This window comes from Styela clava, chromosome 5 (genome assembly GCF_964204865.1).
Source record: "Styela clava chromosome 5, kaStyClav1.hap1.2, whole genome shotgun sequence".
In the NCBI taxonomy this organism is placed as follows: Eukaryota; Metazoa; Chordata; class Ascidiacea; order Stolidobranchia; family Styelidae; genus Styela; species Styela clava.
In genome coordinates this window covers 11,672,605-11,727,939 of record NC_135254.1, presented here as the reverse complement: position 1 = coordinate 11,727,939, position 55,335 = coordinate 11,672,605, and the positions used below count along the sequence as shown (strand labels likewise).

General features: G+C 33.7%; 7 protein-coding genes across 10 annotated transcripts; 2 read left to right on the top strand and 5 right to left on the bottom strand.

Annotated features, from left to right (window-relative positions):
- The first annotated feature begins 1,270 nt into the window (after positions 1 to 1,270).
- LOC120344508 (zona pellucida sperm-binding protein 3 receptor-like) lies at positions 1,271 to 9,717 on the top strand. 2 transcript variants are annotated; one of them, XM_039413768.2, is made up of 14 exons: positions 1,275 to 1,592; positions 1,987 to 2,112; positions 2,370 to 2,525; positions 2,781 to 2,999; positions 3,253 to 3,369; positions 4,441 to 4,557; positions 5,151 to 5,330; positions 5,953 to 6,180; positions 6,341 to 6,553; positions 7,027 to 7,224; positions 7,348 to 7,566; positions 8,123 to 8,305; positions 8,835 to 9,050; positions 9,505 to 9,717. In XM_039413768.2, the coding sequence occupies exons 1-14, from the start codon at positions 1,538 to 1,540 to the stop codon at positions 9,621 to 9,623; spliced, it is 2,346 nt and encodes a 781-aa protein (XP_039269702.2). In that variant the 5' UTR covers positions 1,275 to 1,537; the 3' UTR covers positions 9,624 to 9,717. The 2 variants fall into 2 exon arrangements, with proteins under 2 accessions (XP_077969370.1, XP_039269702.2); XM_078113244.1 differs by lacking the exon at positions 4,441 to 4,557 and having other exon boundaries at positions 1,271 to 1,592.
- Positions 9,718 to 11,745: 2,028 nt separating this feature from the next.
- LOC144422958 (serine protease 33-like) lies at positions 11,746 to 15,715 on the bottom strand. Its single transcript, XM_078113038.1, has 10 exons — positions 15,571 to 15,715; positions 15,363 to 15,462; positions 15,010 to 15,135; positions 14,670 to 14,839; positions 14,210 to 14,339; positions 13,950 to 14,071; positions 13,247 to 13,412; positions 12,941 to 13,085; positions 12,537 to 12,681; positions 11,746 to 12,180 (listed from the first exon to the last, which is right to left on the bottom strand). Exons 2-10 carry the CDS (start codon positions 15,418 to 15,420, stop codon positions 12,037 to 12,039), a joined length of 1,206 nt encoding a protein of 401 aa, XP_077969164.1. The 5' UTR covers positions 15,421 to 15,462; positions 15,571 to 15,715; the 3' UTR covers positions 11,746 to 12,036.
- Positions 15,716 to 15,840: 125 nt separating this feature from the next.
- Positions 15,841 to 20,775, top strand: LOC144422863 (complement factor H-related protein 1-like). Its single transcript, XM_078112761.1, has 9 exons — positions 15,841 to 15,908; positions 16,204 to 16,226; positions 16,846 to 17,073; positions 17,234 to 17,446; positions 17,920 to 18,117; positions 18,241 to 18,459; positions 19,010 to 19,192; positions 19,895 to 20,110; positions 20,564 to 20,775. Exons 1-9 carry the CDS (start codon positions 15,841 to 15,843, stop codon positions 20,680 to 20,682), a joined length of 1,467 nt encoding a protein of 488 aa, XP_077968887.1. The 3' UTR covers positions 20,683 to 20,775.
- Positions 20,776 to 23,015: 2,240 nt separating this feature from the next.
- LOC120344856 (serine protease 33-like) lies at positions 23,016 to 26,828 on the bottom strand. The gene is made up of 10 exons (XM_039414174.2): positions 26,717 to 26,828; positions 26,509 to 26,608; positions 26,156 to 26,281; positions 25,815 to 25,984; positions 25,354 to 25,483; positions 25,094 to 25,215; positions 24,391 to 24,556; positions 24,089 to 24,233; positions 23,685 to 23,829; positions 23,016 to 23,328 (listed from the first exon to the last, which is right to left on the bottom strand). Exons 2-10 carry the CDS (start codon positions 26,564 to 26,566, stop codon positions 23,185 to 23,187), a joined length of 1,206 nt encoding a protein of 401 aa, XP_039270108.2. The 5' UTR covers positions 26,567 to 26,608; positions 26,717 to 26,828; the 3' UTR covers positions 23,016 to 23,184.
- A 130-nt stretch (positions 26,829 to 26,958) lies between these two features.
- On the bottom strand, positions 26,959 to 31,736 carry LOC120344858 (chymotrypsin-like protease CTRL-1). The gene is made up of 9 exons (XM_039414175.2): positions 31,617 to 31,736; positions 30,804 to 30,905; positions 30,322 to 30,450; positions 29,627 to 29,799; positions 29,276 to 29,364; positions 28,858 to 29,014; positions 28,490 to 28,592; positions 27,711 to 27,895; positions 26,959 to 27,553 (listed from the first exon to the last, which is right to left on the bottom strand). The coding sequence occupies exons 1-9, from the start codon at positions 31,693 to 31,695 to the stop codon at positions 27,344 to 27,346; spliced, it is 1,227 nt and encodes a 408-aa protein (XP_039270109.2). The 5' UTR covers positions 31,696 to 31,736; the 3' UTR covers positions 26,959 to 27,343.
- Positions 31,737 to 36,928: 5,192 nt separating this feature from the next.
- Positions 36,929 to 44,812, bottom strand: LOC120345179 (serine protease 27-like). 2 transcript variants are annotated; one of them, XM_039414606.2, is made up of 12 exons: positions 44,645 to 44,812; positions 44,490 to 44,566; positions 43,287 to 43,433; positions 42,196 to 42,345; positions 41,573 to 41,713; positions 41,228 to 41,338; positions 40,226 to 40,368; positions 39,392 to 39,483; positions 38,164 to 38,356; positions 37,973 to 38,078; positions 37,453 to 37,643; positions 36,929 to 37,204 (listed from the first exon to the last, which is right to left on the bottom strand). In XM_039414606.2, the coding sequence occupies exons 2-12, from the start codon at positions 44,545 to 44,547 to the stop codon at positions 37,001 to 37,003; spliced, it is 1,536 nt and encodes a 511-aa protein (XP_039270540.2). In that variant the 5' UTR covers positions 44,548 to 44,566; positions 44,645 to 44,812; the 3' UTR covers positions 36,929 to 37,000. The 2 variants fall into 2 exon arrangements, with proteins under 2 accessions (XP_039270540.2, XP_039270542.2); XM_039414608.2 differs by lacking the exon at positions 42,196 to 42,345.
- A 212-nt stretch (positions 44,813 to 45,024) lies between these two features.
- On the bottom strand, positions 45,025 to 51,973 carry LOC120345083 (chymotrypsin-like protease CTRL-1). Of its 2 annotated transcripts, none has more exons than XM_039414473.2 (10): positions 51,675 to 51,973; positions 51,392 to 51,496; positions 50,405 to 50,560; positions 50,102 to 50,218; positions 49,855 to 50,006; positions 49,011 to 49,111; positions 48,273 to 48,456; positions 47,488 to 47,593; positions 47,067 to 47,254; positions 45,025 to 46,861 (listed from the first exon to the last, which is right to left on the bottom strand). In XM_039414473.2, exons 1-10 carry the CDS (start codon positions 51,733 to 51,735, stop codon positions 46,658 to 46,660), a joined length of 1,374 nt encoding a protein of 457 aa, XP_039270407.2. In that variant the 5' UTR covers positions 51,736 to 51,973; the 3' UTR covers positions 45,025 to 46,657. The 2 variants fall into 2 exon arrangements, with proteins under 2 accessions (XP_039270407.2, XP_039270406.2); XM_039414472.2 differs by having other exon boundaries at positions 51,386 to 51,496; positions 51,675 to 51,968.
- Between the last annotated feature and the right edge of the window lie 3,362 nt (positions 51,974 to 55,335).

Genomic DNA, 55,335 nt, shown 5'->3' with positions numbered 1-55,335 from the left:
CCTATCATACCAAAAGTATATCAGCCGCTAAATGAGCTGCAAAATCGTATTAAATCGTACTAACATATAAGTAACAGGACAAGCGTTCTGATCTGACCTAAATTTGTGAGTGTCCATCTTTCTAGATTCGCAACGATGATTTTTGGCAAAAACTTTGCTGCTGAAGAGAACATTACCTTTGCAGATTCACCCATCCAAAACTTTAACCTACTCTTATTTATAAACTAGGCTTCAGTTGAACGAAAGGTATCAGACAGATAATCGAATAAGAACCAAATGTCTGACGAAATCAGATAATACTTAGTGAGTTGGAAAAAGAACCAGATCAATTAAGTGTAATTCAGGGTAATAATCACCTTCATAAAAGAATAAATAACAAAGGGCCATTTAGACAAATTTGACACGGACACAAAATACATTGTGGTAATTTGAAGTATCGTAGTCTGTATATAAGGGGAGCTAGGTTGGGATGAGCAAATTTACCGCGTGCGCTACCGGTTTCGTGTTGTTGTCGAAAAGGCCTTTACCTATAATACAAGCCTAGCGGTAATACGCAAAAATGAGTGTGTAGCCTTACAATTTATGGAGGGTATTTACTAATATTGATAATTACCTATGGGCCCAAGTAACATACTGTTTCCCTGCTCCACAAATTATTCAAAATTAGCAATTCAAAATTAAATTCAGCAATGAAATAGAGAGAAGACAGAAATGATACAGATTACACCGGATATTAAAAACCTTTGTAGTTACAAGTGGTCAAAATCGACAATCAACACCTGGTTAACCATGAAGCTTTTCAAACCGCGTTGTGAATACACATTAAGGCCGTCCGATTTTTCATAAATTATCAATAACAAGTAAAGACAAAACTTTGGTGACACACCAAAACGTAATCTTAAAAAAGGCTATTTGTATTTATATATTCATCCAGTGTCCTACCAAAAAATAAATAATAGATACATGTATATAAAGTGAATACGAATAAAAAGCTCCGAATATTTAAAAAGTATATAAACTAAAAGTATAGGGCAATCGAGGCGCTCACATAAAAATACGAATCTCTATAAAACAAAATATTTTGTAAAATTCCAGTAAGTAAGCAATCGAAAATCGCATTAATGAGTTTGAAATTCAAAGCTTGCTGTTTACCAGTTTGACCGAACACTGCCAATACTTCTTTTTTAATGAGCAGAAAATAGTTTCCTGAAGTGGTTTAAGATACCAGTGCAGAAAATTCTAGGTAGCCAAATAGCACTTTTATAGTTGAGATAAAGTATATTTCAAATTATTGTACAGCGATAATTAAAAAATATGATGAACCAAATGGCCAAAATTTAGATAAAGAATTCGTTAATTGAAAAATGTGTTTATAATTGTTGAGTCTGAGTTTCAAAATCTAAATTACTCAAATAACTAACTTGGGATCGTTTTGTTTTTTATTGCCGTGTTTTCGAGAATAATTTCCTTGTTCAGCTATATTGAAACAGAAGTCGTACCTAGTCAGAAATTGACAAAGTAAAGACTGAGGGTAGAAATGATCAACCGTTACACGTTTTTATCACTATTTTTTTGTCTGATTTGTATGCCAGGTATGTTTTGTTCTTTATTTTGAGTTGGAAGAGAAATGTAAATCACATATTTCTTGATAAATTTCAACTAATATTGCTAATACTTGAAAATTTACTCAAACATGTACACACAAATATATACTACTTTCACCTAATCTTAATGCAAACCTTTGAACAAAATATTTTGAACTTATGTTTAGTATTTCCATGCGAAAAATATTCTTAAAAACTGATGTGAACTGCATAATGTGAGATATGTCACAAACGAATATTATATGTTAATTACGCTTTCATCTCTAATAGCAACCAATAGGCGATATTCAAAGGTTGAGTTGTTGTTGAATGATTTATGGATTATATCATTTTTTTTAGGTTAGGATGACTAAACACTTTTAAATTTATATATATATTACAGGAAAGTCAACAGCATCATGCCGGACCATTCATCAGTTTGCATGTGAAGACGGCACTTGTATATCAAAAGCAAGAGTTTGTGATGGTAGCCCAGATTGTAGTAACGGAGAAGACGAATTCAGCTGCGGTAATAATGAAAATGGATAATTTTATTAGAACTCGTATAGGAGTTTTGTATGTCGAATCTGGCACTAGGTATTGACTCAGCTAATCCCCTTCTCAATTCTGCCTTTGCATCAGAGTCATTTAGAATATGCAGTGAACAATAACATTATTAAATATTTTTTGCTAGAATCTTTAATTTTTATGTGTAAAAAATACTGTACTGTAATGTAGTATATATTTGCGTCGTGCAAGAGTTATTTTCATTTCATTCTTTTTCAGGACGACCACTGTGCAAACAACGGAATTGGTCTACTGTGCGTGCAAATGGATATCTTTGCAGACAAAGGTGTGATCCGCTCCGTATCAGACAATGTCGGGGTTTTTTGAAACATTGCGTATGTGATGATGAGTGCGGATTCAGCTGTCTCAACGAAAGTGAATATTATAAAGACTTTATCGTGCTCCTCCAGTGCTCCTTCTACGTTCCCACATATTTTACTCCGCGCCTTCTTATCTTCTTTTACTTCCCTGTACTTATCCAAATTCGTCCATCAACTTTCGAATTTTTCCTTTCCCTTCTTACATTTTTGTATAGTCTTTTTTTTTCGGTGATTTTTTATGGTTTGATATTGTCTGAATCCATCAGCCTTGATTCTTTCGCTAATATCATGAAACATATTTGATTACCAGAAACAGGATGTTCTTCCAATCTGCCAGAGATTAGAAACTCCGTCGGCCATGAAATTATTCGTTTCAAAAGAGGGGTGAAAGTTACCGTTGCACCGGGCTCTTTTTATTTGTATCGTGATATGATTAAATACAAGTGTCGCAGGGGAATGAAACTGATTGGCCCACTTCTGAGATGCACATCAAGAAGAACATGGAGCACAAAACTACCACGCTGTGTCGGTTTGTAAAAAAATATACCCTGATTTTTTTGCCCAGTATTATTTTTTTCTATGAATATCATCTCACAATTTTGATTAACATAGTTTGTGTTAATAATGAACAGTTGATTAAAACTCATTTGTCACTTGACATCTATATTTCAGAAATTTTATTTTTGTAAAAATTTCCAACATTTGGAACTATATTAAAATTGTCTATTCCATCTACCACGCCAGTACCATCGATTCATAACATTGCATTTAATTTCTCACAGCGATTTATAATCCGTGCCAGAACAATCGCTGTCAGAACGACGGAATTTGTTTTCCACGCGATGGTGACTTTGAATGTGTTTGCTCACGAGGATATTCTGGTCGTCTGTGTGAAACCGGTGAGACTAAGTCATTACATAAATGATATAAAATTCTGTGCCTGGTCCTCTTTTGAGTGATGATATAATATTTAGAACATGAATTGGAATTCATATATATATGATAACTTACATATATAATATATCCTGATTAATACAGCAGCATCTTTACCCACATATTTTTATGTTTGTAGTTTCAATAGTTCTGGCATAAAACCAATTTTCTTGAATAAAATCAAGTAATGATATAATTGAATTCAAATTGCATTAAGCTTTTGTATATGAATTCTTTGAATATTTGTGAAATTCGGCAAATAAATATCATAAATATTTGTCAGTGGACCTCATATACTAACTTTTCTATGATTATTCTATTCAGCGATTATGATTTACTGCCGATAAACTTATGATCATTTCTTAGCATAGTGATTTTTTAACCTTAGAACAACATTAAAATTGTCCATATATCACATCAGTACCATTTTTTCGTACTGCTTTACTTTATCACCTACGAAGTGGATCTGTGGATGGTTTTGTTATTATGTTGTTGTTGTTAGAATCCTTCTTCTTTTTCTTCTTGTGTGGTAAAAAATCGCTTCTATTTCACTACTGGGCCAATTGCTTTCAAATTTTTAGTGGTAAGAAATTGTTGTCGTTGCTAATTGTTGATGTCAAAGGCTATTACTTTTTATACAAAAATTTCTGTGAGCTCTAGGGGATTCGTTTTCTAATTTGAAGTTTTGGTTTAATGACGTATTTTAAATTAAAAATTGCGCACTGTATGGCGGCTTCTCCATCTCAACCACCGGATATCGGGCTCAGCGAAAGCCGGAAGTTTTTAGTGACGATACGTTAGACTGTCCGTGGTTACTCGAATCATTTGATATTTCGATTCACGTTGGGAGTAGACGCATGAATCATCACCGTAACGTGACCTGGGATAGCTCGCGTATCAGTACCGCTACCGGTAAGTACGGTACGGTAGCTGTTCCAGCCTCCTTCAGAATATGATTTTTGGAGAAATTGTGTTTGAATATTTTGGTTAGGTCTTTGTGTTCATATATTTGAGCATTGCTATGTTGTTTTGAACAGAGATTTTTAATCCGTGTCACAACAATCGCTGTCAGAACGGCGGAACTTGTTCCCCACTTGTTGATGACTTTGAGTGTGTTTGTTCACAGGGATATTCTGGACGTCTGTGTGAAACCGGTGAGACTAATATTGGAGATAGTTATAGTTATTATAATGACGTAAAGTTGTTGGTTTCTTTTTGTAACATGGAACATTCTTCTGAAGGTTGATATAACATACTGCAGTATAAAAGTTTCGTGTCGTTTAGGGAGCGTTACGACCATACGGTCATCGAAGTCAGCTCCCTAACGTCAGGGACATCTCTCATATTGGCGTCCAGGTCAAAATAAATATAGAATTAACGCGATATACCAATTTCCACCAATGAACGTTCACGAAAGCTTCATCTGAGCAACTGAGTGATTTTTTTGGTGCTGGACAACGTCCAACGATGACGTGATCAGGGCAGGAATAACATATGCAAAAGTTGTTACAAAACCCCCACTAGAGTCATTGTCGTGCGGAACAACACGAGACCCCGAACATATTTTTATCTAAAAGCAACTTATATTTTATATATTTAGCAGCAGCAACTTTATCCACATATTTTAAAATTCAAAATTTTCTGAAATCCATGCATAAAACTAATCTATTTAAACAAACAAACACCTTTGGTATAGTCAAGTGTTCCTGTGATACCACTAATTAATTTTGCAATTAATTTTATTCAGAAATTAAATGCTTTAATCCAATACCACCAATAAGAGGATACTTGCTAGAAGAAAAGTCATTTTGGAGACCAGGAGAAGCTGCTACGTTTCGATGCCTCGACGGTTTCGAATTGTTTGGTGAAGAAACGACTGTGTGTACGGGAGACGCAACCTGGACACAGGGAAACAAAGGGTGCATAAGTAAGTTTCACAAAACAGTCGTGCGCAGCCTAATGTGAGCACAACTATAGCAACCACATTTACTAGTTGAAATTATCAAAACCTTGTCTTTGTCAAATGCCTCAATTTCAGTCTGATAGCTGGATGTATTGATGTAATGCGAATAACAAGATATTATATCAAATATATCGACACAAAGGTCCAATTGCAAAACGTGGTACACCCGATTGCCTATCTCACTTACACTGAAGAACATTATTTAATCCTTGAAAAGCTTCAAATACAAATCAAACCCCAACTCCACAGCAAACACCGGTACCGGTAAGGTGCTGGAGAACCGAGTTTGCTTTTCAAAAAGAAGGGCATACAAGCGTGGCAGAGGTTAAGCAAATTGGAATATTTTTGTCTGGATTATCGTGTCCCATGAAACCAAATATTTGCAAAACGGGTCTTGTTTGTCTTTAATCAGATTGGAGCCTCTCTCTCTAAGCTTTCGAAGCCTTATCCTGCAGCACATTTTATATAGCACAACATATTGGAACCAAAAAAATGAACTCAAGCTTTTTTGCCTCGTACCACCGCATAGGTTGTTAATATTTAATATTCCACTTAGTCGTGCATAATTTTTTTATTTTCCTAACAGGAAATATATGTCAATTGGACCAATATGTTCTGCCTGAAGGAGTGACAGTTAGCGGATACTCGCCGATTTCATTGTATTTAAAAACCTTTAACGTTGGTGATACAGTTACTCTAGAATGTGGAGATGGTGAACAAATTTTCCAAAATGAAATTCCTTTTGATCCACCAACTATCGAATGCGATTATGGTGGACTCTGGACACCCACGTTTGACGATGTTTTCTGTGGAGGTAATTTCTACTTCGGAATTATGTTCTATCTCTAGTGGTTACTACCTATTCAATAGCAAACCTAATTAAATCCAACCTTTACAACTATATTGTAGAACTAAAGCTAATAACAGAGCGAATGGAAGTCATTCAAACTATCGATTATCTTCATTAACAACAGCACTTCCGAGTCAATCAGGTTGTGATTATCCAGATATATCCATCTCTATGAAACTCAGAGATTTATCCACAGAAGAACGTATTTCGTATAATGTGGGAGAGACTTTTCAACCATCGTGTGATCCTGGTTATACACTAGCTGGCCCCCCTAGCATAATATGCCGGGAAGACAGTACTTGGTCTACTCTTCCAAGATGCGTAGAAATGGCAACAGGTAATATTCATGTATACTAGTGCTCTTTATCCGAGATTTCTCTAAAACCTAGTGTTCGCAAAACAATTATTGGTGTTCGGCGGCCTATAGGGGTCCTGTGTGAATTTCTCAGTTTTGAATCGATTGTGTGGAGCAACATTTTTCTGCTTTAACAGAAATCGCGCGAATAGTATTCTTGCATTTTCATTTTTGTGACTTTTCATTGTTGTTGTTTAAGTGTCTGATACCAAAATATTTGATAATGATGGGTGTGTTTGTATGATTGGTAATTGAGGTTCCATGATAAGCCCAGCGTATGAAGAGTTCCATAAAGATAAAATAAACGTACAACACTATAATGTATACTTTATTATTGTGTGTTCATAATTTATGAAGATGATTAAATATTTTACATGGTAAACTATTACAAAAATTGACTTCATAACTATAAGAATTGAGCTTTTCACTTTCTCATAGAAACTAACTATTTTTAGAGGAACTCCCACCCGTCGTGAGATGCGACTACCCCGTACTCAAAGACCATATGACAATAGGTGATATTGAAAAACATCTATTATATCTCTTGGGAGATAGTTTGATAGTTGGATGTCAACAAGGATTTCGTATTGTAGGTCGCAATATCATAACGTGTCTTGCCAATGAAAATTGGTCAGAACTACCTCGTTGTGAACGTAAGTGTTTTATAGTAATGGCAGTAACGGTTATTTGAATTGTATATGTGAATCAAATTCTAATTAAATCATATTATATTTATAATTAGCAATAATTTTTTATAAAATTTTATACTTTTTCAGGTATGGGATGTCAACTTTCTTTAACAAATTTATCCGAAGGAATAAAAGTCATAGCACCAAGGCAAACCATAGATTCTTACGAAGTCGGCGATATCCTCCAGATGTCGTGCGTCAATAACACCAAACACGCATTTTCTCGTAGCTTGCAAAAACTGATTAATTCGAGTGTTTGTCTGGAAAATGAAAACTGGAATCCACCGGTGGATGATTTCAAATGCGGTATCGATTGATTCAGTAAAATATAATGTATAATAATACTACAAATAAAAAACATTTCAAATTCTAGTATAAAATTAAAAATCTGCAATATTCAAAATCACCAGAATACGGCTGTACACTACAGTAAAAAAATATTTTCGCCCTCTATTACTTTTACATTCTTTTAAAACTCACCCTTACCTGTAATCACAAACGTGTTTACAAAAAAGTTGCCGAAAAAATTCGATGACAAATTTATTATTGCAAAAGCGTGGATTTTACACGCAGCGTTCTTCGACAATATATATAAAAAATAATGATTATTAAAAATGATTTTTGGGATTTTAATAATATATAGAAGGTGGACATTATTGTTTTTTAAATTTTTAAATGTTTTAACGTACTTTATAATTCCGTGACCTATGCACGTTTAATGGATACAAAATATATGGGACGTAAATAAATAAAAGAGAATCATATTAGAATTATTTCAGCCAATAATGAACTAAAGCTTCTCAAGTCTATTAATTGTGTATCTTTTATGTGAAGTGGCGCTTTGTTTTTATCATTATTTCAGTGCAAGTATGTGGAATTCCTTCATCTGTTGAACGCGGAACCATGATCCTTAACAGTCGGGCAAAAGTTTTCTATCCAGACGAGACGCTGTATCCTAATTGCCCGCCTAATCACAGACATTCTGGCAGTAATCAAATCAAATGTTTAGAAGACGGAAGTTGGAATGAGAAAGTTTCATGCGAGCGTGAGTTAAGTAAATAATAGTCATCATTTAAAGAATAAAAATTTATTTATTGATGCCATTTATAAACCTTCATCGAGGATAGTGATATTCAACCATACCGTAAATTCGATTAATGGCTGAATTCTGATTATATCGCCTGCTTTATGTAAATGGAATTGTGGCGTTAATCTGCCCCTCTAAATAGAATTTGTCTTCTTTCACATTTGTGTGATTAAAAATTGAATTTCAAATTAATTTTAATTATTTCAAATATCTTGTTGTAAATATGCTAACAAAACAATAATAAAGATAACAGGTTCGCACGGATATTCTTGGAATGTCCTGCTAATCAGCGAATCCGATATTGTTTTGCTATTTGTTCAGCCTGTTTTTCGGAAATGATGGAACCTGTTGTTGTTCGATAAAAAAAATACAAAATACAAACACAAAATTCGATACGAAAACAACCTGTTGCTAAAATTTCATGAAGTCCACCATTGAATGTCCGATATTAATATTTAACGTGAATTACTGTAAATGTTCATTTCAGCGGTTGGATGTTGGATAAACAGCGCTATTTTGGATGGTAACGTTACAGTACGGGGTCATGCAGGGGAAAGTTTGAACGGTGTAGAATTTGCTGTTGGTCACGAACTGGAAATAATTTGCCAAATTGAGACTCAAGTTCTTGGTCCTGGTTTGCAACCAACGATAACATGCCAAGGTTTAAATGTATGGTCAAGCGATTACAGGAAGTATGCATGTGGTGAGTAGATTATAATGAGACCTTGGTGGTGTATCGGGAAAATATTTTCTTAGTAAAATTATTCACTTATACAATTTATTCGCCATTTTATCCCATTTTTAAGTCTATTTTTGATTTATTTGTTCTTTCGTTTTATATTTGAGACTTTTTCATTAAGTAATATGTGTTATAACGTAGGTTTTACGTCGATCTGGTTTGCGTCTATGAATTCATGTACCACAGTACATAACAGTACATTTCGGCACGTAACAATGAATATTATTATCCTAATTTCATAGATAAAATTTAAAACTAGCCAACATACAACAGTCTATACATTTAATAAATTTGAAAAGTCATGATTTATGCTGGGATCTCCCGATTTTACATTCATTTATGCAACTCATTTTGCCGCAAATTTATGTTCTTTTCGTTTTAAGTCTTTCAAGTTAATTACTTCCCATTTTATTTTAAGTTTCTGGCATGACTTGTTCCGAAAAATGCTTGTCTCGTGGGGAAATTTGCTCATGTGACTTGTCTTGCCAGAGCAGAGGAGATTGCTGTCCGGATTTTTTCGATTATTGTGACAAATAAAGAGTGATTGTCGTACAGATGACTATTATGCTGAAATGAAACTGTAAATAAAATCTGATTTTTATTATCATGTACAATAATAATGCAAATAAGATATTGTAATTATCTTTCGGGGCTGGAACTGAATTGAGACAGTTAACAAGGTGAATTTAACAAAATCTTCCCTTACCTTTTATCCGGGTTTTTGCACTACTCCATAATGAGCCGGCGTCTTCGTTCATTCGCTCCGTGTTTACAGTTAAGGTTTAATCAGTAAAAGCTTATGTTTAGGCTATTCAAGCTGTTTTTAAATACTGTAGTCAGATTTTATGTGGAATTTTATCAATTTAAATTTTCAACTTCCAGAAATATGTGCACCAAGATGGCGCACAACCTGAACATAGTAGTTGTACGAGGTTGGGGTTTAGGTTGTGCGCCCTATTGGTGCACATACTTCAGGAGCGCCAAAATTTTAAGGTATTCTTTGTTATTAAATGCAGTAGGGGAAAGTGGGAACAGTGAAAATTCAACTCTCATACTCATACTATATCCTGAATCAGGTCCGCGGTTTGATATTTGAATCCGCCTTTCGGCAAGTTACAACATAACTGACAGCGTCAGCAAACGGGCAGCGACCGTGCAGAGCGACGCAAGCAATGAGATGAAATTGGTTTTGGCCATCACAGTTTTATTTTTCTACTTTAGGCTTTCATGAGGACAAACCACTGTTTGGTATTTTTTTAGCTTTAGTCCACTGTGAAATATTCATAACGTTGGCGAGGAGATGTGTTTTCCTAATCTCTACGTGGAATGGTCTGATAATATTTTTTCCTATGGAAAACAATGAAACGGGGTTCAGTGGGACCTGCTCCACTGGGCACAATTTGATAGTGTTTGATCCATTAAGTGCTTAGAGGCATATAGATAGTTTTGTTTTTGATATAGTTTTGTGTGATATTAAAGTATCTTCTTGTGGTGATAAAGTATCTTCCAATGGTCCAGTATAAAATATATTCTAGATTCAAAAAAAATTTTCAGAGTGATTCAGATTCAAAAAGGAAATATTTTGTCTTTGGTCGGAATTAGAAATTATACTTGGTAATATATATTATGTTGGTTTTGTTTTAGTGGAGGCAGTGAACAATTGTTTGATTGATGAAGTCCCACCATTGTTATTTGTTCGTTTTAAACAGCACTCAAACCCCGTATTTGATGTTTATGGCCTTTTTAACAAAGAACAGTCATCGTCGATAATGGAAGTTTCGAACTCATTTTCAATTGGTTAAAATTAGGCATAATTCAACGGTAAAACAATGATTTCATTTCAGATTTAATAATAGGGATCTAAAATATTCAACAAGTAAGTCTACAATGCAAAATCTTCAGATACGAATGTCCCCGAAGTGGTTTTATGTTGCCAATACAGAAAATTTGTTTTGGGGAATTTTTTAAAAAAAGATCTGAAATACTTTTGGTGGTAATGTGCGTTTTACTGGGAAATTTTTCAGTCGCTGGGGTAAATACTACAGACACAATTTCAAATGAATGTGAAAATTACGTAGCTCACAAAATCCAAAAGAAAAAAGTGTCTCAACCTTCCCCACTTTTTCCTAGTTCATGAGGTAGGAAACAATAAAAGTATGCCCGAAATGGTACATCTTGAACTAACACTGATCAGCATAATACCTACATAATTTTCACAGTTCAAAAAATAACGCAACTGGCTTCAAATGCCTTTGTGTTGATCTGTACCACTCAGAAATAAATTTCTCACGACGTTAACTGTTTCACACTGCAGCATGTTCATTCTGCATTCCCATAAACAGCCATCAACCGACCTTCTACCTAAAATATATATATGCCTTGCTAACTTGTCCTTTGTCGGAGAAAAAACTAAAAAACAATCTCTATAATGTATTGTTTAGCTGGAATTTAAATCAAACCAATGACGTATCATCTATAGCGTCGTCAAATTTAGATATTCGCTGCAAATAAATTATAGATGCATCAACTATATATTGCAGCGTTTGGAAGGCATATGTTGTCAAAATGATTTAATTTTTAATTGCCGTGTAAGTATATCATCAAAAACATGGAGAATAAATGTATTTTTCAATTTCAAAGATCTTACAACCAAGCTCTCAATGGAATATAATATTTGATTTACGAATCGAATACCCATTATGAGATTATACTGAACATTACGTTTTTTAATATCTTCAACTATGTGTACTATCATCTTATTGTCACAGAATTAAAGACAAAACGCTGAAAATTGTTTTAATATTTAAAACTATCATCATGAGACGTTTATTCATTGAACCAAATGATTTCATATATATACTATCTACAAATTACAAAATAGTCAAATCATTCATCAATGACAAAGTTAAACAAACTCCGGACTTCAAGTCCAAGTAGTTATGATTGCAGCCTATGAATCCATGATAGTGTTTATCCATCCTGTATATTTCACAACGTTAATATAATATCCAGGATAGTTGAGTGCACATCCGTATCCAAAACTCACGATTCCAACTTGAAACCAACGAGATTGACTCGTTTCAGAGTTCGTCACCTATTTATATATACGTGAAATTTGAAGTTTGCAGTTAACTTTGTATTCGTTCAAGATAGTAGGCTAAGGAAGTAAACTTTCTCTGAAATTTATTTAGTCAATTTGATAATTACGATCGTAATAACGTAGAGAGATTCGTTATTCCAGCATACCAACGTAGGAAGGGTTTAGAATGAAAGAAAATCTAATACATTTGTGCATTTATTGATACTCTCCATCAAACATCAAAATTAAAAGTTGCTAATTTGGTTAAATTTGTGAAAAATTGCTGCATTCTCATGTAGTCAAGTAATACCGCAGTGTACTAATATATCGAATTTTCAAAATTACATCAATTGTGAGTATCCCAGGCTCACCTTTTTAACCAAAGGTCCTCCACTGTCTCCCTGACAAGCATCGATACTCTTTTTAACCTTCGCGGGGTTGCAGCAAATAAAATTGTCAGAATATCTGATATTTCCATGGGTAAGTTTGTTTATATTTTGGATTCCTAGCCAGCATCTATGTGACAGAAACATAAAAACTCAATCTTTGGAAATAAAATATACATATTAAAGCTATAGTGCAGAACCTATTACTACACAGAAAAAGTGCCGTAAAAAAGATTTCTACATTTCAAATAGACTATCTTAATTTCTCACTACTTGGGATTGTATTGAATATGCTCGCTGGTTTGTGATAGTACGAAGGCTTGTAATTGGCTGTAATAACTTTTCATGACCATATTAATTGAAATTTTGCAACTAGAATTTTTTTTTACGTGTACTGATCTACAAGCTTCAGTTCGGCATATTGGAGACGATCCGGAATTTGAAATTGTTGTCTTCTTTGTGTTAGATCTGTTCCTTTGATGTTGCCAAATCCAGTGACAATAACTTTTTCACCAGCAGCTAGCAGTTCAGATTCTAATGTAGAAACAACACATTCATAAAAAGAATGTCAAATAAATTCTAACCAATAATATATACTAAAAGATTTTGTGCACTTGTGGCCATTGGAAAATACACATTTTTCTAACCTTGCAAACACACGTCCATTCATTTATACAAATAAAACCTTGACAAACCATTGATATCCTCAGGCTGGCAGCTCTCATCCTTTGATTCACCGTTTGGGTCTTCATCCCGACAGGGTAAACACACTGGCCTCACATGATACGTAAAGGTTACACCATTTGCATCGCTTTCGTTAATCGCTAGTGATTCTGAGTTTATTCTAGCTCCAAGCTTTATCTGTGAAATATCAATAATATAATGCTTTTTATCTTTGTAATTTTGATTGCTAATCGGAGTTTGCATATGTACTATCTTGGAGATTTGGGAGAGTTGAAAAGTAAAATCAATTGACTCTCAATACAATTCTGTTCTAACTGGTTAATCAATCTAATATGTCAGTTACTAGGGATTACCAAAGCATTGATATATAGACCGCTTTAAACAAGTACATCTGATCAATGAATAAAATCTAATATTGTTCACAAAAGTTATCCAAAAATATTTTTATAGAGCATCAATTTTGGATTTTAATGACACATGAAGCATATTGCATGATTGTGATGATTTTATGTTTTGAATGCTCTATTTTGCGAGACTAGCAGAATGCAATATTTTCATAAAAATCTTTGCATAAACTCTACTGCAGTGTAAGTGTACACAAAGATCTAACAGAATTCACTCCAAAATGGAAGACAAGGCACAGTAATCCAGATCAGTATTAATTTAACCAACAAAAGAATCTTTTTTACTTTACGGTAAATATCTCTAGCTTACCAATGCGATGTCGTTGTCAAGAACTCCATACGAATAGTTTGGATGGATATACACATCTTGCAGTGCAAACATCTGAACAAAATCTGCGACCCCCATATTGGTATTTGGTCTCTCAGACATACCTGAATTTTGAAATATATATTTATATATATATATATGTTTACTTAAATTTCACTATGATATGTTATAGAAAATCCTTGATGCCGCATTTATAATTTTTTGAGACAATTATGAACCCGTGCATTTAATAATTTTCTCACCTAGCGTGACAGCGTAGTCTGAAAGCCATACTTGTGAGTTGTCGTCTGTTCCAAATAAATGCGCCGCAGTCATCACCCATTTACTGCCAATCAAGGATCCGCCGCCTTTAATATACCACTTGCTGAACATCTGAATTGCATCGTCAGTATTGAAAAATTGAAGAACAATATGTATATTATACTGTTTTTGCCCGTAAGAATGCAGATTAGTAGTTAGCGTATCAGTCAGATCGGTCTTTCATACCCTCAACAATATTGTATTGTAAAAAATGAATGGAATGTATGTCATTGATTTTTGTAAACTCTACTTAAATCGACTTCTGCTAAGTATATTTTACCACGAGTGGATAATATGCAACAATAACAAGTTCAACTCATTTTCTCGGGTTTTGGTTGTTTAACTTTTTCAAAGTTTCGGTAATTTTTGAAAACAATCATTAAATTTATACGTTATACTTACAATCGGCGTTCCACCACGCTTCTTACTTGAATATCTCGTTATTATAGCTTGCCAAGGCCACGCACCATCAGGTGAATCTTCGCCTCCAACAATTCTTCCCGATAATTTCTTCGTTTCAACCATACTATGATGTGCTTCCCCAGCTTCCACTTTCCCACATTTTTGAAAGTCTCGAATAAAGATTTATAAAATGACGAAGATTATTATTTTCATTAACTTATGTCAGTGAGCTTGAATATAAGATTCAAAATACTCTTCGAGAAGCAGATAAAATTGATTTTCACAGTTTACGTCATAGTTTAAACAAAAGAAATGATGCAAGTAAGTCCATTGGTCATACCACAATTTTTTTCGTCCTCTCTTCCCTCACATTCGTATTTTCCATTGCACCGTTTTTCATTAGAGATAACCGTTCCATCAGTACAGGTAAATAAAGCATTTGCTTGGTTGATATCTTGACAAAATCCTTTGAAATTTTTATGATCATTATTGCCTAAAAATCTGACATTGATTTGAGATTTGTTTTAATTTAACGTATTGCCATAGAGATAAAAATCTATAAAACTAACCAAGCACCATATATTATAGTTGATCATTAGATTGCATAGCACGTTTTCTTATCATTTTAAATTGTTGATTCTTGCATTAAACATATAATGAATCCTAAACAAAAATGATTTAATATTTACTTACCAAATTTCACCCAAAATAGGAGATGCAGATGCAACAATTTTTTCATGCTTGAATTCATACCGTGAGTTTAAATTGTATTACTTATATGTAGATTATGATGCTGTGAAGTATTTATATTATTTTACTTGTATTAAAAATATTTGAATAGAAGAAACCAACTGTGCACTTTTTATATTAATAAAAATGTGGAAACTTTGCTGTTACCTACCTTAAATCAAGTTATAGATTTTGATTGCATTCGAGGTTGCTTGCTTATAATTGATATGGATCATTGCTCTTGAACGAGTTTCCGTATTGACCACATAATAATTTTCGCAGCTCCCCACATATTTTGACCTATGTCGTATGCCTATGACTTCCTACCGATACGTCAAAGTCCGTACATTTGTCTGACTGTCCTCGCCGTTTTGGTATCAAACTATTACAATTTAATATTTAAATTTAGAATTATACAATATATATGTGATTTTTTTCTGTCATGGTGTTTCAATTGGACCATTATCTATTATCGGCTGATGCGTGGTACAAGATAACAAAACAATACTGGTAAAATAGTATTAGTTATTTCTTCCTGCATAAGCAAATCTGTATTACCTTTCATTTTAAATTTCCAAAACGCTTTTAATAGGGGTTAATGAATCTGATACCGATAATTTGATATTTCGTCTTTCAGAAATGCATGCAAAATTTTTATATATCAAAGCACATGAATTATTTTTTAGTTGAATAAAACTAAATTCCTAAAAAGTTACAACAAATTTTAATTAAATTATCTTGAATTGCTGCTGAGTACTGCTTAAAATTTTACGAAATGTCAGTGTACAACTATATCATTTTTAAGGGATCCCTCCATTATAGTTGCAGGTAGGGGAACTTGCTGATTCTTGTGTAATAGTGCGGATCCATATCTCGTAATCTGTCACCTTTGTGTATATGCTTGGAACGCCCCATGTTGTGCAATCGGTGAGGCCGAAAGAGACAATCCCAGCTAAATACCATCTGCAAGACGAACACTTCTGACACATGAGTGGACCCCCACTATCTCCCTGAAATTTAAAAAAAAGCTTTTTTCACAGAAAAGATATTGCCCAAGTTTTGTTTTAAGACACAATCTTATATAGGTAAGCTTATAGTCAAGCTATCTTTTAGTTTGAAAATTTGAAAAAAAAAAAAAAAAAAAAATTGCATTTTTAAGTACGGAATTCGATTTTTCCCTAAGTTGCGGAAAAAATCAATGTTTTCTCAACAACAAAGAGACTAACATAAACAAATATTTGCAAAACGGGTCTTGTTTGTCTTTAATCAGATTGGAGCCTCTCTCTCTAAGCTTTCGAAGCCTTATCCTGCAGCACATTTTATATAGCACAACATATTGGAACCAAAAAAATGAACTCAAGCTTTTTTGCCTTGTATACCACCGCATGGGTTGTTAATATTTAATATTCCACTTAGTCGTGCATAATTTTTTTTATTTTCCTAACAGGAAATATATGTCAATTGGACCAATATGTTCTGCCTGAAGGAGTGACAGTTAGCGGATACTCGCCGATTTCATTGTATTTAAAAACCTTTAACGTTGGTGATACAGTTACTCTAGAATGTGGAGATGGTGAACAAATTTTCCAAAATGAAATTCCTTTTGATCCACCAACTATCGAATGCGATTATGGTGGACTCTGGACACCCACGTTTGACGATGTTTTCTGTGGAGGTAATTTCTAACTCGGAATTATGTTCTATCTCTAGTGGTTACTACCTATTCAATAGCAAACCTAATCAAATCCAACCTTTACAACTATATTGTAGAACTAAAGCTAATAACAGAGCGAATGGAAGTCATTCAAACTATCGATTATCTTCATTAACAACAGCACTTCCGAGTCAATCAGGTTGTGATTATCCAGATATATCCATCTCTATGAAACTCAGAGATTTATCCACAGAAGAACGTATTTCGTATAATGTGGGAGAGACTTTTCAACCATCGTGTGATCCTGGTTATACACTAGCTGGCCCCACTAGCATAATATGCCGGGAAGACAGTACTTGGTCTACTCTTCCAAGATGCGTAGAAATGGCAACAGGTAATATTCATGTATACTAGTGCTCTTTATCCGAGATTTCTCTTAAACCTAGTGTTCGCAAAACAATTATTGGTGTTCGGCGGCCTATAGGGGTCCTGTGTGAATTTCTCAGTTTTGAATCGATTGTGTGGAGCAACATTTTTCTGCTTTAACAGAAGTCGCGCGAATAGTATTCTTGCATTTTCATTTTTGTGACTTTTCATTGTTGTTGTTTAAGTGTCTGATACCAAAATATTTGATAATGATGGGTGTGTTTGTATGATTGGTAATTGAGGTTCCATGATAAGCCCAGCGTATGAAGAGTTCCATAAAGATAAAATAAACGTACAACACTATAATGTATACTTTATTATTGTGTGTTCATAATTTATGAAGATGATTAAATATTTTACATGGTAAACTATTACAAAAATTGACTTCATAACTATAAGAATTGAGCTTTTCACTTTCTCATAGAAACTAACTATTTTTAGAGGAACTCCCACCCGTCGTGAGATGCGACTACCCCGTACTCAAAGACCATATGACAATAGGTGATATTGAAAAACATCTATTATATCTCTTGGGAGATAGTTTGATAGTTGGATGTCAACAAGGATTTCGTATTGTAGGTCGCAATATCATAACGTGTCTTGCCAATGAAAATTGGTCAGAACTACCTCGTTGTGAACGTAAGTGTTTTATAGTAATGGCAGTAACGGTTATTTGAATTGTATATGTGAATCAAATTCTAATTAAATCATATTATATTTATAATTAGCAATAATTTTTTATAAAATTTTGTACTTTTTCAGGTTTGGGATGTCAACTTTCTTTAACAAATTTATCCGAAGGAATAAAAGTCATAGCACCAAGGCAAACCATAGATTCTTACGAAGTCGGCGATATCCTCCAGATGTCGTGCGTCAATAACACCAAACACGCATTTTCTCGTAGCTTGCAAAAACTGATTAATTCGAGTGTTTGTCTGGAAAATGAAAACTGGAATCCACCGGTGGATGATTTCAAATGCGGTATCGATTGATTCAGTAAAATATCATGTATAATAATACTACAAATAAAAAATAACTACAAATTCTAGTATAAAATTAAAAATCTCCAATATTCAAAATCACCAGAATACGGTGTACACTACAGTAAAAAAATATTTTCGCCCTCCATTACTTTTACATTCTTTTAAAACTCACCCTTACCTGTAATCACAAACGTGTTTACAAAAAAGTTGCCGAAAAAATTCGATGACAAATTTATTATTGCAAAAGCGTGGATTTTACACGCAGCGTTCTTCGACAATATAAAAAATAATGATTATTAAAAATGATGTTTGGGATTTTAATAATATATAGAAGGTGGACATGATTGTTTGTAATTTTTAAATGTTTTAACGTACTTTATAATTCTGTGACCTATGCACGTTTAATGGATACAAAATATATGGGACGTAAATAAATAAAAGAGAATCATATTAGAATTATTTTAGCAAATAATGAACTAAAGCTTCTCAAGTCTATTAATTGTGTATCTTTTATGTGAAATGGCGCTTTGTTTTTATCATTATTTCAGTGCAAGTATGTGGAATTCCTTCATCTGTTGAACGCGGAACCATGATCCTTAACAGTCGGGCAAAAGTTTTCTATCCAGACGAGACGCTGTATCCTAATTGCCCGCCTAATCACAGACATTCTGGCAGTAATCAAATCAAATGTTTAGAAGACGGAAGTTGGAATGAGAAAGTTTCATGCGAGCGTGAGTTAAGTAAATAATAGTCATCATTTAAAGAATAAAAATTTATTTATTGATGCCATTTATAAACCTTCATCGAGGATAGTGATATTCAACCATACCGTAAATTCGATTAATGGCTGAATTCTGATTATATCTCCTGCTTTATGTAAATGGAATTGTGGCGTTAATCTGCCCCTCTAAATAGAATTTGTCTTCTTTCACATTTGTGTGATTAAAAATTGAATTTCAAATTAATTTTAATAATTTCAAATATCTTGTTGTAAATATGCTAACAAAACAATAATAAAAATAACAAATAGGGACAATTGATTGTCTTATAATCATAACGAGAACAATAATGAATGACTGGAATTTGAGCTTATTATTCTAGTCCATGAGAAGTTTCATTCGGTATACTTGACATTTTCAGAACGTTTCGACAAGCGTCAAAACGTTCTAAGAATAAAATCCCTGATGGGAATTAGGAGGTTCGCACGGATATTCTTGGAATGTCGTGCTAATCAGCGAATCCGATATTGTTTTGCTATTTGTTCAGCATGTTTTTCGGAAATGATGGAACCTGTTGTTGTTCGATAAAAAAAAATACAAAATACAAACACAAAATTCGATACGAAAACAACCTGTTGCTAAAATTTCATGAAGTCCACCATTGAATGTCCGATATTAATATTTAACGTGAATTACTATAAATGTTCATTTCAGCGGTTGGATGTTGGATAAACAGCGCTATTTTGGATGGTAACGTTACAGTACGGGGTCATGCAGGGGGAAGTTTGAACGGTGTAGAATTTGCTGTTGGTCACGAACTGGAAATAATTTGCCAAATTGAGACTCAAGTTCTTGGTCCTGGTTTGCAACCAACGATAACATGCCAAGGTTTAAATGTATGGTCAAGCGATTACAGGAAGTATGCATGTGGTGAGTAGATTATAATGAGACCTTGGTGGTGTATCGGGAAAATATTTCTTAGTAAAATTATTCACTTATACAATTTATTCGCCATTTTATCCAATTTTTAAGTCTATTTTTGATTTATTTGTTCTTTCGTTTTATATTTGAGACTTTTTCATTAAGTAATATGTGTTACAACGTAGGTTTTACGTCGATCTGGTTTGCGTCTATGAATTCATGTACCACAGTACATAACAGTACATTTCGGCACGTAACAATGAATATTATTATCCTAATTTCATAGATAAAATTTAAAACTAGCCAACATACAACAGTCTATACATTTAATAAATTTGAAAAGTCATGATTTATGCTGGGATCTCCCGATTTTACATTCATTTATGCAACTCATTTTGCCGCAAATTTATGTTCTTTTCGTTTTATGTCTTTTGTGTTAATTACTTCCCATTTTATTTTAAGTTTCTGGCATGACTTGTTCCGGAAAATGCTTGTCTCGTGGGGAACTTTGCTCATGTGACTTGTCTTGCCAGAGCAGAAGAGATTGCTGTCCGGATTTTTTCGATTATTGTGACAAATAAAGAGTGATTGTCGTACAGATGACTATTATGCTGATATGAAACTGTAAATAAAATCTGATTTTTATTATCATGTACAATAATAATGCAAATAAGATATTGTAATTATCTTTCGGGGCTGGAACTGAATTGAGACAGTTAACAAGGTGAATTTAACAAAATCTTCACTTACCTTTTATCCGGGTTTTTGCACTACTCCATAATGAGCCGGCGTCTTCGTTCATTCGCTCAGTGTTTACAGTTAAGGTTTAATCAGTAAAAGCTTATGTTTAGGCTATTCAAGCTGTTTTTAAATACTGTAGTCAGATTTTATGTGGAATTTTATCAATTTAAATCTTCAACTTCCAGAAATATGTGCACCAAGATGGCGCACAACCTGACCATAGTAGTTGTACCAAGTTGGGGTTTAGGTTGTGCGCCCTATTGGTGCACATACTTCAGGAGCGCCAAAATTTTAAGGTATTCTTTGTTATTAAATGCAGTAGGGGAAAGTGGGAACAGTGAAAATTCAACTCTCATACTCATACTATATCCTGAATCAGGTCCGCGGTTTGATATTTGAATCCGCCTTTCGGCAAGTTACAACATAACTGACAGCGTCAGCAAACGGGCAGCGACCGTGCAGAGCGACGCAAGCAATGAGATGAAATTGGTTTTGGCCATCACAGTTTTATTTTTCTACTTTAGGCTTTCCATGAGGACAAACCACTGTCTGGTATTTTTTTAGCTTTAGTCCACTGTGAAATATTCATAACGTTGGCGAGGAGATGTGTTTTCCTAATCTCTACGTGGAATGGTCTGATAATATTTTTTCCTATGGAAAACAATGAAACGGGGTTCAGTGGGACCTGCTCCACTGGGCACAATTTGACAGTGTTTGATCCATTAAGTGCTTAGAAGCATATAGATAGTTTTGTTTTTGATATAGTTTTGTGTGATATTAAAGTATCTTCTTGTGGTGATAAAGTATCTTCCAATGGTCCAATATAAAATATATTCTAGATTCAAAAAAAATTTTCAGAGTGATTCAGATTCAAAAAGGAAATATTTTGTCTTTGGTCGGAATTAGAAATTATACTTGGTAATATATATATGTTGGTTTTGTTTTAGTGGAGGCAGTGAACAATTGTTTGATTGATGAAGTCCCACCATCGTTATTTGTTCTTTTTAAACAGCACTCAAACCCCGTATTTGATGTTTATGGCCTTTTTAACAAAGAACAGTCATCGTCGATAATGAAAGTTTCGAACTCATTTTCAATTGGTTAAAATTAGGTATAATTCAACGGTAAAACAATGATTTCATTTCAGATTTAATAATAGGGATCTAAAATATTCAACAAGTAAGTCTACAATGCAAAATCTTCAGATACGAATGTCCCCGAAGTGGTTTTATGTTGCCAATACAGAAAATTTGTTTTGGGGAATTTTTTAAAAAAAGATCTGAAATACTTTTGGTGGTAATGTGCGTTTCACTGGGAAATTTTTCAGTCGCTGGGGTAAATACTACAGACACAAATTCAAATGAATGTGAAAATTACGTAGCTCACAAAATCCAAAAGAAAAAAGTGTCCCAACCTTCCCCACTTTTTCCTAGTTCATGAGGTAGGAAACAATAAAAGTATGCCCGAAATGGTGCATCTTGAACTAACACTGATCAGCCAATTACAGCGAGAAAAGATTGACTCAATCAAGCCTTATTTCGACGCTTCTGCGTGACTTTTGATGATGTTTATACGACACGCACCTACATAATTTTCACAGTTTGCAAAATAACGCAACTGGCTTCAAATGCCTTTGTGTTGATCTGTACCACTCAGAAATAAATTTCTCACGACGTTAACTGTTTCACGCTGCAGCATGTTCCTTCTGCATTCCCATAAACAGCCATCAACCGACTTTCTACCTAAAATATATATATGCCTTGCTAACTTGTCCTTTGTCGGAGAAAAAATTAAAAAACAATCTCTATAATGTATTGTTTAGCTGGAATTTAAATCAAACCAATGACGTATCATCTATAGCGTCGTCAAATTTAGATATTCGCTGCAAATAAATTATAGATGCATCAACTATATATTGCAGTGTTTGGAAGGCATATGTTGTCAAAATGATTTAATTTTCAATTGCCGTGTAAGTAAATCATCAAAAACATGGAGAATAAATGTATTTTTCAATTTCAAAGATCTTACAACCAAGCTCTCAATGGAATTTAATATTTGATTTACGAGTTCGAATACCCTTTATGAGATTATACTGAACATTACGTTTTTTAATATCTTCAACTATGTGTACTATCATCTTATTGTCACAGAATTAAAGACAAAACGCTGAAAATTGTTTTAATATTTAAAACTATCATATGAGACGTTTATTCATTGAACCAAATGATTTCATATATATACTATCTACAAATTGCAAAATAGTCAAATCAGTTTGAAGCAATTCATCAATGACAAAGTTAAACAAACTCCGGACTTCAAGTCCAAGTAGTTATGATTGCAGCCTATGAATCCATGATAGTGTTTATCCATCCTGTATATTTCACAACGTTAATATAATATCCAGGATAGTTGAGTGCACATCCGTATCCAAAACTCACGATTCCAACTTGAAACCAACGATATTGACTCGTTTCAGAGTTCGTCACCTATTTATATATACGTGAAATTTGAAGTTTGCAGTTAACTTTGTATTCGTTCAAGATAGTAGGCTAAGGAAGTAAACTTTCTCTGAAATTTATTTAGTCAATTTGATAATTACGATCGTAATAACGTAGAGAGATTCGTTATTCTAGCATACCAACGTAGGAAGGGTTTAGAATGAAAGAAAATCTAATACATTTGTGCATTTATTGATACTCCCCATCAAACATCAAAATAAAAAGTTGCTAATTTGGTTAAATTTGTGAAAAATTGCTGCATTCTCATGTAGTCAAGTAATACCACAGTGTACTAATATATCGAATTTTCAAAATTACATCAATTGTGAGTATCCCAGGCTCACCTTTTTAACCAAAGGTCCTCCACTGTCTCCCTGACAAGCATCGATACTCTTTTTAACCTTCGCGGGGTTGCAGCAAATAAAATTGTCAGAATATCTGATATTTCCATGGGTAAGTTTGTTTATATTTTGGATTCCTAGCCAGCATCTATGTGACAGAAACATAAAAACTCAATCTTTGGAAATAAAATATATATATTAAAGCTATAGTGCAGAACCTATTACTACACAGAAAAAGTGCCGTAAAAAATATTTCTACATTTCAAATAGACTATCTTAATTTCTCACTACTTGGGATTGTATTGAATATGCTCGCTGGTTTGTGATAGTACGAAGGCTTGTAATTGGCTGTAATAACTTTTCATGACCATATTAATTGAAATTTTGCAACTAGAATTTTTTTTTACGTGTACTGATCTACAAGCTTCAGTTCGGCATATTGGAGACGATCCGGAATTTGAAATTGTTGTCTTCTTTGTGTTAGATCTGTTCCTTTGATGTTGCCAAATCCAGTGACAATAACTTTTTCACCAGCAGCTAGCAGTTCAGATTCTAATGTAGAAACAACACATTCATAAAAAGAATGTCAAATAAATTCTAATAATATATACTAAAAGATTTTGTGCACTTGTGGCCATTGGAAAATACACATTTTTCTAACCTTGCAAACACACGTCCATTCATTTCTACAAATAAAACCTTGACAAACCATTGATATCCTCAGGCTGGCAGCTCTCATCCTTTGATTCACCGTTTGGGTCTTCATCCCGACAGGGCAAACACACTGGCCTCACATGATACGTAAAGGTTACACCATTTGCATCGCTTTCGTTAATCGCTAGTGATTCTGAGTTTATTCTAGCTCCAAGCTTTATCTGTAAAATATCAATAATATAATGCTTTTTATCTTTGTAATTTTGATTGCTAATCGGAGTTTGCATATGTACTATCTTGGAGATTTGGGAGAGTTGAAAAGTAAAATCAATTGACTCTCAATACAATTCTGTTCTAACTGGTTAATCAATCTAATATGTCAGTTACTAGGGATTACCAAAGCATTGATATATAGACCGCTTTAAACAAGTACATCTGATCAATGAATAAAATCTAATATTGTTCACAAAAGTTATCCAAAAATATTTTTATAGAGCATCAATTTTGGATTTTAATGACACATGAAGCATATTGCATGATTGTGATGATTTTATGTTTTGAATGCTCTATTTTGCGAGACTAGCAGAATGCAATATTTTCATAAAAATCTTTGCATAAACTCTACTGCAGTGTAAGTGTACACAAAGATCTAACAGAATTCACTCCAAAATGGAAGACAAGGCACAGTAATCCAGATCAGTATTAATTTAACCAACAAAAGAATCTTTTTTACTTTACGGTAAATATCTCTAGCTTACCAATGCGATGTCGTTGTCAAGAACTCCATACGAATAGTTTGGATGGATATACACATCTTGCAGTGCAAACATCTGAACAAAATCTGCGACCCCCATATTGGTATTTGGTCTCTCAGACATACCTGAATTTTGAAATATATATTTATATATATATATATGTTTACTCAAATTTCACTATGATATGTTATAGAAAATCCTTGATGCCGCATTTATAATTTTTTGAGACAATTATGAACCCGTGCATTTAATAATTTTCTCACCTAGCGTGACAGCGTAGTCTGAAAGCCATACTTGTGAGTTGTCGTCTGTTCCAAATAAATGCGCCGCAGTCATCACCCATTTACTGCCAATCAAGGATCCGCCGCCTTTAATATACCACTTGCTGAACATCTGAATTGCATCGTCAGTATTGAAAAATTGAAGAACAATATGTATATTATACTGTTTTTGCCCGTAAGAATGCAGATTAGTAGTTAGCGTATCAGTCAGATCGGTCTTTCATACCCTCAACAATATTGTATTGTAAAAAATGAATGGAATGTATGTCATTGATATTTGTAAACTCTACTTAAATCGACTTCTGCTAAGTATATTTTACCACGAGTGGATAATATGCAACAATAACAAGTTCAACTCATTTTTTCGGTTTTTCGTTGTTTAACATTTTTTTAAAGTTTCGGAATTTTTGAAAACAATCATTAAATTTATACGTTATACTTACAATCGGCGTTCCACCACGCTTATTACTTGAATATCTCGTTATTATAGCTTGCCAAGGCCACGCACCATCAGGTGAATCTTCGCCTCCAACAATTCTTCCCGATAATTTCTTCGCTTCAACCATACTATGATGTGCTTCCCCAGCTTCCACTTTCCCACATTTTTGAAAGTCTCGAATGAAGATTTATAAAATGACGAAGATTATTATTTTTATTAACTTATTTCAGTGAGCTTGAATATAAGATTCAAAATACTCTTCGAGAAGCAGATAAAAATTGATTTTCACAGTTTACGTCATAGTTTAAACAAAAGAAATGATGCAAGTAAGTCCATTGGTCATACCACAATTTTTTTCGTCCTCTCTTCCCTCACATTCGTATTTTCCATTGCACCGTTTTTCATTAGAGATAACCGTTCCATCAGTACAGGTAAATAAAGCATTTGCTTGGTTGATATCTTGACAAAATCCTTTGAAATTTTTATGATCATTATTACCTAATAATCTGACATTGATTTGAGATTTGTTTTAATTTAACGTATTGCCATAGAGATAAAAATCTATAAAACTAACCAAGCACCATATATTATAGTTGATCATTAGATTGCATAGCACGTTTTCTTATCATTTTAAATTGTTGATTCTTGCATTAAACATATAATGAATCCTAAACAAAAATGATTTAATATTTACTTACCAAATTTCACCCAAAATAGGAGATGCAGATGCAACAATTTTTTCATGCTTGAATTCATACCGTGAGTTTAAATTGTATTACTTATATGTAGATTATGATGCTGTGAAGTATTTATATTATTTTACTTGTATTAAAAATATTTGAATATAAGAAACCAACTGTGCACTTTTTATATTAAAAGAAATGTGGAAACTTTGCTGTTACCTACCTTAAATCAAGTTATAGATTTTGATTGCATTCGAGGTTGCTTGCTTATAATTGATATGGATCATTGCTCTTGAACGAGTTTCCGTATTGACCACATAATAATTTTCACAGCTCCCCACATATTTTGACCTATGTCGTATGCCTATGACTTCCTACCGATACGTCAAAGTCCGTACATTTGTCTGACTGTCCTCGCCGTTTTGATATCAAACTATTACAATTTAATATTTAAATTTTGAATTATACAATATATATGTGATTTTTTTCTGTCATGGTGTTTCAATTGGACCATTATCTATTATCGGCTGATGCGTGGTACAAGATAACAAAACAATACTGGTAAAATAGTATTAGTTATTTCTTCCTGCATAAACAAATCTGTATTACCTTTCATTTTAAATTTCCAAAACGCTTTTAATAGGGGTTAATGAATCTGATACCGATAATTTGATATTTCGTCTTCAGAAATGCATGCAAAATTTTTATATATCAAAGCACATGAATTATTTTTTAGTTGAATAAAACTAAATTCCTAAAAAATTACAACAAATTTTAATTATATTATCTTGAATTGCTGCTGAGTACTGCTTAAAATTTTACGAAATGTCAGTATACAACTATATCATTTTTAAGGGATCGCTCCATTATAGTTGCAGGTAGGGGAACTTGCTGATTCTTGTGTAATAGTGCGGATCCATATCTCGTAATCTGTCACCTTTGTGTATATGCTTGGAACGCCCCATGTTGTGCAATCGGTGAGGCCGAAAGAGACAATCCCAGCTAAATACCATCTGCAAGACGAACACTTCTGACACATGAGTGGACCCCCACTATCTCCCTGAAATTTAAAAAAAAAGTTTTTTTCACAGAAAAGATATTGCCCAAGTTTGTTTTAAGACACAATCTTATATAGGTAAGCTTATAGTCAAGCTATCTTTTAGTATTTTCGTATTCAATTTTTCCATAGACAAATGGTTAAGGGTTAAAATTCTCACCTCGCAACTTCCCGCTGAGCGATGTAAACTGCCGGCACAGAGGTACTTTCTACCAGCGTTAAGAAACGGCATGTATTGGTTCATATCATGATAGTTTTTGTATTTTGTCTTGCAGACGTTCACATCAAAATTTTGAATTCCCAATTCTTGAAGATGCCACGACGCCTTGTTTGGTGTGCCAGTGCCTTATGTATATAAAGCATAATAGTAATTGGAGAATTTTAACATCTTCTTGAAATAACACTTGCTTAGCAAACGGTCAAATTCTGGAACACGACTCAAATTTGAAAACGGATTGAAAAATATTGATAGTTCAAAATTGAATATCAAGACCCCTATGAGTCTTAAGTTCCAAGGGTCAGTCTGTCTTGCTTTAAAGTAAAGGGCCTTGTTAATAATAAAGTTTTTTCCTTCAACCAGTCTAAATAGTCGCATGCAATATTAAAAGAAAAATTGAATATGCAGTTTCACTGAGTAGGGTGAAGGTCACAGCGAATAAACGCCGCCTTTATGTTGACGGAAATTTCGTGTTCTGGGAGGCTACTTTTGTTATCGGTACTTATTACTCTGGTGAGTTACGAACTAGCATCACCAGCGAGAGCTTATATTAGACTTTCAATTAATCCGCCAGACAGCACAAATATTTTTCGCTCAAATTGACTTACAAGAAGCAAAGGTGCTTATTCAATATTTTAAAATAGCGTCCAAGTAGACATTGGTTTAGTTTGGCAATAACGTTTCGAAATTCATATACTGTAATATTAAACAAACGCGCTTACTTCCCCATCCTGCAATGAAGCATGTGGTATCTTTCGGAGTGACTTCACCTCCTGGTAAACAGATAGGCTGGATGAGAGATGAAAATCTGACAGGAGTGGCCACCTGCAGAGAGAATGTATTTTATTGTTTAATGCTGAAGCCAAAATTATCGCGTATCAATCATTTCATACCACTTTTTGATTGAAGTTATAAAATGTCATTGATCTCAGTCATCTCTGAATGAACGCTGATTAAAATCGATTCGGAATCAATAATACTTAAAAAACACTTTAGCGTTTTAGCATTATATACACTAAATGAATAAATAAATCTTCATACATAGACTGAAAAGGAAACATATTTTACCTTAAATGTACTTAATTCATACCTTCACAATCGTTATATCATCGTAAGGAAATTTGAAGTTTGTTCCAGAATAATGGAATAGTTGAGAAATCTTCGAGTTTGTGTAAGTATCAGATAATGTCAACATTCCGAAGTATACAGTGTAGTCACTTTTCTTGTAGGGAATCATATCGCCATCACTAAAAAGAGATTGTGACCGATATAAATATTAATGCGGCTATGGAATTCAGTACGGGAAAGCAATGTACAAACATATGAACACGTAGGTACAGGGCAACTGGTAAACTAGTGTGGTTCGTAGATTTTTTAATTTTGGCTAAATTATGAATGTATTGAACAGTACAATAGTTATTATGGACAATGCAGTAGCCCAATTTGTGGTAGGTAAACCTGTCATTTGTACAAACTTGTAACCAATTCATTTCTGCATCGTTACTTACAAAAAGTTGTGAGTTGCCGTCAGTACATATCGCGTACCAATAAGAGTACCACCAGAAAGTAAAGTCCAACGGCGGTTAAACATGGCAACCTGAAAAGTAAAAATAATTATTTTTTACTGAATTTCGTTGGTCGCTACAAGTTCGTAATATATCTTATACTCTTGTGCGAGGACGGGGGCACTGGGAAATAATTTGATCGCCAAAACAGGCTCACCCCACTTTCTGATATATATATGATGAATTTTTATCCGATCTTTGCTTTAGATCTTAGAGTGAATAAAATTAGAGCTTTTGTCATTGTATTGAAAATACAGTGAAAGTCAGTCAACTTAAACTACAAATAATTGTTACCAGCCAAGGCCACTGTTTTCGTAATGCATCCTTGCCTCCAGTTACGCGTTGACCTGAAGTTAAGAATGATTTTCCGCAAGTCGCATAGTCATCCACGTCGCAACAAGAATGGGGAAGCTCATATCGTTGCTCTCTCTCGACTCGATATCCATAACGGTACGTTGCAGGGCAACCTGAAATTTTGTATTCGCCAGATCACGATAGTATAGTTTTAAATAATAGCCAATGTATATATCGGAGGATTCAAAGTCGAAGCACAAAAAAAATTTTCAGAATAGTACCATACGTTGGTGGAATAATTTTAATAAGTATTTACCAGGCAAATAAACAAAACTAGCTTATTGCAGTAGAAACATTCAGCATATTAACCATTGGGAATGAGCAAAAATTGATAAAACATCAATGTTATTCAGAACAAGAGAGCTATGCTCAAATATATGAACACGTAGAGTCACATAATTTTGATGACGTCATAGCGTAAAAAAAAGTAATAGCCTTCTGGAGAAAATTTTTATCTTTAACCACAAAAAATTTCAAAGCAATTGGTCCAGTATTCGAAGAGAAAAGCGATTTCTTCAAAACGTGTTGACGGAGACAAATAATACCAATAACAACAAAATTTTGAAACGATCGTTATGTCCACTACGTGTCCAATAAACAAAGATAAAAAGATAGTGTAAGATATCGATACTCACTAATGCTTGGGCACGCGTGTATATTGCAAGACTGATATTCTGTTGTTGAAGATATTTGACGATATCTCGTACCAATTCCACATGGTTTGGAGCAAACCGACCAAGCACCTCCACCTGAGACGGAAGAGCCTAAAAAAAATTTATGCTTGTTCTAAAGTATTCAGACAATAAGACACAAAGCGGCTTGATTTTGTTAATAAAAAAATTTTGGAGCTTGTTTTTATAAAATTTGTTTGTAGGAGGTGAAGAACTTGGAAAAAAGTATTTTTGTATGAATAACATTAACCAATAATAACGATTTGTCATGGTGTTCGAATTTTAAACTTTTCTATGATATTGAGTTACCAATATCAAGAAATAAAAAGAATTTTATCTTCTTTTTTGCCCGGAGTAGAAAATAGTTAAGCTGACCGATATATCCACTCTCAGTCTGATTCAACTGGATTGAGAAGTGGAAAAATTTGTTTGAATATAAAACTAACCCGATTGCCCGCATCTATTACACGTTATGTCACACGTAGACATGAAATCTTCATGACAGTATGATGCCAACATGCTACAATACAGTTGTCCGTCCGTGCAACCTGCCACATAGAATGAATGAAAAAGACAATACAAATGTGTGCATGAATTCAGTATATGCTTTGTTCTTTTGCATTGGTATATTAAGCCTATTTTCTATTCTATATTTTGAAAAACTCGACACAATGACACAGATCACTATGTAACTAATTTCTAGTGCTGTGGTCATTGGGAAACAGCGTTTAATGTCCGATACCTAGTCATGAATTTAAAAGTATTGCATCTCAATTTTAGGAGGATCTATGTGATATACACGGAACCACAAGTTGAATTATTTGCATAGTATATATTTCTGCTATTCCAATTGATTCCATTGTTTTTGATAAATCTTGTATTTGGGTTGTATTGGTACGATTAAAAGGAGAAGATATCCATCACATTTTTGAGTTTAATAGGTTTCAACGATGCCCCGATCTTAAAAAAGCAACAACGAGGAACTCGAATTATATTGAAACTATAGGGCTTGGACGTCTGAAAAGATTTTAGTCTTCAATGACAGTTAAAGCAAGGTTTGGTAATAAATAGAAATCTACCATTCTCTTTATATGATTATACCCGTGCTGTTATTTCTAGTTTCAAATGAAATTGATATGAAGTGTATAACTTTCTATACAAACAATTGGGATGAGCTCTACCAGCAATTAATCATCCAATTCAATGATCAGTTTATCAAAATTGAACATAGTAAATTAAATACATGGTAAAATACCAACTTTGAACTGTAACTTGAGAACATATGATGGCGAAAAATTGCAGTAAGACTTTCATATTCCGTTTGCTTTCTGACGCCATTTTTCTAGCTAATTATATTTAATGCAAAATATATATTCTCCTGAAATGTCAAGTTGAGTATGTTAAATTCCCTTCTAAGTTTATCTAGATTTTATTTCAAATTTAAATCAGTCTTGCTTGTAAACTAAAGATATTTTGCCTCGTAATGGTAGCAGGTCAACCTACTAACTAATTCTTCATACCAAGAAGTACTTGAGTTTTCTGTTCAACTATAAACCAGGGCATAACATTATCAAAGCAACACACAGAATATTTTATGTTAAAATATTAAGATTTAATACTTTCAAGGTATTTTCTCTATAGCATAAAACCATTGCCGCGGGTGAATTTTTATCGGAATATAGATTTGTGAGTAATGAGCAAATATTTCCGAGGTCAAGGCATTGAATTATAAGCTATAGTATATGATTGAATGTGTGTTAGTTTAATCTACTTCAAGATCTGTGCTTCTACCAGAATATATGAAGTAACAAAATCATAGATTTACAGATCGATGACTATATAAACGGTTTCAAAGTTCATGCTTTTAAAAAAGGTCCTTGCTGATCTTCCAAACATTAACTAGAAAATCCTATGCAAAATAAATCTTATGTAGTGACATTGCTTACCTTTGCTTCCTTTTCAATTTGACAAATTGCATTGTACACAAAGATTTTTAATTTACTTCATCACATGATTACATGGCCCTCCGGGTGTGATTTTGATCAATAAGTCATGCTTCTAATATCTATTTTGGAATCTAAGTATTACTGCTATATTTATTGTGACAATCACAATCATTCGTTAAATCAACAAAGTAACGACAAACTGAATCAAAGTTTTTTAATAACAAAGGATATTTTTAACGGCAAATTCACTTCGGAGTTGGTATTTTCCCAAAACTAAAACGGTTTCTTATCTTTACACAACGAGCAATTCCACCGATACCGTGTTGATAGCGAGTTTTTATTTCATTACACTGTATATTCGGTATTTTTTTAAAATTGATATCTTGAATGAAAAATGTTGCCCTATGGACCGAAATGACTAAATATATATCCTTATTCTTGCTCAATTCATCTTATCACGAGTCAAATCAAGGCTGCAATTATTAGAAATGACTCCTAACTTTATATATATATATTTTGCTTTTAATGCTGAATTCCATACCAATTTATGGAGCAAATTTAGATTTGACCGTTATACTTCAACTTATTATGCTTCTACATAGTTTTACATATGTCACATGGAACAGATTATTTGTAGGAATTCCGATGTTGGTACTGTGCATTGCCTTGTTTCAAATTTTTATAGTTATTGCTTCGGGCAGCAAATGTTGAATGTTTTCACATCAGACATCGGTCGTGGTAATTTCAAAACAAACCTTGACCTTTCCCTATTCTATATATATATATATAAATAGTTTTCTCGTTTGCTGAATAAATTAGACAGCCGATATTATTATTTCATTTACAAATCAACGCAGGTCCATTTTACGACTTCATAGCAAATGCCATAACCAATCGAGTTTCAGAAGTCAGTGACTTTGGTTACCGACACTCGCTGCCGCGTTTAACTTGTCCAATACTTTACGACTCCAATTCTTTTCAACTTCTGCTCTTATTTTTGAGTTATTGGACACGGAGTGGACCTATGTATCGTTTTGGTATTATGTTGTTGTTGTTGTTGTTGTTTTTCTTCCTATCGTTATGAAAAAATCGACTTTCTCTTTATTTTACAGAATCAATTACTTTGAGAGTTTCAGTGGTTGAAGATTGTATTTTTTGCTAGAAGGCTATTACTTTTAATTATTTCAAATATTTCTGTGAGTGCCATGGCATTCGTATTTTGTGAGCAATGCCATCACCAAAATGTGCGCACCTCGTAGCAGTTTCGCGAACGCATATCAGCGGATCTCGTGCTCAACGAACGCCGTCGAATCCTGTGCTTTGCGAATGTGGGTGAAAAGTTTTTGTGGGGAACGGTATAAACCAGGTCTTCCCAAACTTTTAAGCTCGCGGCCCCTTTTAATATATTAAAATTTTCCGCGGCCCTTGTTCGCGCTGATAATGCTGAACAGTTCCAAATATGCATTTTTGATGTTTTATTGACACAGCTATTTCTCAACTTTTAGTAGGCCTACTCAATTACAAAAACAAGCACATATTTATTCAGATTAACGTTACTCAATTATTCAGTGTAATGGGTGCGAATACTTTTTGCAGCAAGTCCAGCCTTGGCTCAATGTTTGTTTATGCAGGCATAAATGACGAATTACGATGTCTGGCCACCGACGGCATGGTCCGGAATTGTCCACTCTTATTGATCAAACTTAGCATAAGACATCGGTTTGTGTGGCGCCAAATTATCCTGGAAAAAACTCATGGCGCACCTACACGAAAAATATGCTGCCCGATAGCTGATGATAAAACACAATTTTGTCATCGTTAATATGTACTTATCTTATCTCTGCCTGGTTTTTCTTCAAAATGCTAAAAAATCACTCATGTTCAGCAAATGAATAAACTGCAGCCTACGAAATTGCAGCATGTAGGATACCCGACGTTACAGAGCGTACACAACATAGAACAGTAAAATGAAATTGATTCGTATACACATCATTTGCAACAATGAGAAACAATAAAACATTTAGAATAAATAAAATATTTCGAGGCGCACTTAGCAAATCGTCTCGGGAACCGCTAGCTTAACGAATATTAAAGCCGGCATTGTTATGCAAGCACACGCAAATCGGGTCTTACGATCAGAATATGCATTGTTATGCAAGCGCGGTGATTCTACTGTGTTTCCCCGAAAATGAAACCAAGCCTGAATTTTAGAAATTGTTTTAATATAAGCGCTTCCCTTTGAAAAAGATTTAGTCGATAGCGCAATTTTTTTTTGACCTAATCCCGTGGAAGTGCGTCGTTTTAATTTTGCTAGGACGTCGCAAAATTTCTTTCAAAATTTCTTCTTTTTCTCAAAACCTTTCGAACAACCCATATTTTCCACTTTTACAGAAAAAAGGGAAGATTATATCGATCTTACGTGTGATGGTGTTACAATAAAAAAAGTTTCATTCTGAAAATTCGGTTTTCTGTAGATAAAGATTATTTTTCTTGGTTCAAAAAGCGTTGCGGGCTCCTACCCCTTCTGCGATTTCGTTTTTATATAAAGCAGACTTTTCCACCAACGCCCATTAAATATGATTTCACTGACTGTCGTTATGTTTCGTTTGTTCCTTTATATGAAACTCATTGCAAAAAAAGTCTTTTATTGAAAGTTATCAATACGTATTTTCACGGGTAGTCGTAACTTGAGCATAATTTTGGAGGGCGTCACAATACAATGAAGTTCGAGAACCACTGAGTCCTAGTCGATAGCAAGAAATTCCTACTCAGAAAATTTCTACTCTTTCTACTTTTTAAATGGTTAATAATCTATAGGTAGCAAATATTTCAAATGAAGACGTGCTATTTATAATTAATGGAAATCGGTATTCCTATTTGTCATAATAAAAAATCTCGTTATTCTCTACACCCCCCCAAACTAAGCCCTAGTGTTATTTTCGAAATAAAATTGAAGACATAGTCTTATTTACACAGTATGATGAGGTGGTGTTCATTAGGAATCGTGAAATTTTGTTTCATAATATTTTTAATAATTATATTTCGAATCAAGAGTCTGGAAAAGTACAATAGATATAGTACTTTGTGTAAAATTGGTGCTCTCTTTGCGGCCCCTAAAATTCGCTTCGCCCTGGAAGGGGTCGCGGCCCCTAGTTTGGGAAGCCCTGGTATAGAATGTGGTGCCAAATCTGGTAATAAATACGTCACTCGGATCAGTTGGTGTCTCAATTAATCTTCAAACTGAATCAAGGAGAATGGATCATCGTCACGGGACCTGGAAAAGCTCCAACAGTCCATGTACCTTCACGGTATCCCGATAAAGGTACTGGTAAGTTACCGAATATGATTTTCGAAGAATTGGTGATAAAACATTCCGTTTTGCCTTCCATGTCTACATATTTGAGCTTAGCTATCTTGTTATGTCATTAGTCTGTTCGTTTACTACTTGCTGTTTTTATGCTATTGTTATTGTTATAAAAAATTCTGTCATTAATGCTGTGTTACCGGCAATGCTATAATTCTCTAATATTTTTTGGATTACTCAGCGCCACTTTGTTTTCCCGAATTTTACTTTAAATTTTTCTGGCTGATATGCGCCACCACATGGATATTATGGATATCAATTGACGGCACCTTCAGTTCGTATCAATATTTGTGACAGATGATATGATTTCAATATATCAAACGTCTCTGGACAAATTGTCAATTAAAATTATAATTTAATGTGTTGAAGTGGGAAGGTTACCTTTCCAAGATATATACATACATATATATTAGAAAACAATATCTTTATTTATTGCGGCTATATCTTATTGACTGCAAATAGAATTTATTCAGTTGTCTGAGGACCACCAGTTTTAAATTGAAATATATAACTCCAAGAAGGTATGTAAATATATTGCGCGTTTACGAGACTTCGACAACACTCAGCTCAATTGAATTATTGAAATTGTATTTTGTTTTAATATTCCTTTTAGCGCATCATAAATTAAGCCTAATAAACAGAGGGAATTTACATGGATTGCATTCATTGGCACGGTAAGATCTTAGCCTGGTTTGTTGGCCTAAGTCGTAATCAAAAGTTGGCGACACAAGGACAAAATCCGAGATTCAAACTTGACTTTATCAAATGATTAGTATATATAATCAGTCCAATTTCTTTTTTAACATAATAAAATTTAGCTAAAGGTAACAAGTATTTGCAGACTAATCGACGATTACTCAGATGAAAAAAAACTCAATGGAAATTAGTAAGTAATGAATTGTGATAGAGGAATATTTCAGACTAGTAATCCAACATTCATGTTGCAATGACAGCCCCCCTATCCGCTTTACTTTCCATCTTGACTTTTTCTCTTCTCTTTTATAGTGGAGGTCCCCCAACTCTGTTGGCTGTTTGCGCATTTGCATTTTGTATTTTTTATATATATTTGGACATCATCTACACGTCTCGCTTTTTTGTTCTCATCGTTTCCATGACAAAATAGAGCATGTATAGCTTGGTCCGCCCATACAAAAGTGTTGAAACCCATTTGAATCTTATTTAATTCATAAATGTTATGTGTCATGAACTTTGTTGCACTAACCTGAAATTCCCTTAACACACGTCAGAAAAAAATCCAATATACAGTATATACAAGTTCTTTTATTAACTGGTTTATCACAACCTTATGCAATATCATATTTCCGGAGCATATCTAAGGTCCAACTTGTCTAGAACATGAATAATATTCCCTACTTATGCTAGTGACGCTACGTATCCAGGCTTCAAAATCTACAACTTTGGTGTATGCTGCGGGTATTGGTATGGTACAGTCAACTACCCCAATCGATACAATGCCAGCTAAATACCAATTACAGTTTGCGCATCTTTGACACATCATAGCCCCGCCGCTGTCTCCCTGAAAATCAAAAAATGAAATAAAAATGAAACAAAGCAAATTACTTTTTGCCATATAGATTGTTTATCTGCGGGACCTATTGCTAAAAATGTTTATCATTGTGCTATCAAAAAGATTTCAACCGATAAAATCGTGAATATATAATTTGAAATATCTTGAAGAATTTATTTTTAGTTTCAACTGCAACAAGGATCGCAAAAAAATCTTTTGTTACCCTAAAGATACTGATTGGCAGGAATATATTTTACCCGACAGCTATTGGCACCCTTGTGAAGGCTTCCTGCGCAGAGTAACTTGTTACTGGATTGTACGTATGCTTCTTCTTCTGGAATCTCGTTTTTATACTTTGCCATCTCCACACGACAAATGTCAAGATCCATATTTTGAACGGCAACTTCTTGTAAATGTGTCACTTCCGTGGCGGTATTGGCGTTAGATGCTGAATACATTTAAAAAAAGAGCTTGAGTGGTTCTGTGGATATGGGGTGTAGAAAAAGAGAGTTCAAGTAAACCAATTTTTTTTTTACTGTATCAGATATATGTTTATGTTCTTGATTAGCAATCTGACTGATATCTCAGCAAAACCAGGATAGGGGGCAAATGATTCATCCTCACTTGTTCAGCGTTAATTGGCATCCGTTCTCACAATTCAAAATCGCTAATAAGAATTCATATACCTATAGGTAATCACGAGGTGATAAATTTTAAGTCATGGTTTGATAAATATTAATACTAGATGATGGTAGTCAACAATGCGGTCGTACTCACTTATTCCCCATCCAGCAATGTAGCAAGTTGTGTCTTTAGGAGTGATTTCGCCACCAGGTAAACATATGGGATGTATGGCTGATGACAGTCGAACTCTAGCTTTTGTCTATATTGAATATTCGAAAACATTCTTATTAATTACTTTAATTTCAAGTCAAAAAGGTTCAATTATACGTCAAATTAATACGTACCCGTATTATTGCAATATCGTTTTCTGGGTAATTAAAGACTTTCTTAGAGTTCGCGCTGTTTTGGTTCAATTTTGGATAAAACACCTTATCTACACGCCCAGTATTTCTTGCGGTCGCTAAATCAGTCAGTCGCAGGATTCCGAAATTTAATCGAACATCATCAGTCGTAAGTTCTTCGCCTGTACTAACGTCTCTGTTAAAAGATTGACCAATATCTTGTTAGATCATGTCCAGACTCCAGACAGACAATTTTGTGGTTGCTGACTAATTTCCCACCCTAATGTCATAGAACATTATGTGCTTGGTGAGATAGTCGTGTAAAAATTCGAGAAGGTCAAAAGAGATAATTTGTTTAAAGTTTTCAACATGATACTTTTGCAGTGATAATAGGGCATGAAGGATTTATCTTTCTGTCAACTGTGTTTACTGATACGTCCAAGAATAAGAATATGAAATGTGTCAAAAAGGTAATAATTTGTTTGGTAGCTGATATTTTACTAGCAATTGTAGTTTAGAATTATTCCTAATAATTAAATCATTGTGTAAACGCTGCACGACTTCAAGTAATCGAGTGTTAAAACACTAAACAGCAATCAATAAATAGGTCAGATTCACTGGTTACGAGTACTTATATATATAACCAGCAAAACCACCTTCATGTCAAAGTATTTTCCTCACTTTGTAAATGTTTTCGCTTTGTTAGGTCGTATTAAATTTTTAACGACGTTCAAAAACTGCGGTGAGCATCAACGCAGATAAATACATTTGCGTTAATACCTTAATGACGTCAATAAAATTGTATGTATTATTTCGACCTACTAACTAGAATGATGTATTTTAATATAACGTGTTATGAATTTGACGCTGGAATCGGTTTGTGTATTTATAGAAAGGCCTTGAAGAGATTTCGTCAGTAGAATGTGGTCAGTACTGTGACATCGCGGCACATAGGAAGAAAAAATTGAGAATCACTTATTTAACTTTGACATGATTATATTTGACATGGTTGCAAAACAAAGTAAAAATACTTCCCTGATAGGTATAACTTCAGGGCGACAATATTTTGTATAAACAACCACTTCACAATTCGTAAAAGAAATATCTATGAAAAACAATACCTATTTAGGCTAATTTAAATGCTACAATGAATGCATTGTTGACTATTGAATGTAGAAATATAAAAACATATATCATGAGTAGTATGAAAAATTATCATGAAACTACTTACGCCATGCAATGAGCAGCTGTAATGACGTATCTATCAGAAACAAGGACTCCTGCACAAAACAGTCTGTTGCTAATAGTCGAATTTATAGCAACCTGAGTGTAAAAGTAGTCGTTTAGTTCAAAAAACATAATGAGCATTTAAAATCAAACGAAATGGGACAGCGAATTTCCAAAAAATTACAAGTGCTTACAATGTTGTATCTGAAATTTTTAAATGAGTATAAATATTGAATGCATCTTATGTCAATATTGAAAACAGTCTCAATCAAATTGAGTTGCATCACACTAAACAGTACATTGTCTCTTATATCATAACTATTTGTTTCTGTGCTCATCAGCAAAAAGCCAGTTATGTAACAATTGAAATATAAGCAGTCGCTTAGAGTCTTAGACACATTTCCATTCAGACAGATTTTCAAGCATGATTGTAACAGTTACTGTAATTGTAACACTCTTTTTAGGAGTTTTGAGTGTTATTTATTAGTTTTTTGTTATGTATTCGAAATTTTTGCTTTTCCAAGTATAAGTCAAATAACCCAGTAACCATTTTGTTCGGTAGAGTTTCAGTTTAGTTACAATAATCGGATATGCCCCCAAAAATAGGGATAACGCTTTCCAATTTAGTTGCCAGTACCACGGCGTTACAGCGGCTTGCACATTTTTGGAAAAATGGTGATTTTGAATATATAACCAGTTTGCACATCCAGTTATATCAAATTAAGCATTAAATATATATATATTACAATACTAAGTGGCATAGCGAAGATCCTGAAAATATGCAAAGTAATTTTTTCATGCATCACCATTTCGGAATGTAATTAAATTTTAAGCTTACCATCCATGGCCATGCTTTTCGAATTGCGTCGTCGCCACCAAAAATACGTTGAACAATGTTAACTTTACCGCATGTTGAAATTCCGTTGTCATTACAACAAGCATGAGGAATACCCTTTCTTTGTTTTTGGTTAGATCCACAAGCTATGATCAAATATAATTGAGACGATTGAGTAAGTCTAATAAAATATTCCATTCATATATATGTACTCTTCTAGGTTATATTCAGGTCCCTGATTGGTTTGCAGATTTCAGTTGTGTTATACTGAATATGGTAATTGTTCTGAATACATGAGTTTTTGAATACATTTTGATATCATATATGTGGTACAAATGAACAGTCTTAAATCTAGACCGACTCGTCAATAATGGTTCTATTGCTTATTTTTTGGTCCACGTTGGTAGTCCATTCAAAAGTAAAAAAAAAACTAGAATCCAACTACTGGGCAAAAATGGAACCGTTTTGCTAATGTATTCTCGCTATTAGGTAAACACCGCTTCACTTCACAACTAATGAAGTATTCATTTTTAAACTTTCAGTATTTAAAAATGGAGAAAACCGACATCTTCTGGACAAACGATATCTCTGCCGTGATCTATCCTAATTTGTATTTTTATCATAAGAATGATCCGATAAAATGCCTATGTGTGAGTAGCATAGATTACTTTGTTAGTACGTCATTGGACCATGGTCTCCATATATTGGATTTCTTGTTTGCATTAATTTTTCTTTTTCAAATTAAATAATGCCAGGTTTCGCGATACAGTCAAAGACACGCTGCCTAACTATAGCGCCATCCAAATCCTCAAATATCAAATTCGTGATTAAAACTACATGCTGAAGTGTCAACAATCTATGTAGAATGTGATCCCCAATAGAAGCCCATATATTTAAAATCTTTGTTAATGAGCTCCAGAAAGCCTAAAAGTTGATAGAAAAATTGTTCTTACTTGTGACTATAAACCCACAGTAGTATAACGAACAATAAATAAAGCATCTTACTTGCTACTTTATTACACTTCTCTATATTGCAAGCTTCCCACTGTTTGGTACCATTGCTCAGAGTTCTGTATCTCGTGCCTTCTGCGCATGACTTTGAACAAGCAGACCAAGCTGTAATATGAACAAAAATGAAGTTATTTTCTTGTGATCAGATCAGAGGATTTATCATAAAATGTTATTGTTGTTTCCGTTTAATTTAAGTCAACAGACATATATATTTATAATAAATTTTATAAATGTACGGTATCCAGTTTAAAAAAATGCCGATATTTGAATACAAAGAATATGATACGAGTCTTTCCTGAATAATTTAATTACTTCAATAACAATATAGAATATTCTTACAGGACGAACCACCTCCTCCTCCTCCACCGCCACCTCCAGTTTGACAGATTTTGCATGTTTTTTTGCAGTTCTTTATTACGTACTCATGCCAAGAACAATAAGACAACCATCCTGGACAACCTGCGTTGTCGTCTTTGCATGCTGTTAATAAATACAAACTTATTGATACAAGGGTTCATGAGCATCAATAAATGTAAAATAAACATTGATATGATACATATCTTTGTATCACAATATCGTCAAGATAGACAGACATGATCAATGCAAATCCAGATGTCTATTTCTTACCAATCTTGTGATCTTTTAAGAAACGCGTCGCACCGAAGAAAGCAAAACGATTCTATTGTTACAAAATTTGCACAATCCAATAATGAAAACTTTCTCGAAAACACCCCATGAATCTAGCCATTTACTCGACTAGACTGAACTAAATTCGACTCCGCTCAGAAAAATCAGATAAATCCAATAATATTAATTCTCTGATCCCCTCGACTAAATGAAGATGATATTTACCTCTACTATTCTCGAGACTTTGATTTTTGTCTCGTATCTGACTACATCTTTCGGATCTTTTTCTTAATATTCTATATTATATTTTTGAACGTGAATTTAGGAGTACTCACTTTCACCTCCGCCCCCTCCGCCTCCCCCGCTTCCTCCACCTCCTCCCGTTGAGCAAGTACCACACGTTTTTTTACAGTTTTCATCCACAAAATTGTGGTTACCGCAATAAGACTCCCAGTTCGGACATCCACTATTTTTATCAACGCAGGCTGTATTGATAAAATGACAATTTTGATACTTCTAAAATCTAAATAAACGTAATGGCAACTGTCTAAAACTATATCACATAAATATCCCGGTACAGAAAGTCGTTATATTTGTATTTAAAAATGTAGTAAATATTGACTTTGAATTGATACGATAAATTTTTAGTATTCAATACTATCACCAAAATCATAAAATATCTGATTGCTTCAACCAAACACACACAATGGAGTAGGGATACCAATGAAACAATTGATTTCTCTGAGCGCTTCTTCGTAAATCTCTATTTCACGAATTCATCGTCTTTCTTTACAATTTTTAATTTTGGCAGTCTTTTTCTTTTTCTGGTAGAATGCCTACCAACAACGTCTCATAATTTATCGGTTTGTCGCAGTTGCTATAACATACCGAGCCTTAAAAATATGCGTTCGATCGCACTTTTTACCGCAACTAAAACTGGTATATTACCTATTCTCATAATCGACACATATATAAGGACAACTGTAGGAAGGGCAACTCCCCGGAATAAACCTTTTAAATATGTATCTATCAGCAGCAACTGTGAATGAATATATTTGACATAAAACTTAGGGGTTAGGTGTTTCAATCAATAAGTAGTGGATTTCTTGTAAAAAACCCACTGCCGAAAAAAACACCAGCTGGAGTTTGGGTGGGAAATATAGATTGCGCTGGAGATTCGAATTTAAATCATCTGGAGGTTCAAAGTTAAATCATTCCTAATCAGGAATGGATAATTACTAATTTTTGTTTTAAAACGTCGCGTGGATGTTTTTTTTAGTCTCATTTTTTTTAATTAGTGGCGGGGACTTTCTACAAAAGACCCTATGTAGTTCATAACTTATGTAGTACGCGAATTTGAAATTGTATCAGTATTCAGACACAAACGCGTTTAAACGTTAAGTCACACTACATTCATGCCACTCACTTTCACTCCCGCCTCCTCCTCCACCTCCACCTCCCCCGCCACCTGTTGGACAATCGTCACAGGTTTCTTTGCAATTTTCATCAACGTAATTGTTTATACCACACCATCTCTTCCATTCTGAACATCTGTTGTCCTGATCCACGCAAGCTGTATGAAATAAACTTGTGGTGACAGTTTACAAAAATTCATTTCAAAATCTGTTGCAAAAATTACCATAATAGATTTTATATATTCCAGTGCACGGTGTATATACACCTAAAATCAAACGATGGTGGAGTATAATTTGGTAGGCCTGCATGGTTGAATAGAATGTCGTGTTTTGTACTACAGCTCCGTTCTCTGCCTGTGTGTCACTGCAGAGGTGGACAAGGTTTTTAAACCAGGGGCCAAATAAATTTCCTACCTAAACTGGCGGGCAATGTAAGTGTGACGTAAAAGGTTACATTTGATGAACAGAATTTTATGTACAATTTTACAAAAGCAAAAGCTGAAAACAATAAGCCTCGTACCAAACCTAAATTTAATTACAATCTCGATAAATTCTTTCAACTATTTTCTATCTAAATCATTGAAAATTGGCTTTAGTTTTGTTGTGGCAATTGTCAAATCAGATTTAAAAAGATTGCAACAAGATTCAACCACTGGAATAGATTATTAGAAACCATCGGGAAAAGACTTACATGCCAAGAATGCGTAAATTATGGACACAAAAGAACGTTTAACGATTGTTTTGGGGACGTTAACAAAACTTTAAAGCGGACTTTAACAAAGCCGGACAAGCAGTTTAGTTCAATGAAAAGTTATTTGTAAGATGCTAGTCTGAGGAAGTCTTACTTTGTTCGAACGAAAATTACAGAATAAAATTTGTGATAATGTGATGCAGATAAGGATAATATTTCGCATTCACTATATAAAATTTTACATATTCAACTTTTTTTTTGTCAGTTATAACACAAACCTTACAATTGTCAACGAATTACATATTTATCGAGACAAACGCTTTAATCCTGTATTTCAGGATATACTTTCATTCATATATCTATTTCTCACGTTCTTTATTCTACGTTGCCGTATGCGTTAACAAAATTTCAATCCGTGTCAATTTACAGATATTTGAAACTGATGCATCAGATATTAATCTGTGATTTAGTCAGTGATATAGCTGACATATAATATATCACCAAACGTGAAATTATTACTTACTTTGAGCGCAAACTCCAGCAAACAGACAGACGGCAACCACCGCCAACTTAATTACCATTTTTGTACGTTATTATTGTCTGCAAAAACATGAAAATGCAATTTAATGATGAACATTTGTTAACATCCTACAATCTGCTAAAAATATTTTATTGTACCTCTTTCAATACCGACCACTGTGAATTATGAGATTGTTCTTTAATTTATTGAATCTGCTAACTATAGCTGAATATAATTGGCGGTGATTGTGGGCGACAAGGTGAAAGAGACTATATTCTTCTTGATCGTGAGCAGCAAGGTATTTTGTCTATATTTTCATCAACTCGTAAATAGTGGACTCAAGCAGTGCACTATGTACCTAGTTAAGTGTGGTAAAAATGCAGAATACTAATTTAAAAACGAGTTTAGTATTTATACGTATTTTTGTCATATTCTAAAATAATCATAAAAGTTGCATATTGGCAGTTTATTTGGAGTTAACCTCTTGCGTCTCGAATTTACATAAGCATTTACAAATACCCAAACTTCCCAACATATATGTAAATATCATTTTAAATATAATAATATAACTATAACTGGTGCTTTGATAATGTGAACTCAACATTGCTTACAAATATACCGCCTCGAATTATTTGTCTTTATGTAAAATTTATTTGATCAGAATGGATATAGTCTCACTGTAATTCTTTACTGCATTGCCATTGTACATTTATGGCCCCTTTGCAAAAATTTAAACCTAAATTATATGTCACGGATGTATCCTTTGAGCATTGGAACATCTTTCTGAAAACTGTCCGCACTCTGTAACAAGTCGTCACATGTCCGCATAATATGAGTGTTAATCTTCTTCAACTGCGGTGTCGTTTTTAAACAAAAAGAACTCGAAATTTATGCCCGTGGCGACAAAACATGCAGAATTACGATTAAAGATTTTATATGCTTTTCCTGTGTTATCTAATACGGAAAACGTTTCGAAGAATCAACTAAAGAGGGCTATTTCTGACGTGCTAAACTGCACGAGCACTTTAAATCGACGTGTGCATCTTAAATTTTAGAAATTGCAAAATCTGTGACGTATTCTTTATTTTAATGATCAAAAAATTAGTTCCATGGATAAATACAGTCAACATTTTCAATAATGATTTGATACTGACGAAAAAAACGAACACTGCACTAAAATATTGTTAAATTTTATGTTTTAGGACAAAAAAATATTTTTAGTAACTGGTTTCAGCTTAGTGGTTCAATTTTATGGCACAAATAACTATATATTTGTCGTGACTCTATTAGTGACAGCATACAAATTTCGGGAAAATAACGGTTTGCGTACTTGCTAAAAAAGGCCTCAAGGCCATATTACACTTTTCTGTCTAATCATGAACTTATTAATATGAAATATTTCAGGATTATTACAAAATTTCATGAGTTGTTGTTATGCTTTTGTGCGCTGAAAACATCTCCCGGAAGGTAATCAATTATAATAATAAAATGATAAAGTTATGTGTTTTTTAAAAGTTTCGCATGAATCAGCAAGCGGTCATATTTAGATGTTCTTCATCTAATCAGTCAGGACAATAAATGTTTCTATTTACTAGATTATAATTGTCAGATTGTTATTTTCTATCAGTATTAGTCATATGTAAAATCTGATAATGAATGTTATAATTAGTCCATTTTAATTAAAATCATTCGACATTTCGCTTATGAGTAAATAATATCATACTTGATGCGATCGAAAGTATAAAAATAGAACTGAAGTAGCGTTATGAAACTAACTTGATGATTTAACTTCAGCAGAAAAATAATTTTACTATTTAAAAAAAGTTAAAGAAACTATTTCGTTTCAAAGTTATGAATTCAACGGGAGGATTTATAAGCTATAGTTCAAGTATGAAACTTGAGTTGTAACTCAGATCCTTTTTGACGATATTTATGCGAATGACGTCTAATATAAATGTTATTGGATTACCATCTATCGACTATGTGTAGCTTTTTTCGATGTATTACATAATTCCAAACTATTGTATAGGTATATATATATATGCGCATAGTAAAGTTATTGGTGATGTGGGATCTTTAATCCGAGATATCATGAAAATATTATAATTAGTACTATTACAAAGAAGCCTCAAATAATATCTAGATTATTGAATGTAAGCTAAGATAAAATTTTAAGGTCCGACATTTCTAGAACAATAAAAACTATCAGGTTGTTCCTTAATAATTCCTCTTATCCAATCCTCGTAGTTCAGAACTTTTGTGTAAGCGCCGGGTACTTTTTTTGTGCAATCCGGAAGACCAAATGACACAATTCCAGCCAAATACCAACCACAGTTTTGACATCTTTGGAACATCAAAGGTCCGCCACTGTCACCCTGAAAATTATATATATATTCGAAAAAAAAATAAAAATGATGGACAACTATTGAACTATTGATTAACTATTGAATAACAACTATTAGGACGAACCGTGCTGATTTTCACGTTACATTATTGTTACTGTTGAAGATAAAATATTTATGACAGGCAATATTGATTCAATATTTTATGTTTTCGTCTTAATTTATGTTGGATTCTTACCCGACAAGTATTTACTATTTTATGGATGCTTCCCGCACACAATATATCATTACTGGTTTTCGCAAAACTGGCTTCATTAGGCATTGATGAGCTATATTTTGCATAACCAGCACGACAAATGTCAACATCCAAATTTTGAACAGCAGCTTCCTGTAAATGAGTTAGGCTGAGCATTCCATTCGCCGAATCTGAAAATAGTTTATACGACGCATAAAGCAGGAGAAACGATATACTTGATTTATTAAGAAGCAGCAGGGAGCATTACATGTGGGTGACGTGAAATTAATGATTCCAGATACCGACCCAAATCAACCAACATTTGCCAAGTCTGTGCGATACCACGAACGATCAATTCCCATGAAATGGGTGGTGTTTTTAACATTGTTAAAACAAATAAGTATCACAATCATAGACATATTACTTATTCCCCAGCCTGCAACAAATCCTGTTGTATCTTTAGGAGTGATTTCCCCATGCGGAAGACAGATGGGATAAATATTGGAGGATGTTCTCAGCGGTTGCGAAAGCTGTATGAAAAAATAAAAAAATTATGATTTGAATTATGAAATAAATTATGGTGGCTTAGAATAAATGAAGTTTTGAAACCTGAAACGACTATGTTACTAGCACAGGCCTGTCAGTCTGTCTTTTTTTTTTGTTGTCACAAGAACAAATGCACAAAAATTAGTACAGAAAATAAATATACAAATAACGTCAGTTGTGCGAAATGAGTCGCGAGGGACCTCGTTAGGCCTTCAAACGTCGACACCTATAGCGCTGTTACTGGTTTAGTGTAAAAAACTGCATTCGTTGCAAACATTGACTATAACTCATAAATTATTGAGAAACTTCCAAGCAAAGGCAACTTTGCAAATATATATAATAAAATAGATAAAAGGAAGACAAATAGAGAAAAAATATTACAGAAAAGGCATATTTGAAGAAATGTTCACAAATTACCAGGAGAGCAAAAGACAAACAAACAACAACAAAAATTGGTTACAGAGGCAATTTGGAAAATCAAACATATAATTAGAAAGATGGAAATTATTAAACTTTCGGCTTGAAGGTAATATCACAATATCCAATTTAGCATTATCTTGTCTATAGATTTCCCAAACAGTTATATATATGTGTCAGGGTTTACCTTTTACTATATTTGGCTTCAAATTGAAATGGAAGACTATGCAACTGATATTTACTTACCTCTATAACGGCTATATCATCACGAGGATAGTCGAATACTTTGCCATTATTATTATTTGTTGTTAGTGGCCTGAAATAAACCTTCTTTACCGTTCTGGTAGCCATTGGAGAATCATTTAGTCGTAGGAGTCCAAAACTCAGCACAAACGAATTTAAAGGATATGCTATTCCGGTCTCCGGATTTCTGTGAAGTTATATTATTGTATAATAATATCAGCGTTTTCCACCTTATATTCGTATTCTGACGTTTATAGCCACTGTACATTTGCATGTATTAGACACGAAATTGACCCTTGGATCGTTTTGTTATTATATTGTTGTTCTTCTTTGTATTTTTCTTCTTGTTGTTACCGTTTAAAAAAATTGCTTTTCTACCTAATCATTTGGTTTGAAATTTTCAGTTTTTGAAGATTGTATTTTTTGCTAAAAGGTTATTACTTATATCAAAACTTTTAGTGGGCTCTATGTGATTTGTTTCCACTTCGAAATTTTGTGTGTTCACCTCTTGAATATTAATAAAATTATTTGTAGCGGTTTTTCAAACTTTCTCGTGTTACTCTCTTGCTATGCGAACGTCGGAAGTTTTTTGACAGTACCGGTACTGTAAAAGGTCGGTCTTGAAATTAATTATAATAATGTTCCAAATAAATCACACTAGTTGGGCATCGTCATTACGTACCGTAGAAGAAATTGCTCCCTCGACAAGCATGTCAACATATATCTATAGTAAATACTCACGCAAGACAATGGGCTGCTGTAACAACGTGCTTCATAGACACTAAGGCTCCAGCGCAGTAATGTTCGTTTGAAATGGAGGCTCCAGTTGCATTGATTGCCACCTTTATATAATAAATAATAATTATATATTAAAAGAAGACATGAGGAAATACGAATTGACAATAAGTAATTGTAGCAGAAGCATTATCATACATCTGCAGCATATTAAAAAAAACAAGATAGCGATGCTTAAATATATTCACAAAGCCCTGCCACAGTAGACGGCGGGGAGCAGTGTTCACGACTAACGTAATCGTAGAAACGCCACAAAGTTCTCAAATTTGATGACGTCATAGCACACAAAGACGAGTCCCATGGAGCTCACAGAAAATTTTTAAATTATTAAAAAAAATAGCCTTCTAGCGCAAAATACAATCTTTAACCCCTGGAAATTGCAAATCAATTTGTCCAGTAATTAATAAGGAAAGAAATTTTTTCATAACGATAGAAAGAAAAATTCTAAAATTAAGAAGAAGAACAACAACAACATAATAATAATAATATACCAAAACGATCTATATGTACATTTTGTGTCCAATAAGTGGGTATGCAAGAATACTAGAACACTGAATGTCTATAGTTGGATTATTTAATTAGGAAAAATTATGCGGAGGGAATTATATCGATTCCGCTACCAATGTTACTGCTTATCCGTTGTCAATTAACTTGAACCGCTTCAAATTTCTTGCCAATGAATATTTTAGGGCATAAATATACATTCATTCAGTTCTTCTCCAGTGTCTAATGGAAAGTATAGAAATAGAAAAGCATAATATAGAAAACAACAACAAATAATAATAATTACAATCCAAGGATATTTTTTGAATATTGCAGGATCTCCCTCTACCACTCTTTGTGTGTTGGTGAATTGTTCTCCACACACAGGTGGATATGTTTCCTGGGTGCAGCAGGCATGCGGCATTCCATTTCGTTGTCTTTCATTATAACCGGAGCAAGCTATTAGCAATTAGATTAAGTTTAGAGTCAAAACGTAAAATTGATGAATAAATATTTCGGAATCAGCCATAAATCGTATTTGTGATGATACTTACATGCTTCTGGGCAGTCTTGTATCTCGCATGCTTCCCATTCTTTTGAACAACTGCCGCTTTGACACGTCTCTTTAAACCTCGTTCCCATACCGCATGTTTTTGAGCATACAGACCACGCTGCATCAAAACATTTATAATTTTTTTTTATATTTGCAGCGAAGCAGAACACACAACAGCTTTTTAAAAGTTGAAAATTGAAATGGATTTTACTGTATCAATTTGCAAATAAATATTACTCAATATTCAAATGTATCATAAAACTTTTTACAAATTTTTATTAATTTTTCAGATGACAATACTCACTGTTACTTCCACCTCCTCCCCCTCCGCCTTCCCCACCACCTCCTCCAGTTGTTGGACAAGCATCGCATGTCTTTTTACAATTAGTGTCTACGTAAACGTTACCACTTCCGCAAAACAATTTCCATGCGGGACATTTATCGTCTTTGTCAACACATGCTAAGCAAAAGTGATAGGGGTTAGTTGAGAGATAATGGATATAAAGGGCCAATCGTCATTCGTGCCGTTCGCGATGGCTGCCATATAGATAGCTGGTTTGAATTTAGGGCAGCTAACATATCATCAACTGCGTCGGGCAATGCCGAATACTTATTTCGAGATTTTACGAGTATTTCATAATAGTGTATTCAAAACATTATCTAGAACATCGTGTAATTATCGGAAGTGTGTCATACTCTCTTATCTTGAACAGAAATTAGTTCTTAGCATTTGGCATATTTCCAGTACAGTATATGCAATGTTTGATACTGTTCAAAGTATGGTATATAATATAACATTATAATGATAAACAGACTGCAAAATTTATCGTATTTATGGTTAATTATTGACGACATAAATGATGGGTAATTTGAGGAAATTTTATATTACTGTGCAAAAATGATATTGTGGGAGCTAACTATTCAACACTTGCTAATATTTCAATAAGTACCAATACATTAATCCATTGGACACCAATTTGAAAATGATGGAATTAATTCTAATTGTGCAACAAATCAAGGTCGCTTTGACTGATGAGAAAATACCTTCAATGAAACTTACATAATCACGGAAAATCAGCATTCGCGCGTTTAAAAAAACTGGTCCAAAGTGTTTTACGAATTGCTAACGGTTATTTCACAAAAACTGTCGGAATTTTATAATGAAATACTAACATATTTTCAGTATAATTCAAATCCGGTTTTTCTGAACTAAAAAAAATGTTATAAAAGGGAAACAAAGTAACAAAAAAGTAACCAAAATTTTATTTTGCAATTCAATACTCACAGCCACCTGTTGGGCAGGTTTCACAAGTTTTTTTGCAATTTTTGTCCACATAATCGTTGCTTCCGCAAAACGTCTTCCAGGTCGGACAATTACTGTCCTTGTCATCGCATGCTATGTAAATTCAATATCAATAACTTACATTAGGTCTCGGAAAATTAACCAGGAATGAAGAAAATCTGCATGTTTCTGCGGGCATTTTAATACGAAATAACCAAGTAAAACCAATGAATTATTCGACACTCCTTCAATCATCGAAACTATATCATATATACAAAAACCTACCACTTACCTTTAACAGAAATTCCCACAATCAAACAGACGAACACCGACAACAACGAACTCTTGAACATCGTTACTGTATTGCCTAAATAATGTTCACGTAAACTAATGTATAAGCGTAAGTTATCTACATTAAAATAAACACAATTTTGAATTGGCCGAAATTTATCACACAACTTCACTGATTTTGTAGTTTTACCAATTTTTTAGTCAGAATACCTTATTAATGTTAGCAATAATAAATTCTGATCTTTTATCCCGGATTTGATTTTGGGCTCGGTAACATACAAATGCATGAGCCAACCAGGCTTTCTTATCTTTTTTTATATTAGCGTGACTCGACTACGGCAAACGAACTTGTTGAGTAAATGTACTCAAATACATCATGAGACATCTTTATACAAATTTCACAGCCTATATTGTTGTTACAATTTCCTCATTTAATCTTTCATTATATTTGTTACAATTTTTTCGAACTGAAATATCGTGAGTGACCTAATGGTTAATAAATTTGATTATAGTCTAAATACTTGAAATCTATTTCTAACGTATGTTTTTTTTTCATAAACAGCCCAGAGGCAAAATTTATTTTATTTTTGTCAGTTAACTGCCAGATTAAAATGGCAAGGTTGTTCTTAAAAATGTTGTTTAAAAATTTACGATAAAGTAGATTTTTCCGCAACTTCAACGTATGTTTTGACTTCGAAAGACTCAAATATTTCTTATACCTAATTACCACATTAACATGACGAAGAAGACTTGTGTCGGTGCCCTCCAAACTGGGGGTAATTACTCTCAAAAGGGTAATTTGGCCGTTTTTACTGGTCAATCAAAACGTTCACTGTTGTAACAATTATGTAAATTCTATCATTCTATCCTTTTGTAACTTCCTACGTATTTTTCGACTTTTCATTACCATTTTCCTGTGTTTGTACATGTATCAAATTCGTTAGAACATCTTAAATTAGAAATACTTATATTCACTGGCTTTTCGCATCAAAGTTGTTGTTTTCAGAATATGGCCAATGGAGATTCTTCAAAACTTGCTTTCAAATCCGATAATTTGTGTTATTCCTACCAAATTATTTACACATTTGATCATACCCGAAAAAGCAAGAAGAAGAATAAACATATATGGAACATCAACTGTATATTTTTACTGCATAGTAGTTCCCAAAAATAAATTGTTCGATTGCATAATTAGCTCATAATCTAATATTTCGTCAATTAATTATAAAAATAGCTTGTTTCATGATATATATAGTTAAATTATTCACGATAAGTTGCTATTTATTCCCTCCCGAGGGTCGTCAGAAGGCAAAAATAAGTTTTTTTATCAAAAATAATAAAAATACCTAGTAAGTCACGTTTTGTTGACATAATTGCGAAGTTTAAAATTCTTTTAGTGTTCATAAACAACATAATATTTTCTCATTACATCGAATGTTTTCAGACAATTACTCTATGTTCATGCAATATAGCCATCATCTTTTCTACGTTGGTAAATCAAGTGTATTTATATTTTTAATTTCTATTTATATTTTTAATAAAAATTGATGTTGGTCTATAAATGATTACAACAACGTGCGAGTAAACACATACCTGTGTTTTTAAATATTTCGGGCTTGAGAAACTTTATATTTTTTGTTTTCTTTTGTTTTGGCATTTATATTTTAACACATCTTGGGGCAATGGTTCTTAAACATTATGTGCCTCTGAAGTAACCGCGGACTAGCAAAGAGCTAGTCGGACAACATTTAAATTACCTGCCACTTCTCACGAACGCAAAACAAATAGCTCATTTACTGATTTATCTCATGTGATATTGCACATCGAGTTTGTTCTATGTTTTTGTTTTGATTTGAAAAAGTGTAAAAATCTCGTGTCCACATAAGTAAGTGGAGACGAAGGGTATAATGATTTTAATTGCAGTGGCGTTATGCTGACAACTATTTAATTTTGTGCGATATATTCATGAATATTCGTGAAATTTGGAAAATTGAAATTTCATATTTGCCCTCTTTTAAAAACTACTGAAAAACGTGCGAATGCAATGGGGGAAAAATACATTTGATATTAATAATCCCTCTGATAATCCTTCGCTGATCCCAGTTTGAGAACCCCTGTCTTAGAGTGTTGCTGATTTACTGACATAGTTATCGCAAGCAACCGCCTTCTGTATATATAAATCTTTCCATTTTATGAAGTTAATATGTCCTGACGAGGGATGAGAATACCTGATGATTTCAGAATAGAATATTTTTTCGAAACAAATCGATGCTCAAATACTCGGAAAGTATCTAATGGTATGTGCATTTTTTCATTGTAATGATCCTCCAGACACATAATATACTGAAAACATAGAATCAATCACGCACTCCACATCGTTCATCGGTTATGTTTATGAATGTATGTCTTCTTCACAAAGATATCAGTAAATGAAGAACAAAAAAGCAATGCTCAAATATATGGACACCTCCATCAGAGCGAAGCAGTGCTTACTTTGACGCTACCGGTACCTACGGCGCTGCTCGCCATAGCAGAGCAAGAATTTCGTCACACACCACCGACGTTCGATGAGCACGTGATCAAATAAACAAAAAAGAAGAGTGCCAGCATAAAAACAAATCCATTGCGTGTCAAAAAAAAAACGAATGCCACAGTGCTATCAGGAATATTTGAAACGAATAAAAGTAATAGCTTTCTAGAAAACAAATTCATCTTTAACCACTGAAAATTTTGAAGAAATTGGTCCAGTAATTAAAGAGAAAATCAACTTCTTAGGTTTCCCACTAGGTGTCCAAAAATAATGCAAAACGATCGTTATAACTGTCCGGTGTCCTTATCAGGTAACTTCTGATCGATCACGCCTTCCTACAAAATTAGGTTAACTGGTTAATTTCATTTACCGCCCGAAATGTACGGATTATCATACCAGAGACCGTGGATCTACAAATGATTAATTCAACTTTTCCACAAAGAATAAAGAACATCCTATTCCTACTTAACAGAGTTGAAAATAATCCCGGTGCCATCCTTGCGCATTTTCAACTTACAGGACCAAGCAACGTGGCTGGAAAAACCGTATTTGAATATATGAATGAAGTAAGTTCACATCGTTTTATATCCATTTTCTTTCGAATAAAACTAAACCTTGAATCACCAATCCACCGCAATATCTCATATATATATATATACATAGCATTCAAGTGTCAGCCAGCGAAATAATATAAAAACAGTTCAAACATGGTCGCAGTAGCAGATAGCTTTTGTTACTCATAATGACGTCGTGTGCATAAAGGTAAATGTTACAAAATTGAATAAATATATTTGAAGATTGATTTTTGAAGCTTTACGATTTCATAAATGAGTGCCCATACCACTCCAGCATACTCTTTAGTTTTAATTATCAATACCACATTAGATGAGTAATGAACTGCTTTTAAATTAAATTGATTTCCATTTCCGACGTAGCTGAACTAGTCGCGGCAAAAGATTGAAGATTTTGAAAACTTCTACAATTCCGCTCAACATCACGGATTTTGCATTCCCAATAATGTTAGCTCGACGGTGAGTTTAATTATATCTTCAACGGAATGCCGCATTTTCATTCGCAATAAAAAGCACTGCGTGTCGATTAATCATTTACCCTGCGCCGGTTGTATGAGCCT

What these genes read in the sequence shown, in the direction of transcription:
- LOC120344856 (XM_039414174.2), bottom strand. Translation starts at nt 26,566, where the DNA reads ATGAATTCAAGCATGAAAAAATTGTTGCATCTGCATCTCCTATTTTGG. An exon ending in CCTATTTTGGGTGAAATTTG is followed by an intron (nt 26,282 to 26,508) that starts GTAAGTAAATAT and finishes AAAATTTCAAAG; the next exon opens with GATTTTGTCAAGATATCAAC. An exon ending in AAGCTTGTAGATCAGTACAC is followed by an intron (nt 23,830 to 24,088) that starts GTAAAAAAAAAT and finishes TCTGTCACATAG; the next exon opens with ATGCTGGCTAGGAATCCAAA.
- LOC120344508 (XM_039413768.2), top strand. Translation starts at nt 1,538, where the DNA reads ATGATCAACCGTTACACGTTTTTATCACTATTTTTTTGTCTGATTTGT. An exon ending in TGACGATGTTTTCTGTGGAG is followed by an intron (nt 6,181 to 6,340) that starts GTAATTTCTACT and finishes CATTAACAACAG; the next exon opens with CACTTCCGAGTCAATCAGGT. An exon ending in TTACAGGAAGTATGCATGTG is followed by an intron (nt 9,051 to 9,504) that starts GTGAGTAGATTA and finishes TTTTATTTTAAG; the next exon opens with TTTCTGGCATGACTTGTTCC.
- LOC120345179 (XM_039414606.2), bottom strand. Translation starts at nt 44,547, where the DNA reads ATGGTAATTAAGTTGGCGGTGGTTGCCGTCTGTCTGTTTGCTGGAGTT. An exon ending in ACAGCTGCTCATTGCATGGC is followed by an intron (nt 38,357 to 39,391) that starts GTAAGTAGTTTC and finishes ATCTTTTAACAG; the next exon opens with AGACGTTAGTACAGGCGAAG. An exon ending in ACGATATTGCAATAATACGG is followed by an intron (nt 38,079 to 38,163) that starts GTACGTATTAAT and finishes TATTCAATATAG; the next exon opens with ACAAAAGCTAGAGTTCGACT.
- LOC144422958 (XM_078113038.1), bottom strand. Translation starts at nt 15,420, where the DNA reads ATGAATTCAAGCATGAAAAAATTGTTGCATCTGCATCTCCTATTTTGG. An exon ending in AGCGTGGTGGAACGCCGATT is followed by an intron (nt 14,340 to 14,669) that starts GTAAGTATAACG and finishes GATGCAATTCAG; the next exon opens with ATGTTCAGCAAGTGGTATAT. An exon ending in TTGACAACGACATCGCATTG is followed by an intron (nt 13,413 to 13,949) that starts GTAAGCTAGAGA and finishes GATATTTCACAG; the next exon opens with ATAAAGCTTGGAGCTAGAAT.
- LOC120344858 (XM_039414175.2), bottom strand. Translation starts at nt 31,695, where the DNA reads ATGGCGTCAGAAAGCAAACGGAATATGAAAGTCTTACTGCAATTTTTC. An exon ending in TAATAGATGCGGGCAATCGG is followed by an intron (nt 30,451 to 30,803) that starts GTTAGTTTTATA and finishes AATTTTTTTTAG; the next exon opens with GCTCTTCCGTCTCAGGTGGA. An exon ending in ACACGCGTGCCCAAGCATTA is followed by an intron (nt 29,800 to 30,321) that starts GTGAGTATCGAT and finishes ACAAAATTTCAG; the next exon opens with GTTGCCCTGCAACGTACCGT.
- LOC144422863 (XM_078112761.1), top strand. Translation starts at nt 15,841, where the DNA reads ATGGTGTTTCAATTGGACCATTATCTATTATCGGCTGATGCGTGGTAC. An exon ending in GGTGGATGATTTCAAATGCG is followed by an intron (nt 18,460 to 19,009) that starts GTATCGATTGAT and finishes TCATTATTTCAG; the next exon opens with TGCAAGTATGTGGAATTCCT. An exon ending in TTACAGGAAGTATGCATGTG is followed by an intron (nt 20,111 to 20,563) that starts GTGAGTAGATTA and finishes TTTTATTTTAAG; the next exon opens with TTTCTGGCATGACTTGTTCC.
- LOC120345083 (XM_039414472.2), bottom strand. Translation starts at nt 51,735, where the DNA reads ATGTTCAAGAGTTCGTTGTTGTCGGTGTTCGTCTGTTTGATTGTGGGA. An exon ending in AACCTGCCCAACAGGTGGCT is followed by an intron (nt 50,561 to 51,385) that starts GTGAGTATTGAA and finishes ACTTTTGCTTAG; the next exon opens with CATGTGTTGACAAAGACGAT. An exon ending in GGGAGGAGGTGGAAGTAACA is followed by an intron (nt 50,219 to 50,404) that starts GTGAGTATTGTC and finishes GTTTTGATGCAG; the next exon opens with CGTGGTCTGTATGCTCAAAA.